A 72,089-nucleotide genomic window follows, 5' to 3' on the forward strand; every position below is an offset into this window, starting at 1 on the left:
GGCCCTTCAAGGAAGAAACATGAGAGCTTTATAATTCTCTTACGTTGGCTATGCAGACGGCTAGGGGCACATGACTACATCCATGCATATAGCCATGGGCATAACCACATGCATAGTCATGTTCATAACTGTGCTACAGTCTATGTAAAAAAAGGGGAGAGAAAGAGAGAGAGAGAGAGAGAGAGAGAGATTAGATCTACTTCTCTCTCTTTCATTCTGTCCCCCCACCATTAAAAAAAATAAAACATGAAAAATACACGCTTACATTTAAAAAAATACACATTTATAACATATTATAAAAATCTTTTCATTTAAAAATACAAACATATATTGGGAGTGGTCGACACATCAAATTAAACAAGATGTTATATTATATTACGAATAAAAATGTCCAAGGTCAAAATATTGTATCAAAGTAAATATGCAAACTAAGATAATCTTTGTAAGATTATGAAGATTATCCTCAAATTTGATCCTCCTCCTCCTTATTGTCATCTATATCCTCAAATTTGATCCTCCTCCTCCTTATTGTCATCTATATCCTCAAATGGGCCCCACCCCACCACCACCACCACCACCTTCACCTTCATCCTAACCACTTTCATTCTCCTCCTACATTACATAATGAAAAAGCATACATATTTAGTTCTAAAACATGCTCATATAAATCTTCAGAGAAATTAAGTATATGAAAGATCAATTACTTACCACATAATTATGTTGGGCTCTCTAGATGTCGCTCTATGGATGTCATTGTCAGTCCACTCTCTCTTTTCTAGGCCATTCCCAAGTTTTGGCTTCAGTGTGATGTCTATGATAACTGGTCTCCTATTCTCTTGGGGTGCGAACATGGGGTGCGAACATGTAGCAACATACAAAATTAAATACATGAAAAACAGGACATATATAAGCAACATATAAGAAACCATATGTATAATAACGTGGTGATCTATATATGTTGTTAAATATGGCCATACCCAAGGACGATCCCAAACTCAATCAAGTATATAGATCTACACATAAGACTTGGTATCATAAATATGTATTAGTCTCTTTTCGTTAATCTTAAGGTGTAAGTATGTTAACTTTGTGTAGAGATGGCCATCTTATGGAGGGTCATTCATCTCTAGTACACAAACTCTACTAGTATAAGTATAGTTTGTAAGTATGTTAACTTTGTGTAGAGATGGCCATCTTATGGAGGGTCATTCATCTCTAGAACACAAACTATACTAGAGGATGATTAGACTTACAAAGTTTCTATGTGGCACAAGATGCTTACAACCAATTGAGCCAATAGTACGGAGCAAAGTACTAGCACGATTCTAGCTTATCTTTGTCTTTTATGCCATCCTATGTGCCAGACACTTATTCACTTCCATCTCTCTCTTAGCCTTCATCCCACCGCTCTCCAAACCCCTATCACATCCACTATGTCGACTTCTCTTCCCTCCCCGCTCCTCCAATAGCTTGACACACCACTGTCCCCTCTGATTCTCCCACTACCTACCATTAGACCCTGCTCACATTGTCACAACCGTCTCTTGCATGTGGCTCTGCCTCTTGTTCACCACTCACGTAATGGTGGTGGCAATGCAAGTGGTTTATAAAGCAGGTAGCATTTTAGTGCAGGTGGTGGTGGTGGGGAATGCTTTGGTTACTTAGACGTGATGACACAAGGATCTTGGGGATGGTACTATTTATTATCCCTTGGGTAATGATGGTGGAACTTTTATGGATAATATGGGAAAGAGATTTTAGTATAGATTTTGTCAAGTGGTGAATCAAACATACAAGAACGCCTTTAAGCCATTGGGGGGGGGGGGAACATAGAGAGCAGTTTTCTAAGCTGGCCGATTGGCTGCATGCTGCTGGCCGATTGCATATGTAGTCGTGGAGCCTTTTTGTCACGTAGGCTGTAATGCCGGTGACCGACGGCAGACCGGATGGCCATATCCGGGGTTCAGTGGGAGAGGACGCCCATGCGGAGTCATGGGCGGCCAGGCTAGTGTGGACGGCAGGCCACACACTATATAGCCTGGGGGATGAGGGGCAATCCTCATTCTTCCTCTATGGCTGGGTGGTGAGCCAGAGGCCGTCCCCTCTCGTGGTAACGCCCGTATAGCGGCGTTACGGTTATCTAACACTGGTATCAGAGCATGGTTCGAAGGGATCGTGAGAGTCCGCGCGCGAACGGGGGACCGGAGCCCACTCGGTGGTTTTCATCCACAATCTCCTCACCCTTATCTCCACAAGGGAATGTGTGGAGGAAGAAGGGCCAAGACTTTTGAAGGGAAGAACTCTTTCTCTCTCTCTCTCATTCTCTCTCCCCGTCACACACAGCATCGAGGTAAGCAAAATGTGTTTGTTTTCATTTTTTTTTCTGCGTTGAATTGCTTTGAAAAACTGTGCGTTGAAGGTTTTCAAAAAAAAAAAAACGCCTGTGTGTTGAGGTGGGGGGGCCGCAGACCAACCCCACGAAACCTGTGTGTGTGGGGGGTGGGGTGGCGAAAATTAGCCAGGCCAGCCCACTTATACGTTAATGTGGCGGGGTGGGGATAACACCCATCAGATCGCCCAGCAGCCTTCACCACCGGCGGAATGAGCACGGCGGGACGGTCATCAAGGCGCAGGGCGGAGGGCGGGGACACGCAGCAGCCCTGGCAAGTTATTCACGCTCTGGCGGCTGAGCCTCCTTTCGTCGTCCGAGCTGTGCGACTTGTCAGAGCACGAATGCTCAGGCAAGATGTACGACCGAACATTCACAGAGCTTCAGTAGCCTCCAAACTATTTGGCAGCGTCGCCTTCTGGTCTAACACGACCAAGCCAGCCAGCGGAGCGGCGGCCAGCCAGCCCTGGGCGGCCAGCAGGCGACGGCGCCAGCCAACCATGGGCGGCGGCGGCCAGCCAGCCGGGCCAGCCATGGGCGGGCCAACGGCGGCGGCGGCCAGAGCCACAACACCCAGCACACGCCAGACGCCCACCAGCGGCCAAAACAACCAAAAAAAAAGGAAAAGAAAAAAAAAAGAAAAAAAACCATTTCTTATATATATATATATTTTTTTTCATTATTCAATTTGAAAAAAAATGAAAATCAGAAAATTCAAAGACCCTTTCTCTCTCGGGCTGGGAAGGAGAATCATTCCCGCAAGAAATAATCCCGACAAGGGATAAGTGTTTCCGGAGTTAATTTTTGTTATGAGTTGCAGGCATATTTTCTCGTGGATCGGAGCATCCCAGAAGCGTCCTTGTAGAGGCTCGCAACACAACAATTCGACAGGCGACCGTAAAGGGGGGTGACTATTATTCTCTCTCCACCATTGCTCATTTTTATTAGCGTCTTTTTTTTAGTAATTTCCGAGTTCTCGCATTATTTTTTGCAAGAATTAAAAATGTCTGCTAGGCGTAGTGTGTCTCCACCGCCTTCTACTTCTCTAGGTTTTTCCAGTCTCTTGTCCTCGGTCGCGGGTTTGACCCCGACCGAGGACAGGCGTAGTGTGTCTCCACCGCCTTCTACTTCTCTAGGTTTTTCCAGTCTCTTGTCCTCGGTCGCGGGTTTGACCCCGACCGAATTGTCAGGCCGTACACGCCCGACCGTTGTTCGGTCCGGAGCGCGCTTATCGATCACTCGTGATCCGCCAGCGCCCTCCTCGTCTATTGACCCCGTCTTCGGCCGCATTGGCTGATGACCCCTTTCTGGCCGATGAGCCAGAGGACATGAACACTGACGTCGCCGAGGGGACCGAGGAGGACCTCTTGGATTATGACGACGAGGACTATGACCTACTGGACCCTGCTGATGTCTTGACAGAGACGGAGCTCTCTAGTGGACTGTTTAAATATCTTAATGCCAAATTGAATAATATGGGTAAAGTCTAGGCTGATTTAGTCACGATGCTACAGAGCATCTCCACACGGTTAGATGCACTGACAGCCGCCTCGGCTAATACTCCGACTCCTTGTGGTAGCCGAGCTCCTGCGGCAAGGGTGAGCGTAGCCTCGCCAGTGGTTGTAGGAGTACAGGCCGATGCGCCTGCGGGGCCGTCCGTAGCGACACCTTCGTCGTTGTTAAAAGACTTAAAGCCGCCTAGTTTTGGTGGCGAGGAAAAGGAGAGAAACAACGACTCAGCCAATATGTTTCTAGCGAAGTGGTCAGATTTGCATGCGCTGACAGCAGCCTAGCCGTATACAGCCCGTAGAGGCTAGCCTCTCTTTAACCGGCAAAGCGTACAAGTGGTGGATGAGTCTGACAACTCGCCCTGCCACTTGGACGGAATTTGAAACAATGTTTCGAAAAGAATTTTTGCCTGTTAATGAGGCAGAGAGAAGCTGGGAGTTATGGGACAAGTGCTCGATGGAGAACAAATCCCTAACTCAGTACATCTCGAACTACAGGGAGATAGTACTCAAGTTAAAAGGAATCGATGCATTCCAGACATTGCGAGGCTTTAAGAGAGGCCTCAAAGATGATTACCTTGAGTACGTAGAACCCCTACAGCCTAAAGACTTAGCAGAGGCAATTCAATATGCACAGATATTCGATGACATCAAGCGCCGTAGTGTGCGTGGTGGTTCTAGCAGGGCCGAGGGTAGTGAAAAGAGGAGGTCAGGCCTCAAAAGAAAAGGGTTCCGCAGTGAGAAACAAGGGGATAGGACGACGGACCAGGAAGGACAGGGTGGTCATTGGTCTAAAAAACCGCGACCATCCAGAAAAAAAAGAGACACCGAAAACCAAAAGAAAGAGCAATATATTAAAGCGCGAAAGGAAAATCGCTGCTTTAATTGCAATGAAGTAGGACACACGAAGGCTGAGTGTCCAAAGCCTAAAGCCAGCACGAGTGGCAACGAGCCCAAAAAAGATGGTAAATCTTCTAGGCAGTTGCATACAGTGCAGAGACTCCCTCTCAGTTCCACAGAGTTCAGAGAGGTGACAGTGTGTCATTGTGATGAGCATCACGCTTCTTCAGTGACACCAGCGATGTGACAGCCTACTGTAGGTCCGCATGACATGGTGCGCATGTATGGCACCATAGGTGGCCGTAGAGACAGTTTTTATTGATGATGGAGCTAGTCACAACTTCTTGAACTACTCGTTAGTCAAGAAGTTGGGATTGACTGAGACCCAGAGTGATCATGAGTATACTGTTGGCCTAGCCAACGGATATGACAAAACGGTATGGAATACCGTAGTATTGGGGGTCCCATTATCTATGCAGGACTACAAGGCTCCGCTTGACTTTCAGGTCATGCACTTAGCCAGAGCAGACGTATATCTAGGCAGGGAGTGGCTGTATGGCTTGGGCCCTAGTCTAGCTCGGAATTACTTACATAACACGCTATGTTTTGAGCATGGAGGTAGAGTCATCACCCTGCAGGGCGACCGTACTGTCCCTGCCACACCACTTATTTCCTCCATAAAGTTGTGTACAGCGGTCCTCAGAGACTAGATAGCAGAGGTATATGCTTGTTACCCTCTTTTGAATTCTGTTTTCGTAGATGAAACGATAAATGATGTTTGCGTAGACAAACAAGGAAAACAAAATAACCTTGGACAAGACCCACTGTTTGAAAACCCTGTTTGGCATGCATGTGATTCAAACAAGAAAAAATCCAAGGTGAATGAGACATTAAAGAAAAAGTACGTAGATACTTTAACAAATTTATTAGAGGAATTTCAGGATGTTTTTCCTGATAATTTACCAGATGGTTTACCACCATCTAGGGAAGTAGACCATGGCATCGAAGTTATGCCAGGATCAAAACCTATAAGCAAACCTGCTTATAGATTAAGCCACTCGGAGGCACAGGAGGTGGAAAAACAATTAACGGAATATTTGAACAAAGGCTTTATTCGGCCTAGTTCAAGTCCGTGGGCATCGCCTATTCTTCTGGTAAAGAAGAAAGACGGATCTATGCGGATGTGCATAGACTATAGGGCTCTTAATCAGATAATGATTAAGAACAAGTATCCGATGCCACGCATGGATGAGTTGTTTGATCAACTCTATGGATCGAGATACTTCACAAAAATAGACCTGAGATCTGGGTATCATCAGGTTAGAATTAAACAAGAAGATGTTGCGAAGACAGCATTTAGGACCTGTTTCGGGCATTTTGAGTTTTTGGTTATGCCATTTGGGCTAACCAATGCTCCAGCGACGTTTATGACGCTGATGGACAGTATTTTACGTCCATATCTGGGAAAATTCGTAGTAGTTTTCCTAGATGATATTCTTGTGTACAGTAAGACACAGAAAGAACACATCGAGCATTTGCGTCTAGTGTTCAAGTTGTTGCGAGAGCACAAATTATTTGCAAAGAAAAGCAAATGTGAATTTTTTGAAACAGAAATTCACTATCTTGGCCATATTATATCCGCCGATAGTACGCGGATGGAGCCAGAAAAAGTAGAGGCTATTCTTAAATGGCCAGCGCCGAAGAATCTCGAGGAACTGCAGATTTTTCTTGGCATGTCGGGGTTCTACCGACAGTATGTGAAGGACTACGCGAAGATCGCAGTCCCGTTTGATGAACCAGTTACGGTCAAAAACAAAGAACATTAGTTGGGGGGGACGCCTAACAGAAAAGCTTTGATAAGCTCAAGGTGACCGTAGCAGCTGCACCTGTTTTGACAATTGTCGATCCAAATGAGCCGTTTGTTTTGGAAACAGACGCTAGTAATGAGGCCATTGGGGCCGTACTAATGCAAAGGGGACGCCCAATTGCATTTGAAAGTAAAAAGTTAGATCGTGCGCAACGTAACTACTCGGCTTACGAGCGAGAGTTACTAGCGATAGTTCATGCACTCAAAAAGTGGAGACACTATTTATATGGTGCCACTTTTGAGGTCCGGACGGACCATGAAAGTCTGAAATGGCTTTCAAGTCAAAATGAACTGAAGGGTAGAAAATCTCGGTGGGCGGAGATTCTACAAGAGTTTGACCTTCAGATACGTTACCAGAAAGGTAAGTATAACGTGGTGGCAGATGCACTTAGTCGCATGCCACAGATTAATGAACTTAGTTTCACAGTCTTCAAGAATGATTTCTTGGAGTCCCTACGTGGTTTATGTGAGCACGATCCATCTTTTACAGAGGTCTGGCGTGCTGTACGCGTACGCACTTCTTCACAGACGCGACCACCTCTCTCGTTGGCACGTATTGCTAGTCCGGAGAGACTGGCCGAAGGTGCAACGGGAAGGGAAGTGAGAGTTAGTCCGGAGAGACTAGCCGTGTCTTCTGGGTATAGTTTGGAACCAGAGAGTTCTGACGTAGGCCCTTCATCACCTTTGACTGCCACGGCTTCAAAGGGGAGTGATAAACTTCGTCGGGGGGAGAAATATGCTAATTACTCCATTGACGACGGGTACTTACTCTACAAGGGTAGAATATGTGTACCAACTATTGGTGACTTTCGGGCCCAAATTCTTAAAGAAAGTCATGATAGTCCAAGTGCGGGTCATCCCGGGATTCAGAAGACCTATGCACTAGTAAAAAGACAGTTTTATTGGCCTAGTTTGTTTAAGGACGTCTAGACTTATGTGCTGAAATGCAGTAAGTGCCAGGTCAATAAACATGAACGTCTTAAGGTTGGAGGACTACTCCATCCACTGGAGATTCCTCAAGGGAAATGGGAAAGCATTTCCATGGATTTCATTACCGGTTTACCCAAGACGAGTCGAGGGAATGACTCGGTGTGGGTGGTAGTGGACAGGTTAACTAAAATGGCAAAGTTTATTGCCACGAAGAAAACGTTAAAACGCCAGAGTTGGCAAAACTCTTTATTGAACATCTCTACAAGCTATATGGCCTGCCCGCAGATATAGTGTCGGATAGAGATAGAAAGTTCAACAGTCATTTTTGCAGGGAAGTCTTCAAAAAGCTGGATACTACTCTGAGTATGAGTACGGCAGATCATCCGGAGTCTGATGGTCAAATTGAAAGAGTTAACCAAATTCTAGAGGATATGTTGCGTTCTTATGTTAGTAAGAAGCAATCTAATTGGGAAGAGTACTTAACCTTACTGGAGTTTGCCTATAGCAGCTCCAAACACTCAGCAATTGGATTTACACCATTCATGTTAATGTATGGATTCCAGCCGAGATCTCCAATGGCTGTAGGCCTAGAAAAGGAGAAGATTCAATCTGTCAAGGATTTCCTTGAAGATATGAATGATATGCTCAGAGCCGCACGTGAGAGCATTCGTAGCGCTCAGGATCGCGCTAAAACTTATGCGGATAAAGGACGAAGAAAGGTGACCTTTACAGAAGGTGACTTTGTATTCCTCAAGGTTCCTGCGCAGTCAAAAACCATGAAAACGGGAAAGTGTGATAAACTTTCTCCGAGATATTGTGGTCCTTTTAAAATCCTTAAGAAGATTGGGGACGTAGCATATAAACTTGAGTTACCGGAGAGTTCTCAAGTCCATCGTGTCTTCCATGTCAGTAAACTGAAGAAATCAGTTCACGGGTTAGAGAACACAGTTTCTCCAGAGATTTTGGTGGACTTGATAGAGCCACCAAAGATACTACATGAACCTGAAAAGATTCTACAGTATCGTGATAGACAGACCCGACATAAAGTGTACCAGGAGGTACTTGTTAAATGGACAGATAGGGATGAGGAGGTAGCTACCTGGGAACGCCGTAGTGCAATTTCCAAAAGGTTTCCCCAGTTTGTTTTCGAGGACGAAAACTCTTCTTAAGGGGGGGGTAATGTCACGTAGGCTGTAATGCCTGTGTGACCGACGGCAGACCGGATGGCCATATCTGGGGTTCAGTGGGAGAGGATGCCCATGCGGAGTCATGGGCGGCCAGGCGAGTGTGGACGGCAGGCCACACACTATATAGCCTGGGGGATGAGGGGCAATCCTCATTCTTCCTCTATGGCTGGGTGGTGAGCCAGAGGCCGTCCCCTCTCGTGGTAACGCCCGTAGCGGCGTTACGGTTATCTAACACTTTTTCAGCAGGCCGACTGCTGTGCAGGCATAAGGCATCAATGTACAGTGCCGTACACACCTCAGCAAAATGGTGTGACTGAGAGGAAGAACAAGTCTCTCATGGAGATGGCAGAATGTATGGTGAAAGTCCAAGATTTATCTCATGGTTTTTGGTTAAAGGCAACTATGTGCGCAGACTATGTGTTGAACAAATGCCCTACCAAGGCCTTGCAGTCTAAAATTCCTTATAAGGCTTGGCATGGTAGGAAGCCTTCTATGGCTCATTTGTATGTTTTTGGTTGTCTTTCTTATGCTCTTGTGCCTTAGCAACAACATACCCATGCTTTCATGCAAAAAATAGCAGAATGTATTCTCATAGGACATGTTTGATTCACTTCTACCTTTATTTAATGGAGGGCAGCCATATGTAGAGCAATTGAATGCTTAACCTACTACTGAAATTTAGCCTTTGCAGGTGCAAAATCAGCCTACAAATCAGCCTTTTGATGAGGCAATTATTGAGGATGTAGTGGATGAGGAGAGAGCAGCCATAGAAAAATCTAGGTATATGCCAAAATGGCTTATGCAAACATTGAGGGATAGCAAGTTGGCAGCTCCTTTACCTGGCAGAACTCATGTAAGTTCTCATCATGCAGATTATTCTCATGTGGATCATGTTCTCATTTCTACTTTATATAATGAGGAGGAACCTATTTTCTTTGAGGAAGCATAGGATGATCATGGATGCATGCTATGCAGGATGAGTATAACTCTATACTCAACAATGACACCTAGTATTTGACAGATCTACCTCATGGTAAGAAGTCCATTGGTACTAAGTGGGTTTACAAGTTAAAACTTAAAGCATATGGTAGTAGTGATTGCTACAAGGCCATACTTGTTGCAAAGGGTAATGCCTAGCAAAAGGGCATTGATTATGATGAGACCTTTGCACCCACATCTCGTATGACTACCATTAGGTGTCTCATTGCTTTGGTAGCACACATCATGGTGGAATGTACATCAGTTGGACATTAAGACTACATTCTTGAATGGTGATTTACATGAGAAGGTGTATGTCTCGCAGCCTCATGGTTTTGTTGTGAAAGGAGAAGAGTCTAAAGTATGCAAGTTGTCCAATAGAGAGTACCCTCTATGTGAAGAGGAGTAAGGACACATTTTTGGTCATCGTTCTATATGTTGATGACATGTTGCTCATCATGGGACTGATATAGATCAAATTTCAACCTTTAAGCCTGATTTGCAGTCATCATTTGAGATGTTAGATTTGGGGCCCTTGCATTACTATTTGGGGATTCAATTTATGTAACATAATGATGGCATTTTTATGTTGCAGTCTAAATATATACAGAAGCTATTGAAGAGGTTTAATCTTAAAGACTGTAAACCTGTGGGGCTACACCTATGGAGACAGGTACTCGACTTAGTCTTCAAGATGCAAGAGACTCTTTTGATGCTTGTTTGTATAGCAGGTTGTTGGATCCCTTCTTTATGTGTGCAACACAAGGCCAAATATACAATATGCGATCTCACACAATTGAGCAGATTTATGCATAGCCTAGGTACGAAGCATTTGCAGGCTATTAAGCAAGTTTTTGCTATTTACAGGGCACTCAGTATTTTGGATTATTTTATCCAAAAGGGGGTGAGTCACAGTTGCATGCTTTCAGTGGTTCAGATTGGGCTGGATGTTATGACACATAAGTGTCCACTAGTGGGTGTTGCTTTCGCCTTGGTGATTCATGCATATCATGGCTCAGCAAGAAGCAACCTATCGTGGCCACTTCCAACTGTGAAGCTGAATACAAGGCAGCTTTTACAGCTATAGTTGAGTGTGTGTGGCTCAAACGTCTTATGGCTGATTTGGGTGTTGGACAGTCATCTAGCACTACGATTTTCACTGACAGCCAGAGCGCATTAGCAGTTGTGAGGAACCCGTGTTTCATGCTCGCACTAAGCACATTGATGTGCATTACCACTATGTCAAGGAAAGACTCTCTATAGCAGAGATCAGTTTGGTCTATGTGCCTACACATGACAACATGGCAGATTTATCTCACGATGGCTCTTCCTCGTGAAAAGTTTGAAGCTTTTGTAAAGCTTTAGACTTACTGCCTTTACAGGATTGATCAGCCATACCCTGTACATGTTCACATCATTTCCAGGGGGGATTTATAGCATTATATGGTAGTGCTGTGTGTGAACACACTTAGGACCGCCGGGGCACTTTTCCCTCACTAGGTTTTTTCCCCCGTGAGTATGTACACCCTCTTATCTACTCATTTTGGGGTGTGTACTTATCTTTTGTATCTGGCACACATTTTTTTATTCTAATCTAGTGAGTTTGTGTGCTCTCAAGCTTCTCTATCTTGTGTGTGTGCATTGTTGCAACCCTAACCCTAATTCCAACAGAAAGTGACCCCTTTTTTATGAGGAAAGTATAACAAGGCTTTGATAGCTTATGTGGGATAACTTTGACTAGGTGACTTGGTCAACTTTGGGTTTATTCTACTTTTTTTTCCTTAAATCTTTTATTTTCTCCTTGTAGGTTAATTCTTTTTGTGCTTTTCTTAGATAGAGCATATTAGCCTTCTCTCCTAGTAGAATAGGTTTAGATTTATTTAATTTTTATGTTTGTTTAGGATAGTTTAATATTCTTATTTATGTTATTAATCTAGGTTTTAAATTTTTATTTGTTTAGGATAATTATAGCTTAATATTCTTATTTATGTTATTAATCTAAATTATATTTTTATTTTATTTGATAATAATAGCTAATTAGGTTGATTTCTAACTTAATTAGGTTAATTTTAGCTTAATTTAGGACTAGGATTTTCATCCTTTCAAATGAGCTTAAAATCTAGCCCAAAACCACCTTAAATTGCTCTTTAATTTGGATGATTAACCAAGATTATAAAAGTGGGTTAGCAAGGCTAGTGGACCTTAATACAAACATAATTGCATTATATAATTAGGCCTTAACCAAATCTAATGATATCAAGGAAGATGATACAAGGCTAGTGGACCTTAATACAAACATAATCTTATATAATTGCATTATATAATTAGGCCTTAACCAAATCTAATGATATCAAGGAAGATGATGGTGATAATAAGGAGGATGATGTGGTCTACAAACAAGTGATTATCTAATCACTTGTAGAAGAATAGAACCAAGAGGATGAAGAAGAAGAGAAAATCGAATCCATTGATATCAAGGAAGATGATGTGAGGAGGAGGATAAAGATTTTGAAAGTTATTTTTACTTATAATTTATGTGGTCTACAAGTGGTTATCCAATCACAAGACAAGGTTGTTCATAAGAACTTTAAACTCTCACATAAAAAATAAGTTAAAGGGGATAAGTTTAGAAGCTACAAATGGATTATAGCAAACAAACTATATGGGATAATTGGTAAGAGAACCATGTATACACTTTTATAAATATTGAGTCATAAACAAGTTTGTTCTTCCTTTAAATAAAAGTAAATACTCTAATACCTCTATTATAAGAACATAGCCCCTCTCCATAAAAGGGTTTAAATCATGTAAGGGGATACAATGTGTGGTGTGCAGCTAGGTGTATACACCAACACTCATAAGAAATAGGATCTTCCACATCAAAAAGTTTAACCTCATACTACATTTAATAACAAAGGTATAGAACACTACTATATTAGTAATGTGATATAATAGATAGAAAAGTAACACACTCATGTTCTCTTATTTGTAGAGATGTCAAGCTCAACACGAGTTGACACTTATGTTCTCTTATTTGTAGAGATGTCAAGCTCAACACAAGTTGACACTCATGATGCACCTAGGTGATCGTTCTACATTTACACCGCGGTAGCTAACATGATGGATCTTCGCCACCACCAGTGATTCTTTAGCTGGACTACACCTACCTAGTCCAACCCAGTTATGGCATACTTATCTTGCCAACTCACCTAATTAGGGTGTTCACATTATGGACCACTTGTACATAGTACTCTAGTACTTATGTTGGACTTTCACTTATCTTTTGTAGCCTTCTTTTGAGAGAGTAAGAATAAGAAGAAGATTTCAACGTTCCATCTTTGTATGTGTGTTATCTATTATTTTTGTGAGAGCGTGTGTGTGCTTGTTGCAAGAGCTCAAGATCTCTCTCCTCCCCTAATCTTTCCATGATATTGAATCCTGGTTCAAGCAAAGGAAGCTCGAAGGCAAAGGAAGCAGTACACAAGTAAGAGCATCGTCATCTCTTTCCCTTCTTGTTTAGGTATAATACCCCTTGGGTAGCTCTGGGAGCTATACATCTCCGCTCTTGAGAAGCTTTCTTTGTAGGCATGGAGGTGCCTGTGTGGTGCGAAGTACTTTGTACTCCAGTTTTGTGGCCAAATTCATGTTTCAGGCTTGCTTCAGCCTCTGTTCAGCTCTGCAAGGTTTTTTGGACACTTCTGGGAAGTTCCAATTTAGAACTGTTTCTGTTTGAACTCTGGTATTACATTACAACATTACATTTTGGGTGTCCAGACAGAGATTGCTCATGTATTGTTGATTGTGGGTCTATGTACATGTACTCTGATCAAGTACCACTATGACATATAGGTTGTGCAGAAGTACCATTACAAGAGCTATTAACAAATATTACTATGTTGTAGGCTGCATACATAAATTGTATGTTTATAGATTTCTGGTTGTTGTAAAGCAAAGATGTCTAACAACATTAACCAGATTGTCAATCAAAGCTTGACAAGAACAACTTCATGTGTGGAATTTTAGAATGACCAATTTCCTGATGGGAAAAAGGTTTTGGAACTATATATAGGTGCAGATTAGGCTGGTAGTGTCTCGGATAGGAGATCTACTAGCAGCCTTATGTTTTCTTTTGGAAATGATGTTGTTGGTTAGAGCAACAATAATTTCTTTGTCGATTACAAAGGCTGAGTATAGGGGTTAAGTACAAGGACATTGCATGTGAGGTAGATCTTTGTTACAAAAGTTGAGTATAGGGACTGAGTACATGGGCAATGCATGTGAGGTAGAGCTTTGTTATAGAAGCTACTTGTATATATGGGTGAGTTCATAGATATGGTTGTTCTCATTTATTGTGACGAGATGAGAAATATACAATTGCCCACTATAACATGCAGGTGTATTATCACTTTATGAGGGAGAAGGTTCTAAACAAGTGATGTGGATTTGGTATATGTTAGCACAGAGGATCAGGCACACAAAGGTATTTGACATCTTTACAAAGGCATTTGATACAGAGAAGCTCTACCCACAGGTTCAGAAACTTACTTGGAGTGTAGGGTATAGAGTTGAGCTCGAGAGGGAAGTGTTGAGATATCGAGCTCAACTAGTGTAGAATAGATGTGACACCCTAGAATGACACCTCTGCACTTATGCTAAAATGATAGCTCCATACAAAGGACCATAGATGTGACACCCTAGAATAGATGTGACACCCTAGAATGACACCTCCGCACTTATGCTAAAATGATAGCTCCATACAAAGGATCATGCACCTAACATCTTTACAAAGGCATTTGATACAGAGAAGATTTTCTCACCACCACAGGTTTAGAAGCTTACTTGGAGTGTAGGGTATAAAGTTGAGCTCTAGAGGGGGAGTGTTGAGATATCAAGCTCAGCTAGTGTGGTTATAGGTGTGACACGCCAGAATGACAGCTCTGCACTTATGCCAGCGGTAGGGTTAGTGAGATTATGGGTGATATACTGACAGTGGTTTTTACACTTTATGTCACAGGCACTTTAGTTCACCAAATTTATAGCATCGGTATAGCGCCAACTTATGTAGTCAAATTCACATTATGGACCGACTTTTATATGTCTTATAGGAGAGTACTTTCTCATATAGTATGTATTCTTATGTTTATGTTATGGTGTAGAGAAGAGAAGAGAATAAAAGAAAATTCAGCTATCCATATCTCTTAGCTTGTCTACTTTTGTGTGTGTTGTGTATTTTCTTGCGAGGAGCTCAAGCTCAACACCCCCCCCACACACATTCTTCACAAAATTAGGCCTATTTCTTTGATGTGGAACTCTGCAAAGCCATTCTAGAAAAACTCCATGAGGCATCACAACAAGGTGGGTAGTTGAAGTTTACAAGTGTCATGCTAGCAAGATTTAACATGCTCACTAAGATCTTATGCCATGCCATCGATACAGAATTGCCACCACATGGGTACCCCAACTTGACATAATCAACCATGACAAGCTCTATCAAAACACGACTTGAACCTCCCTCCAAAGGAGAAAAAGCTTGAGATATATTGTAACCCTTCAAGAACCTTGCCCAAGGCTGCTCTTGGGGAGCCCCACTCCACCCCAACCCCATTACTCATAGTCACCTTTGCCTCCTAAAGTGAACATGTGCCCCTTTAGCCCCAGAACAAAATGATCATGCAGAACTAGCTCTATCTCCCCATCCACTTTAAGCAAAAAAAAACCTTTTTGGCTCCAAAGGGGATGTCTTTGAGCCACATCATTTCTTCACACAAGATGTCCCCCGAAGACGTGCATAATACCAGTACCAAAATTGTAAGCTACCTTACCAAGTACCTTACCAAAATTGTAAGCTACCTTACCAAGTACTTAAACAACCAACACACGGGTTGACTTCACTCTGCTTCTAAAATCATAACCATAGGGTTATGGACTCTACATGGAAAAATCTCCTTACCTATTTTCCATCACAAGACCACCATTGACAAACCCTCAATGCCATTGGTCCCTCTCTGAGAAACTCTTCCTACAAGGAGCTAACACTATTGACCCCATCAAGTCCCCAATCACCATCTTCCAAGATGACACTCATTGGCCATGTCATTAAATTGCTAAAAGACACGTGCTCCATCAACAAGAGAAACTTCAGTGCTCTGACAAGCTCATCCAAACGAAAGATCACCAAGCATAAACTCTGCCACTCACAACTTCATGAAGCTCAAGAGAAAGTGTTTATTTTAGAAGCCAAGCTCAAAAAATCCAAAGAAGAAATCTGTAAGCTTGAGCATGATCTCACTCTGGCGGCAGACTCTACACAAGAAGAACTCACCAACACTCATTAGCTGCCATGGAGGTCCTCTAACTTTAGAATACTAAATTAAATGAGGATCATGTCAAACAAAGCCCATGTAACTAAATTGGAAAGCCTCAAAGCTAGCTCACAATGGCCAATGATGGGAGATCAAGAGAAATAGAGGCTGCAAATAAATTTACCAAAAGGACATCGACACTATTATGGTAGCAGCCAACCATGCCCTCAAAGCCCATCAAAACTGCCAAGTGGAAAAACGAGCAATAGGCTTTTCAAGAGATCTCTTGGAACAAAAAGACTACACCATTTCAAAGGCACACAATCAAATCCAAAGGCTGGAAGTGGCAACTTTAGAAGATTCCCCACTTGACCAACCATGACCAAAAGATGCTCAAACTCATCCTCTCATGGGCCTCTTGCTTGCCTTAAGACTTTACTCACCCATCGATGTGTCGACCCCCCCAGTGGACACACTCACCCTCATTCATCCCACCCTTTCCCTCTAACCTACTGCAATTCAATATCTTCCTATGTGACCCAATATCTCCACCCCCGCCTTCTCGACCATCCCTGCATGTATCAAACCTTGTTGTGCCCAAAGCCTACCCTAGCTACCCTCTTCTTTTTTTATGAATCAATCAGAATAAATGTCAAAGAAATCAATAAAGAGAGTCAAAGAGAGTAGTTGAATCTTCAAGATTGGAGGGGTACACACCCGGGCACACCTTCCACACCCATTTCCCATACATGTCATCTGCATGGCCAAGTACTTCTATGGCTCACAAGGTGGTCACCTTTGAAGACATGCCAGATACTAGGTTTTGGAAACCCTTGTGGTGGTAGTCCACAGCCATTGGCTTTCCCACATGCCCTTCAGCATGTCCTTCTATGACAATGGCAATATCTTCTATGAGAATGGTAGTATCATTGGCATTAATGTGTTTTCAAGTCTCAACCCCATGCAATGCTCCATCTACTACCTTCCAAACGTTTATGGGCCCGAATTCAATATAAAACCCTCGTCCACTCAAAGAGGGGTAACACCAAAGCTTCATAACCTTGATTTCCCAAAAATAGGATCAAAGGTAAATGTGAAAGAAAGCAATAAAGAGATTTGAAGAAAGAAATTAAGTTGGACAAATCTTCCAGATCGGAGGGATACACACCGGGGCACACCTTCTGCCCATTATCCATGCACGTCAACTGCATATTTGACTAAGGACCTCACATGTATAATAATGATAACATGTTTGTAAATATGATTTTATAATATAATGATGATATGATGATGGTAATACCTTTGGAAAACTTAAGATATTATGATGGTGATACCTTTTGGAAAAATTAAGATAGATAGCGTGAATATTTGCTTGTTGCCAATTGTGTAGATTTGAGATATTGTAGTTTCCTCATGACACAAGCTTGATTTTCAAGTGATATAAACATTTTTTAGATGCCTATAACATGGTAAAGATGATTTTATAACATAATGATGATGTGATAAACACAACTTTATAAAAATTACGTAGGATATTGTGAATATACACTCGGAAATTATAGAGTTGAGTCTATGGACCATTCCATCTAACAAAAGTGTTTCACACACCCCCTTCTTATTATTGATCACACATGCTTGAGATTGGATGCAAGTCTTGATCATCCATGGGAAATCGGTGAAAATGTTACAATAGTAGAATTGGAAGACTACACGAGGATAAGGTCCAGCAAAGTTGAGCTATATCCCTCTTTGAAAGAGGCAGGGTAGGCATAACACTATTGCGGATTAAATGGGTAATATTTCATGTTAAGGAGAAACATTGGGAAAATGTCAAAAACTCATTGCTCATGAGTTAAGAATTTCCCAAAATGTCTCAAAACTATAACTTTTTAAATTAAAAACATCAAAAACATAAAAAGAGGCCAAACTTTTTGAATTCAAACACTCAAACAAAATACATACCTTCATAAATTCAATAATATTTAGTGATTCGAATTGTCAATTGACCATGTTAGTTTCTACAGAGTTCTACACAAGAGAAAAGAGATTAAAATACAAACTATGGACAACAATTTCAATGTCATCATTGAGTTCAGCTACTCTTCTTCACTTTTGACACATGGCTACTATGTATTTCATCAGCACTTTCTTCACTTTTAACACCACTATTATGTATAGCATCATCACTTTCTTACTTAGATAAAGCATGCATCTTTTAACTATCTACAAAATTATTTTTAACTATGCATATCATTCATCACTTTCTTTCTTAGACAAAAGCATGCACCTTTCAACAATCTACCACATAGTTATTTTCATCTAAGAATATATCTAAATTAATAAGCTTTGATTCTACAACCTTTTGAAAGATTTCTATGATGATGATGTAAGTTAGGCTTAAATTTTCCAAGCTTTGAGTTTAAATTTATGTTCACTAATAAAAGCTTAGATGAAACACATACATTCATTCTTTATAAAAATCATTTTGTTTACTAATTAGCCTTATATGGCCCACCCTTTAATATACTTTTTCTGAGAGAGTTCAACCTACTCCTTATGGCTTCAAATACCTTGGTAAAGAAAAGAAATAGTATTTACATTCTATGTACACGTGCCTTTTGAAATATTGCCTTATTGCTACGAGATTATTGGTATTAAGAATTTGTTTCAATTTTGTATCCACATTTCATGGTTTATGAGCACACTTTCATTTGAGAATGGGCATAGGTAGCATTCACATAAGTGGAAAGGTTATACTATATAGCATGGATCCATGAAATTTAATGATCAATAGCATGAGTTCTTGTGTCTGATGTGTAAGATTAGCCATGATAAGGTGTTGATTAATGAGCCTATGGATAGGATTTAGGGATGTCATTTTAGTTTATAAGATGGATTCACACTCTTAAAGCTTGGCCTTGGCATCCCCACTACCAACTAGGGCAAAAAAATTTGCAAGGAAAAAGAACATCGTCATATAATTCCACACACCCACCCTAGAGAAATCCCATGAATTAGCAAGACACCATGGAAATAGATTGACCAGAATATCTTCTTGATTATTCTTATTAGGACTTTGTCTAACAATTTTATATTTTCAACTCTACACACTCTAGTTTGAAAAACTTATTGTATTTATAATCCTAAATTTATCTCATATCTTGATTAGATTTTAGACAAAGCATTTAACTTGCTATATAGTATATTATAATAACATTTATGGTTGTGTTTGTATATATACAAAGAACATAATAATATACAAGGTTATTTTTATTCCAAAGTATTAGTTTGTGAGAAATTTATATTAAAAAGTGCTTCTAAATATCAATTTTAAAAGTTTAACTTGAAACATTGTGTATATTAATGGTAAAATGTTATTTCTTTTGTTCACATGATTTTTAATCTAGATTATGCATATTTTATTTTTGAGTCTTCATTCTTATAGTCTTGGCTTAGTCCTCATGCTCTTACATTATGGGTCATTCATGCTTGCCCTCCAAGACATTGTTATTGAATCAATGAAACTATAATAACTCTTCAAGTCTTTTCTTTAGATGATAGAAACCCTTAGATTTTTTGTTTGAAAATAGATTAAATGGTGGGAAAAAGGGCATGAGAGAGACACCACACATTTGGATCTTCTTATGCCACATCTTGATAATTCTTAAGATCCACCAATGAGGTTTGTAAGTATTTAACTTATTAGGAAGATTCCTATGTGGTTTGTTTTAGGGTCTTTAACTGGTCCAATACTTTACAAACTTTTCTGTAAAGTTTCATGGTTGATCAAATCTCCTTGACTTTTGCGTAAAGATGCACGGTTGATCAATCTCCTTTATTGCTAAGATAGGAGATAAATTCTTATTAGGTGTCATAACCTTCCTAAACAAGCTTTAAGGGCATTTTCCCTCTGATATATCTAGCCCACTCCTAAAAGAACATCTTAGTCTATGGCCATTTGCGATCTCCCTAAATACGTCACATGTTTCCCCTATTTGTTCTTGAGGGATTTTCACCTTTAGTCGTAATATATTTTTTCTAATTAAATAATTACTCTTGGCTAGGTCATTATACAATCTCTCATGCATTTAAAAAACTTTCTTCTAATATTAAATACCATTTCTTCCCATCAAGTCAATACAGTGGTCTTTCACTCATGATTAGATGGCTTCACCTTTGTAGTTAGATTCTTGTCCAATTAATTGTGCACCTTGCTTATTTCATCACCTATCCTAGCCTACAAACCAAAAAATGGTAAGCATGAACATGCCAGCATGAATGCACCTTTCTTATTTCATCACCTATCCTAGCCTACAAACCCAAAAATGGTAAGCACAAACATGTAAGCGTGAATGCATATGCATAGGCATATGCACTTGCCTTGGTGCATGCATGCACACATACTCCCTTACAAACAAGTTTAATGGAATTTGACTTTCACATGTACTTAACTAGATGTGCTTATTCATCAATGTATATAGGCGTGAATGCATATGCATAGGCATATGCACTTGCCTTGGTGCATGCATGCACACATACTCCCTTACAAACAAGTTTAATGGAATTTGACTTTCACATGTACTTAACTAGATGTGCTTATTAAATTTACTTGAGATATTAAATTTATCATATAGCAGAAGTAGTGTTTTTAAGGCTTTGTTAAAGGTAGGGAGCCGTGTCAATACTAAGCATAGCCCTCTATTCTTACAACTCATTTCTTGTGATATTTTAATCTTTAGATACAATATCGAGTCTCATTTTTGTGTTACATAAGAAGGAAAAAATTTTGACAGCATAAGATGAATATTTTGCTTTATTTATGTTTTATAGACTTATTTCTTTACATAGGTCCTTTGTTATGCATAGGTGTAAGGAATGAGTTGCACTTCTTACTAACATCATTACCAAGTATAAGATAGTTTTATAGGATGATTCTTAGTCACCTTCTCATTGTTCTGATTTGAGTGTGATTACCATTTTTGTAAAAATGTTGAATGTGCCCAGTCTACTTATAAAGATCACTATTCTAGAATGATTTTCCTGGTAGGACAAGATCTATGTAATAAGCAACTTCACATTAGCAAGCAGGACTTTTGACTTACATATTAATTTATAAATATACATCATGTTTATGTTTGGGTAAATATATAGGGTTTACCAACTCTAGAAGCATTAGTAGGTTTTCAAGTCTAAGCATGTAGAAGTGATTAGATCCTAAAGAGTGAATTATTACAAAGCAACCTTAAATAGTGATGATGAAGACGTGACCAATTTTGAAAGTGGGGTGTGAAAATGATTTTTTTAATAGAGACTTGTTACTCTGTGTTTTTTAAGACTATAAAGTGCTTTCATAATCCATAAAGATATATTCATGGAGCCTGGCTAATAATTGTGTGTTTTCAATTAATGGAGTTGGGAAAATGGTGTTTCTTCTGAGACTCTATGTGTTTTTTAGACTTTTAATGGACATGTGTCATGATTCATGGAGACTCTATGTGTTTTTTAGACTTTTAATGGACATGTGTCATGATTCATGGAGACTCTATGTGTTTTTTAGACTTTTAATGGACATGAACTACAAAAACATAATCATATGTCCTTTCCTCTCCTATGGGCCGCCTCACTTTTAAGAAAATCCCCAAGTCATCTTCGTGTGTAGAGATAATAGAAAATAGGTAAGTATACATGGCTTTTGTGAAGATAAATATCATTTCCCCTATGTATTTTTAGATAAATATTTACCACCCCTATTATAATGCTCCTATTGTAAATCAAACACATTGGTGATGACTAATAAATGAGATACCTCGTGTAAAGCAAAATTTCATAAGAAGACCTACTTTAAGAAATGGTCTCTTGTACATGGAGGTGAGATCGATTTTTTTTAAAGAAAGGGGTGTCCCAAGGTGCCATATGAGGTAAAAGGGTAGTGACATTCATGAGCCCTTTTCCATGGGAAAGAGGGATAGTCAACCTTTTACTCTTACATGGTGTTGCAAATTTTACATGCCATCGAATATGAAAAGCACGAAGTTGATATTGACTTGTGACGTGTTGGTAAGTCAGCAACATTAGAGTGTGTTCCAAGGTGATTGTGTGAGATTAAGAAACCAAGCATTACCAATTTAATGTCAACTAAGATTGTAAACCTTTAAACTCATGATCATAAGATGAAGGTAGAAAAAGGGTATTTCTCATGAGCCATGGTTCACAAATATGCTTCTTTTTATTCCCTTACGACGTGTTATAAAGATGTTATGGTGGTAATAATTAAAATTTGCTAATAGACTATAAAGGCCTTTACTTGGCACTTTATAGCTCATGAACTTGTCCTTCCAAGCTCCATACCTTCACACATTATGGTGCTAATAGTGGGTAATATTCAAAGTGCTCTTGGTGATATGCTATACAAGTTATTGTTGATTCAATAGAATTGGAGCTTAGAAATTTGAAGTTGAACTAATTCTAAGTTCGATAGAAGTTGAACTAATTCTAAGTTCCATGCATCCTTAGTCCTTGTTGGTGGATTCTAGGAGAATTGAAAAAAGTATGTGTAAAATGCTAGGTTGGAGGCACATTCCCTCTTAAATCAATAGAAAATGGGAGGGCCAAAAAAGGATGCCAGGGCAAGCCCATTTTGTTAACATTGGAAAATGTAAGGGAACCAGAGGGTCGATGGGGGTTGGGTTTGCCGGGGAGGAGGAGGGGGAGGGGGGGTAATGTGCTCTATAAGTTATTATATTTTTATGTTCAAATATGTGATTCAATTAAGCCCACTAAGTCTTGGGGATGGGACTACTCAAATGTCATGATTGGCCAAGTGGTAATGTGAGGTTGGCTTCAAAGATGCCAAGCAGTATGCAAGGGAGTGGATGGCAACACAAAACACAAATAAGAAATAAAAGGTGCCGGTTGATGGTGTGCAAGAGAATAAAAATGAAGCAATGGAGCAATGGTGCATGTTTGCCCTCTTTGTGCTCCATTACTGCATTTTTAAATATATGGCATCATCCACATGAACAAGAGACCATGTCTAGTAGATATCGAATCTATCTTTACAGAAGGTATCTCATTTCTTAGCTATTAACTTGTAGTGAGGGTTTTATATATTCACTTTAAAAGAATGCACATATTCTAAATTTACGAAAATCCTATATGTATACCTATTTTTAATTATCCTCTAGATAGGGAAAGACCTCATGAGGGTGTGAGGCCCCTCGAATAGGGAAAGGCCGCATGAGCATGTTTTTCAAATCTATGAAGAGTCTTTTAAACAAGAAGAGAATCCATCGGTGCAAAAAATGACATTTGGTGTATTTTGCACCGATTGAAACTATATAAAAAAAAGCGAGCTAGCATTTGACCTTATCATAAGAAAAACCATGAAATAATGTGCCCTATAAGTTATTATATTTTTATGTACACATATGTGATTCAATTATGCCCATTAACTCCCAATAGTCTCGGGGATGGAACTACTCACATGTCATGATTGGCCAAGTGATGAGGTGAGGTTGGCTTCAAAGATGCCAAGTAGGATGCAAGGGAGTGGGTGGCAACACGAAACACACATAAGAAACAAAACATGGAGGTTGACGTTGTGCAAGACGATAAAAATGAAACAATGGAGCATCGATGCACGCTTCTTCTCTTAATGCTCCATTACTCCATTTTAAATGTATGGTATCATCCGCATCATGAACAAAACACCATGTCTAGATACCGAATCTATCTTTAAAGAAGGTATCTCATTTCTTAGCTATTAATAGACTTGTAGTAAGGGTTTTATATATTCATTTTAAAAGAATGCACATATTCTAAATTCACAAAAATCCTATATACATACCTATTTTTAATTCTCCTCTAGATAGGGAAAGACCTTATGAGGGTGTGAGGCCCCTCAAACAAGGAAAGGCCTTATGAGGGTGTGAGGCCCCTCAAACAAGGAAAGGCCTCATGAGGACGTTTTCCAAATTCAGAATCCAAATTCAGAAAGAGTCTTTTAAACACAAAGAGAATCCATCGGGGCAAAGAAAAACGCCATTTAGTGTATTTTGCACTGATTGAAACTCAAAAAAGTGACCGACATTCGACAATGTCATGAGAATAACCATGAAATTTTGCATATAAACCCGTCAAATCATAAGAATTTGATGGTCACACTCAACCATATGTCCATTTTCTCATTGGCTAGGAAAAACAAATTTTTTTGTAACTTGTGGAATAGGGCTTGAAGTATGTTAAATGAGGGATAACAGCCTTTTGGTATATAAATATATTTCGATTGGTGAAAAAAAAAAAGAAGTGGTCTCCATAGGTTCATGAGGTACACACCATAATATATTACGTTAACGACTCTCCATGGATTTTCTAAAGGATGATGAGTGATAAAAAAACCCAAAGTAACAAAGTGGAGGGGGCCTTGGCCCTTGGGCCTGCGGGGGAGGCCAGGATCCCGTTGGGATTCTATGCACTTGCCGCCTTCCCAGCGGGGCAAAGGGCCGGGGACGTCTTTGTGTAGGTCTTGTTGTTTCGTCGCTTCGCCTTTAATCTTTTTTTCTGCGCGAGTGCCCCTTTCCTTCCCATCCCCACCCCTCCTCTCCCTCGCCCCCCTCTCTCTCTTTTTCAACCCTTCCGTCCCCAAGCTTCTCCCCGCAGTCCAGTGCCAGCTTCAATCATCGAAGTCTTCCCTTAGCCAAGGTCTTAGGAGCTCTAATTAAGGTCTCATTATAATTGTCTTCTGTGTTTATTCATGCTTGAGAGAGAGAAGCTAAGAGGAGCTTTGATACCACGCTGACTGCCCATCAGAGCGCTAAAAGCACTTTTATTGTTGTTAATTAAGGTTGTAAGAGTGGTCTTCCTCTGTGTTAATTTCTTCGTGTGTGTGTGTGTGTGAGAGAGAGAGAGAGAGAGAGAGAGAGAGAGAGAGAGAGAAGCTAAGAGGAGCTTTGATTCCACACTGATTGCCCATCAGAGCGCTTTGATGGAGTCCGATAAAAGCGAGGAGGAGCTAGAGGGGGAAGAATTGAGTGTAAGCTTTGGGTATCAGTTCAGGATGTGCTCCGATGGTGAGCTCAACTCGCAGCCGCAAAGCACAGAGGAGTCGGTGAGCTACAGGTTGCAGACAGCAGCGACGCTAAGGGCGAGGAGAGGGACGTCCTTCTCTTGTTTGTCCGGAGCTGCACTGGGTGCCAATGCGACTCTTGCTAACACAGGGCTGGGGAAAGGCTTGATTGGGCAAGAGATACTGCCAGGCCTTGATTCGCCAAAATCCTTCAGGCCGCTTAATAAGTCCCCTTCCTTCTCCAAAATCGAGTCCTTGATGTCTTCCACCATGTCTGCCAGCAGCTTGCCAGAGGGCACTAATGCTTCCAGAAGCGCCCCGCAGATAATGGAGTCTCGAAGCTTCCTCGGTGCTGCAGATGCTCAGACCGCAGGAGGTGCTGCTGGAGAGGATCGCGTGCAGGCAGTCTGCTCTGAGGAAGACGGCTGGCTCTTCTGTGCAATTTACGATGGGTTCAATGGGCGGGATGCAGCTGACTTTCTGGCGGGCACCTTGTATGAGAACATTTCGTTCAATCTGATGCAGTTGGAGTGGCAAACGCAGCAGCAGCAACAGAGAAGCCATAGCCAGGAGATGGAAGTGGAGAGCTGCAGAGAAGAGGCCAGCCAGCAACAAGGCAGCAGCAGAGAAAGGCAGCAGCAAGCTGATGAGCCCAGTTTTCAAGAGGGAGTGCTGAAAGCTCTGAGGAAAGCGCTGATGGAGGCAGAGGCAGGGTTTATGGAGATGGTGAGGCAAGAGATGGATGAACGGCCTGATCTGGTGATGGTGGGGTCGTGTGTGTTGGTGGTTCTACTCCATGGCCAGTACCTGTATACACTGAGCTTGGGGGACAGCAGGGCTGTGCTGGCGACCACACAGCAAGCACTAGACGAAGTCGAAGAGCAGCAGCAGCAGCAGGGAAGCAAAGCGCTGCATTGGGTTCAGCTAACGGAGGACCATGTGGTGGCCGAGCGTGCAGAGAGGGACAGGGTGATCGCAGAGCACCCCGATGATCCCTCCACCATTGTCTCCTCCAGAGTGAAGGGCAAAATCAAGCTCACCCGAGCCTTCGGAGCAGGTTACCTGAAGAAGGTATGTCGTCCTTCTCATTAACATTCGGTTTCACACTAGCAGTACACAACATGGCAGACAAACTGTAGGTCCGAAGTGTGTAAACGCAAGAGAACCAGACGCTGTGTTTTTTGTGAATTTAGGCCCACAAGTTATAATTTTGTGTTTTTTGTGAATTTAGGCCCACAAGTTATAATTTTGTGTTTTTTGTGAATTTAGGCCCACAAGTTATAATTAGTATTATTTTTTCTACTTGTACCCATAAATTCTATTATGTTATATTTTCCTCCACCTTTTTTGGCCTCCCCAGAAAAGGAAAAATACTTGTGATTAAATAATTTAAAACTTTCTGAAATCCAACGGTATGAATGCAGTCCCAAGGAGTTCGTACCTATTCCCAAAATATATACCTACATATCACATGAACAATAGCATTAAATCATTAAATAAGGGTTAAAAAACCTTCAATCGATTTTTCTTAATTCTAAAGGGTTAAGTAATACGAATCTTTCAATCGATTTTTCTTAATTCCAAGCCGTAATGCCGTTTTTTTGCTAGGAGTTATTGGATGCATATAGTAGAGCGTTATTTTTTTTTTATAGAAATAGCACATCCACTTGCCTCTTTTGTAAATACCAAATAGTAAAAAAATGAAAATCTTTTTGTATCCTAAGCTCTATTCTATGGGTTTTCGTATTCGTGTAGGTTCCTAAGCTCTATTCTATGGGTTTTTAAGTCTCATTGAGCTTAAAACCCATTTTAACCTTTTAACGAAAAAGAAACCAACCTTTTCTCTTTTTTTAACCAATATATATATATGTATCAATCAAAAAGCATTACATCTTATCAACATTACAACAACTAATTTATCATGCAGATGAGATCCCATCTTTCATCCTTTTAGATATTGGATTTCAAAAGGTTTTAACCTTTTGAAAAGAAACCAGCCTTTTAACCTTTTAAAAAAAAGAAACCAAGCTTTTGAATATTGGGTGTATGTTGAGTAATGAGTTCTACTTGGAGTACGTTGAGTAATGGGTTCTACTTGAAGGCCAAGGGGTATACCGTTACTTGTAGGTTTGCCTTTCCTTTCTCTCTTCTTTTTATTCTTTGTAGCATCTAGAGCCTATTCTCCATCACTCTCTCTCTCTCACACATATCCAAACTCCCTCCCATGTGGCACCCTCTTTTTCACTCTCATCCACACATCGTGTGTCTTTTTTTGTGCCTCTCTCTCTCTCTCTCTCTCTCTTAGGCCACGAAGTCTACATCCCTGCTTCCCCATGTGGCATGCCCCCCTCTTTTTTTGCTTTTTTTTTTGCCCCTCTCTCTCTCTCTCTCTCTCTCTCTCTCTCTCTCTCTCAAACTTCTGAGTGCCCACAAGGGGTTACCATTTTTCTAGATATTTACAAGTCCAAGCACATTCACATACTCACACGCTATCAAGTATCACATAATTGTCAATCAAGGGCGACAAGTGACGAGATGCGCCCCTTGTGAGCCGCTCAACCAAACAGAGGGAACACCATGGCAGCGCACCAGAGACAAAAAAATCTTTGATGCGGAGGATGGCATGCAAGAACACCATGTGTGATGCGTGAGATATTGTAGATGATGGAGGAGAGCTCCCAAGCATCTATCCCCTTTCTTTGATACGAGTAAAACCTCACCCATCTTCCCTCGAACCTCAAAAATTGTGCTCCCAATTCTTACTATGCTGCCATGTAGCAGCCTCGCAACTTATCCAGTTTCACCCTTTATATAATATAGAGATATCTAGATGCACTCATATCATTCAAGATTCCATTTATTCACAACAATATCCCCGATTCGAGTCACACACAATCACCACCACCCCACCCCCCACACACACCCGCCCTTCTCTCTCTCTCTCTCTCTCTCTCTCTCTCTCTAAACTTTGTATATTCCTTAGTATTAGAATTTCCTTTGCTAAGGGAGTGTGAACGCTTGCAAAACAAAAAATAAGAATCTTTTAGCCACTACTCATGATGGCTTGATAGTTTTTTTTCTTTTCTTTTCCCAGGTGAAGGTCCCACCTATCCTTCTTTTGGTTTTACAAGACTATTATATTGTAATCTCGAATAAAAAGATGCTGTGTTACTATTTTGCGCTCTTTTTATAAGAATGAAAGCTTTATATTATATAAACAAGATTTACAAATTTGAAAGTACTTTCTTAACTCTTAATGCAGAGAGTTCTAAGATGGGATGACTTAAATATTCTCTTCTTTAAATAAAATCTTGTTTCCTTTATGTTTTGTAATCCACATAAAAAAGAAGGCAATGATGTGCTTGCTGGCTACAGGCCAATCTAAATGACAAATTGATGGGACTCCTCCGTGTGAACAACTTAAGCAGCCCTCCTTACATAAGCGCCAAGCCGCACCTGAATGCCCACAGGGTCTGCGAAGGGGACGAGTTTGTGGTGATGGGGAGTGATGGGCTCTTTGATTTCTTCAAGAACGAGGAGGTGGTGGAGCTGGTACACCGCTTCATCTTAGGCAACCCTAACTCGGATCCGGCCAAATACATGCTGGACCAGCTGCTCATCCGAGCTGCCGACAATGCAGGTTTGTTGGAGCCTCTCTTTTTTGCAGCATCATTGTCCAAGTTTTGCATCAGTTTCGTGAATTACTTAGTGTTCATCACTAAAGAAAAAAAAGGGCCCAAAATAAAAATAAAAAAATCTCTAACTATTTATTTGGGTTTTTTCTAGGATTTTTTTTAATTTGCCAATTAATTTAAATTACGCCACATCTATTACATATTAACCATGGACAACCAAGGCATAACGAGAGGAGAGAAAAGAGAAATCCCGGATTTTCAAAAAATAGGAGAAAACAATCCCTTCATGTTATTATCTATCAGCATGTGCCATTGCCGTTTTTGACCCTTTGTATTCCGGCTTCCATTCCTACGTTTTGCTTCTTAATGTCTTTTACATGCTACAACAACGCACAAGTTAAGTATTTTCAAAATTAAGAGAACAAGAAAAATGTAACAACTTTTCTAGTGTATATTTTTTGGGGTTCTTTTTTTCTAAAATCCAAAAATTAGGAGCCACATTCTGGCTAAAAGTTGTCCCCTAGAATTTGTAAAATTTGTACCACTCTCTCGCTAAAAAAAAGCTAGGTTCTATTTATAGATTTTTTGGGCCTGTTTTCTTGGAATGTGCAATTTTTTTGAGATGCTAAGGACCTTAAAATCTACAGATTTTTCCAAATTGAGAAATGCAGTTACCAAAAGTGGAAAGGTCGGTTCTAACTTCTAACACTTGCTCCCTTTTCACTTCTAGGAATGACCTTGGAACGTCTCAAGAACATACAAATTGGAAGAAGACGAGCATACCATGATGATGTGACCATCATGGTGGTCACTCTAGGAGCCGAGCAGCGCACATGCTCAGCCTCCACAATCTCATGACAGTTGCCTCCATTCATTTAAGGTTCCATGTTGTACCCCTATATATATAGATAGATAGATAGATAGATAGATATATGACGCCCACATATCGTGGACCAAAAATCAAAATTTTGTACTAGGTTTTTCCTGTCTCACCAAAAGTATGCCGTTATTATTTATAAAGCCAGCAACCGAGAATCAAAGGCAACAAAACTCCACACTACATTGTTGTATAATTACATCATTTGTTGAGACATTTTAAGAGAATCAAGTAGTTTTGATTCCAATAAAGCTTTTTTTTATATCTACTCCATCTTTGATATTGCATTCGAAGAATGCAAGCGCTTGGATTGTCTCGTGTGTGTGGATTGACTAGTGTGTGTGTGTGTGCGCGCGCGCGCGCGCGCTCACAGCAATTAATACACATTTACCTCTGCCACAACACATTTGGCTCTCATATAGCCTGACACTTAAGGATATATTTTGAGAGACTTTTTGGTTATGCAAATGAAAATTTTCTATGTATTACATATTAACCATGGCACAAGGAGAGGAGTGAAAAAAGAAGTCTTGGATTTCTAAAAAATAAGAGGAAAAAATCCCTTCCATTGACCCTTTGTATTCCGATTGACTCTTTGTATTCCGATTGCCCTTTGTATTACAGCTTCCATTCTTGCGTTTTGCTTCTTAATGTCTTTTATATACCGCAGCAACACGCGAGTTGATACAAGTATACTCAATCCTTCATATTTAAGGAAATATGGGTTATTATCTAAACAATTCAATTTCCTATAAAGAGAATGGACTGCCTATGTGGAGAATTGCCACAAATGATTAAGTAGTCATTATAAAAAATCCATTAAAACTTTTATACCAATAATGATGCGTCAATATTATTATAAACTGAAATACTTGAATTCACTCTCTCTCTCTCTCTCTCTCTCTCTCTCTCTCTCACACACACACACACACACACACACACACACACACACACACACACACACATACAACTCAATGTAACATATGTTAAAATTAGGGGGTTGTTGCATGTTAAGGTGGAACACTTTTGGGTTTCGAGACACGTGTAGTTAATAACAATACTAGTGTCTTCATTTGAAGAGAGAATAAAAAAGTGAAATATAACATTAAAGGAGTAATTGTTTCTTCACGTCTTGAATCAATAAATGCAAAGTTGTTTCTTTCTCTACAATCAGTAAATGAAAAGTTGTTTCTCTCTTACTGTCGTCCTCTCTCTACCACTTCTTGAATTGATAACGAAAAGTGGTCTCTCTCTCTCTCTCTCTCACTCTCTCTCTCTCTCTCTCTCTCTCTCTCTGTGTTTATGTTGAGCAAAGAAGTTGCAAAGTAAAAATCATTACATTTAGCTCCAATCTATATAATTTTTGGTTCATAGAAGTAGTGCTCAATCCAAACATGGTTCAAATTACTAAAATTGATGGTGTTTTACCAGGTGAAAAACAAAGTAATGCGTCCACTACAACAATGTACAAGTGAATGGTTCAAGACCTAACAACTAGTGCAGATGTTCTCTTACTGGTTGTGTCATGTGTGCTAGGTATATTTCCAATGTAATAAGGGTTTATGAAGCTGATAGGAAAAGAGATCAGCATAGAAAAACCAAGCTCAAAAAATAAAAAATTAAATAGGAAAATAGTGATGTTGATGATTGCAAGCTTTAAAGAATCAGTAATTCTATTGTGAAGCACTTTAACCAACGCACAATTAGTATGAATTTAACAACAAGAAAGGATATATTAAACTAGGTTCTTAGTCATCCATCTTTCAAGGACTTGCAAGATCCTAAGAAGGATGAGTCAGCTAATGTAGAGACTGCAGATGGGCATCACTTGATTTCTGCATCTATTTGGGGGAGCTTTTAAGCATACTAGGGAAACCTAACATGTGATCCATATGATGCAGGTCAGCATTAGTGTGGATTTGAAGCCTAAACAGGTTAACTTTAGGCCTAAAACCAAAAGATGGTATCTTAAGGAGAAGCAAGTGGATCATACATTTGTGGCATTCATAGAGAATCCTGTGGGGGCCATGCCTGCAGTGGAAATTTGGTCAAAAAGGGGGGGATATATTTTAGAAGAAAACTCCTAGAGGATGTACTACTGAGGCTATGATGGAAGCTTGCATTTAGTTGGGGTATCAAATTTCTTGGGAACAATCTAGCTTTGTTTTGGAGGATGATAGATGGATTCTATTGTGTAAACTTCTAAATGAAGTGAAGTGTTGTATTTGGGGGTGTGTTCTCAGTTAGTGGATTTGGTTGGTTTAAGAGTTCTAGATGTAAAATCGAATCTAAAGTAATATACATACTTATTATTGGTCCCAAAAAAAAGTCCAAAGTGTACTTCTATGTAACATGTGCGATTCACTAAACATGGTGAAGCAACTAAAGTCAAAAGAGAAGTTATTTTTTAAAAGATCTAGCTTGATGATGGTGTTGAATACAACATTAGATGCTGGAGACCTAAACATGATAGCTACATCAAAAGCATAAATATTCATCGAAGGAATGTGTATGCTACAAAACATCCATTGATTAATGACAACCCTAGAATGTTGTCATTGAGCACATGTGCAATTCATTGAACATGGTGAAGCAACAAAAGTTAAAGAAGAGTTGTTTTTTAAAAGATCTAGCTTGATGATGGTGATGAATATGACATTATATGCTGGAGACCTAAACATGACAACATCAAAAACATTGAATATTCATCAAAGAAATTTATATGTTGGTAAAACAATCGTTGATAAATGACAGTCCTGGAATGTTGTCATTGAGCACATGCCAGCAACGACATGCTCGCTCAAGTACCATAAGCATAGAAGTGAAAGACATTGAATGTGCAATTTTTTACAAAATTAACAACTAACACCAGAACATGATTAGGAAATGATAACAAAGACTTTTCTTTTATTTTTTAAAGTGTAACTTTTATCATTATTGATTTTTATGCATAAAAGGATGCATAAAAGAAAATTTTTTATTATAAGGCTACAAATATACATTGCCGCTATGGAACGCAATAGACCTTGACACCAATCTCAAATCTAAGCAACCGCCCAACCACCATCGAAGATATTACTATATCTTCCTTTGGCCAAAGCGCCACAAGGACCCAAGAGCAAAGAAGCCAGTGTGCCCGATAGTAGAGGCCAAAATCCTATCCCACAATGAAACTCTAAGAACCAGTAGCCTCATGTTCATCACTGTTGGGTTCCCAAATGACTGTTAAAAACATAGGGATACTATGAAGGGAATAGAAAGGTGTGGGTACCCAAGCCACAAAATTCTGACGCAAAGCCATTTGTGCAAAAACCTTGTCCACAACCACCAATCAGCCAAACTACCACAACCAAACCGGCTCACAAAAGTTGGAAAAAGGCACGAGAAGCAGGAATGTGTCCCAACCAAGCACACCACCCTTCCAAGTTAGGTAACAAAGCAGGTATGGGTGCCCAAAAGAAAACCAAGATAAATACCTAAGCTCACTATGTCAAACTGTAAGATCACTAGGTGGGAATGGCAATGGAAATTAGTACCCATGGAAATGTGACTAGGAAGCCACAAGAACCTAAATAAGAGCCATAAGAACCAACTCGACATCACTAAGGATGCCAAGCAAAATGGGGTAAAGAGGTGAATTACCCAATTCCCTGTCCCAAGGGCAAAGCGATTATAGTAGCCCCACCACAAGACCACATGTTCAATCATGACATGTTCAGACAACTGATTCTATGGACTAGCTAATTCAATGGATGGAACAACTTCCACAGATTAATTGCAGTTGTTACACTGACACACCCCTTCTACATCAAGAGCTTAATCTAGATATGCTTAGGCCTATCCCACGGAGCATCAGGGTAGCAAATCACAATGATCATGCACAATAGGCCCCGTAGGACAAACTAACTAATAGTTTAACAGTACTAACATCACTTAGAAAACCTCAGACTCTCCACTGTGATTCTACAAAATCACTGCCCATAATCATCCTAGAAGTCTAGAATCACTCTTAAATTGCATCATGATCTAGTCTAGACTCTATCATGGCCATACCCTTACTATCATGTCACCATGATTCTGGGATTCTAGTTGAATCACGATCATGATTCTCCCACTTGCAAAATCATGCCATAAAAACTGGGCTCAACCTAATCTTTTCTCATTCCTAGGCATGTCATATGTTGAGATATCGAGCTCATCTAGTGAGGCGGTGGACACTGATGACCCGCCTGGGGGATAGGCCCCAGACTTACACCACTGGCATGGTTGGTGAGATCATGGGTGATATGCGGCCAGTGGGATGACTAGCTGTGTGAAAGCCTCTCTAGAGAGACTAGCATAGTTATAGCGCCACCAGCTCATTTAGTTAGGTTCACACTATAGAGAACCCTAGTATGTATTTGGTTGAGTACCTTTTCATATGTGTGTACTCTTATCTTTGTATATGGTGTGTTTTTTGTGTTGGGTGAAGAAGAAGAAGATTTTTAGCCTCTCACCTTGCGTGTTCTCTTTTAGGGTTTTGTGAGTGTGTGTGTTCTCTTTTAGGGTTTTGTGAGTGTGTGTGTTCTCTTTGAGGGTTTTGTGAGTGTGTGTGTGTGTGCTTGCAAGAGCTCAAGCTCTCTTCTTCCTTGCATCTTTTCAGGGTATCAGAGCCTGGTTCATGTTAAGGGCTGAGCTGCAAGCAAGAGAAGCACAGGAAGCAATATAAGGGTAAGAGCTTCAACTACTCTTCCCTATTTGTGTTGGTGACACCCTTGTCGTCGGGAGCTCTACGAGAGGCACCGGCAAATGATCTCTGATTGAGGAGCTTTCTTTGTGAGTAAAGCTATAGGGCAACTATAGGGTCCTATCGAACAAATTTTTTCGGACCGAAAACGCGTTTCAGGAGCGTTATGACCTCCGTTTTTCAAAAAGCAGGCGATTTCGAGCACTACAAAGGTAAGTCATCGATTCTCTGCAGAACTCTATTTTAAGAACTGCAGGAAGACAAATTGGCTATGCAGACACTGTGTGTGCCTGTAAGGAGGTTAATAGTTGCCATTGGGTGTATGTATGCACATTGAGGTCACTGTGTTGTGACACTTGAGTGTACTACAATACTGCTACAGAAAATACATCAGTTTGTGCAGGACAAACCAGAGTACTATTTCTGGTAAATTTGTGTGTCTGGCAAGATGTCAAATGATGGCATAAACCAGATTGTTGCTCAGAAGCTTGATAAGAACAACTTCCATGCTTGGAGGTTCAGGTTGACAAATTTCCTTATGGAAAAGGGTCACTTGGACTACATAGAAGGCATGAAGAGGCACCGGAGATACCGGAGATCAATCCGACTGCTGTAGATGTGAAAGAGTTCAAGGATTAGAACCAAGGAGCCAGAAAAGTTATGTATTGGCTCTCTATCAGTATACAGGACACCATGACTGGGCACATACAAGATGCCAAGTCCCCCAAGGAGGCGTGAGACACCTTGGTAAAACTCTATGAAACGAATACCAAGGCACGAAAGATATAGTTGAAGAATGAACTTCATACTGTGGAGAAAAAGAGTATGTCTGTGAATGATTATGCATTGAAGATAAAGGGTATTGTGGAATCCCTTGCATCTATTGGTGTTTCAGTAGATGATGATGATAAGGTGGAAGTTTGTCTACGTGGTCTTGGGCCACAATACAAGGCGTTCAAGACGTCTATTCAGACTCGGAAAAACATTCCCAATTTCATAGATTTGGTGTCTATGTTGATTATAGAAGAGAAGAGCTTGGGTGAAGACCAGCAGTCTTCACAAAACAAAAACAGTTCAGAGCAACAGGCCTTCTACACAAGTTCAAGAAGAGGACGAGGTAGAGGAGGCCGTAGACGTGGCCAAGGAGGTGGCAAAACAGGTTATCAGAATTATGGCCAACAGCATCAGCAACAACAATAGTCCGAGAATTCACAACAACAACAACACGCAAGTGCAAGAGGCCAATTCAGAGACAGGGGAGTCAAAGAGGTCATGGAAATTGGCAAAGGCAGCATAATGATACACGTGGATGCTTTTATTGTGGTAAGCCTGGACACGTGCAAGCAGATTGTTATAAGAACCAAGCTGACATGCAAAATGGGAAATTGCAGTAAAACAACTATGCATCCTCGAGCAGTAGAACAACTATGCATCCTCGAGCAGCAAAACCAATGAGGATAATGAAAGGTTGTTTGTTATGCAGCATGTCATTAATGCCATGTCTGAAAATGTTGAAGCAGCAGCACATTAAGACAATGTATGGTACGTTGATTCAGGTGCTTCGAACCACATGACAAGTCATGGGGAGTGGTTCAAGGAGATGAAAAACCTTGAAAGATTAGGTTTTGTGGAAACAGGGGATGACACTGCTCATCCAATTGCCCATGTTGGAATGTGCCATTGTCTATGCAGCAGGATGGCAAAGTGAAGTACCTTGCAGATGTACTTCATGTTCCGAAAATAACAAAGAATCTGGTTTCAGTTGGCCAGATGATTGAGCAGGGTTTGCAGGTTCGGTTTAACCCTGATGGGCTGTTATGTTGAAGACTTTAAAGACAAGTGCAAGTTCGGTTTAATCCTGATGGGCTGTTATGTTGAAGACTTTAAAGATAAGTGCAGGTTGGTTGCAAAAGGCAACAGAGTGGGCAGAATGTTTACATTTTGAATGCAAACATGCGTGAAGTGAGTGCTGTGATGTTTGCAAATGGTTCAGGAATGGTTGTAGACACAGAAATTTGGCATAAAAGAATTGGACATGTGAATGTGCAGAGAATGAAGTCTATGTAGAAGGAATTGTGACAGGACTGCCAAAGTTTAAAGTTGAAGGTATGCAGAAAATATGTAAAGCATGCCAATTTGGAAAAAGCAAACAGCAGAAATGCACTAGATGTGTTTGGGGTCCTACGAAGACCATGTCTATGGGAGGCTGTAGGTATTATGTGACATTTGACCACACAAGGAAAGTGTGGGTATACTTCATGAAGGAGAAGGGTGAGGTGTTCACTTATTTTCAGAATTTCAGAGTTATGGTTGAAAAGCAAACAGGAAATATGTAAAGTGCCTAAGGTCAAATGGAGGGGGAGAGTACTTCTCCAATGAGTTCTCTGAATTTTTGAGGAAGAATGGTATTCGGAGACAGTTTACATGCAGATACACTCCGCAGCAAAATGGAGTCGCTGAGCGAAAAAACATGCACATTGCTGAGATTGCACGAGCATTGATGGAAGAGAAGAATATGCCACATAGCTATTGGGCTGAGGCTGTTTCTACAGTAGTTTACATCATGAAACAGAACTCTTACTGCAGCCATACATGATGTAACTCCAGAGGAGAGGTTTACTATGGCAAAAAACCTGATTTGTCTCATCTGAAAGTCTTTGGATACATTGCATATGTGCATGTGCCTGATGAGCTAGGAACTAAGCTGGATCCAAAAGCTAAAAATTATGTGTTTATTGGGTATTCCCTTGAGCAAAAGGGATACACGTGTTATAACCCTGCTACACGTGAGTTGAGGGTAAGCAGGGATGTTGTTTTTTATGAGATGAGTAGCTGGTATGCTGCTGAAAAAGAAGCTATTGGGGCTGATGTGAGTGGAAGTGTGAGGGTAAGCAGGAATGTTGTTTTTTATGAGATGAGCAGCTGTTATGCTGCTGAAAAAGAAGCTATTGGGGCTGATGTGAGTGGAAGTGTGGTTGCACAGAATGCAAGTCAGCAATCACAGTCTTTGAGTGGACCAGGACAATTCTCATCTAGTGGTTCAGTTGATATTTAGTACATCACATAAAGGCAAAGAGAAAATGGTTGAGCCCCTTAGTATGCCTGACATTTCTGTAGGGCATTCTCATGTTGATGGAGAGTCTAGTGGCTCAGAGATAAGCCTTGATGAGGAACTTGGGATACCAGCTATGAAAACACCTGGTGTAAGGAAGGCTATTGAAGCCATGAATGCAAAGCTACGAAGATCTGGGAGAGTGAAGAATCCTATGCAGAGGTTTACCTATGATGGTTATGTGGCAAATCACTATGCATACATGGCAAAAGTTGTGCAGGTTGTAGAGCCCACATGCATTGATGAGGCTCTTGAAAATGTGTGTTGGGAGAAAGCTATGGATGAGGAGATGGATGCACTATATGGAAATGAGACTTGGGATTTAGTGCAATTGCCTAAAGGCAAGAAAGCCATTGGATGCAAGTGGGTGTACAAAGTAAAACATAACAGTGATGGAAGCATAAGCAGGTACAAGGCTAGATTGGTAGCCAAAGGATATGCGCAGACATATGGCATTAATTATGAGGAAACTTTCAGCCCAGTTGCCAAGATGGCAAAGTGAGAGTTGTGATAGCAGTGGGTGGCTGCGTCAAAGCAATGATCTTTACATCAGATGGATGTAAAGAATACATTCTTGCATGGGGATTTGCAGGAAGAGGTGTATATGTTACAACCACCTCATTATGAGGATTTGAGTCACCCTGAGCATGTTTACAGGTTAAAGAAAGCCTTGTATGGCTTAAAACAAGCACCAAGAGCATGGTCTAACAAGATTTTTGAATATCTTATCACTATTGGCTTTCATGTAGCCAATGCAGATTTCTTGCTGTATGTGAGACACGGTGATAGAGGGGTTGTGCTTGTTGTCATCTACGTAGATGACTTGATCATTATGAGGGACCATGATGCAGAGATCTTTGATGTAAAGATCTTGCTTAGACAGAAGTTTGAGATGAAGGATCTGGGGGAGCTCACATATTTCTTGGGCATTGAGTTGATTAGGTCACCACATGGTATTGGATTAATGCAGAGACAGTATGGCTTGGACATGATGTCCAAGTATGGTATGATGGGCTGTAAGCCTATTTCAGTGCCATTGGATCAAAATGGCAAGTTGAGTGCAGATTCAGGAGAGATCTTGGAGGATCCTACTATGTATAGGCACATAGTAGTAAGCTTGATCTACATGACGATCACCAGGCTAGATTTGAGCTATGCTGTTGGGTTGGTGAGTCAGTTTATGCAGGTTCCTTGGAAGTCGCATTGGGATGCATTGAGACGCATACTGAGGTATGTGAAGTCTACTTTGCATTGTGGATTATTTTATGAAACTGGGACAGAGATATGTGTACATGGGTACACAGATGCTGATTAGGCTAGTAGTATCTCAGATAGAAGATCTACTAGTGGCTTCATGTTTTCTTTAGGGAGTGCTGCTGTGACTTTGAGCAGCAAGAAGTAGCCTACGGTTGCTTTTTCTATCTAGTATAGAGGCCGAGTACAAGGGTGCTACTATGGCAGCACGTGGGGTAGCTTGGTTGAGAAAGCTACTTGCAGATTTGGGTCTATCAGTGGATAGATAAGTTGTCATTTTCTGTGACAACATTAGCAGTAGGAACCCAAATTTTCATACACGCACGAAGCATATAGAGGTCCACTACCATTTTGTCAGAGAGAACATCTTGGCGCACAGGAGATGTTGACCTTGTCTATGTCAGCACACAGGATCAGGTAGCTGACATCTTCACCAAAGCATTGGGTACAGAGAAGCTCCGTAGATTCAGGGCTTCGCTTGGTGTGCATGAGATGGAGTTGAGCTCGAGGGGGAGTGTTGAGATATCGAGCTCATCTAGTGAGGCGGTGGACACTGACCCGCCTGGGGGATAGGCCCCACACTTACACCACTGGTATGGTTGGTGAGATCATGGGTGATATGCGGCCAGTGGGATGACAGGCTGTGTGACAGCCATTCTAGAGACTGGCATAGTTATAGCGCCAGCTCATTTAGTTGGGTGTTCACACTATAGAGAGCCCTTGTATGTATTTGGTTGAGTATCTTTTCATATGTGTGTACTCTTATCTTTGTATATAGTGTGTTGAGTGTTGGGTGAAGAAGAAGAAGATTTTCAGCCTCTCACCTTGTGTGTTCTCTTTTAGGGTTTTGTGAGTGTGTGTGCTTGCAAGAGCTTAAGCTCTCTTCTCCCCTGCATCTTTTTCATCATATACCTGGCAAGGATGGAATCACATAATTTTTAGTACTTTCACCCAATGTGACTACAGAGTAATCATGGAAATTGATGACGTAATCATGCCTTTCATTGCCATGATCATAGTGTGCATTTATCCTCCATCTGTGATCCCCCTGGCCATAAATAGATGATTGCTTCTATTATTTGCATTGTTTTCCATCATTTTTTAATTTATCATCATCTTATTTGACTGATTGAGCTTGTGCCTACATCTGCTGTTGTTTCTATACATGTCTCATATGTCGGCACAACTCTCAGGTAGGACTCATGTACCCGGTCTTTGTCTCTTTTTATTTCACTTGTTTTGTATCTATCAAAGAAAATAAGCACACACCATTAGGGGGCATTTGAGCATAAAAAGGGCCCTGTAATCCCTAATTTTAAGGAACGAAGACTAAATTTTTAAGGTTTAAGGAGACAAAGTTATAATGAAGCCTACTTTTGGCCCTAAAAGTAGGGGATCTCTCTAGTTTTCCCTCTAGGATTTTCACTCTAGGATTCTCTTTCTAGCCACTAAAACTCTTGAAACATCATCAATCTTGTCCATATAGGGGCCTCAAAAATATTTTTTCTTACAATTCAAAATAATTGTCTCAAAATAACTTTCGATCACATTTAATGCACTTTCATTGCATTTTTGAAGTTCCCTCTAAATTCCATATCAACAGTCATTAAAAGACAATCTCGTTTAATACACTTTCATTGCATTTTTTAAGTTTCCATAAATTCTAAATCAACAATCATTAAAAGACAAGGAAAACTTATGTTTTTTTATTTTTTCACTTTTAAATGCATAAAACATAAAAAGTTTATTTTAAATTTAAATTTTTGGATAGGCTAGCAATTTAAAATTTATATTTTATAGCGAACCCACCTAAAAACCGTTTTCTTCATTGATTACTATCACATCTCCTCTCTGTCCGACTCAACAACTAAAAGATTCTCTCTCTCTCTCTCTCTCTCTCTCTCTCTCTCTCTCCAAGCCCTTCTCTCATTGTAGTAGGTCTCTCTTTCAAGCTTCTCTTTGGGATCCAAGCTACCTACCATCTTCCATTGTGTCTACTATGGCACTCACAGAAATAACAAACACCTCAAATTCATCACAAGTGAGGAAGGTAGACTTGCATATTCGCATCTTGAATGAATATGCACCTATCAGAAAAGAACATCTAAACGTACAGGAAAAGCAAGAAAGAAGATAGCAGGGTCATTGTAATGTGGATCTTTGGGTTGATGGGTATTTATATCCTAATGATCCTTCTTCAAATTTCTCTCCACCTTTCACAGACCTACCCTCATTCATTCATTTTGTTGGAGAGGGCAAGAATGGACTCCTTGGGTATTGCAAATGCTTAAGTGTATGTGATGCATGGAAGGTTCAATTTATAAACTCACAAATTCATAGTTTGCAAGTCACTTTGGGTAGTGTGCAACAAGCTCTCGAAATTACACAGAATAATATTTTACAGCAGAGAGAGAGGGCAAAGAGAAAGAGGACCACATCCTAAAGGTACAAGATACAATTTCACGTATGAAGAGCACACCCATGGGATCTAGAGAGAGAAAGAGGACAATGAACAACATTCAGACACTTGCAATTGGTGGTGGTGCTCTCAAAGCAAAGAATTCATGCAGGAAGGTTTGTTTTCTATTCATCTTTTTGGTTATAAGTTATTCTTATTAGAGTGTATCTATTGTTTGATTTTTTTCATTAACTATTAATTCATTATATAATATGGCTGCTATGAGTAATCTTTGTTAGTTCATTACAGGACCTTTCTTAAAGATGCATGTGGTGATAATGGAAAGCACGGGCGATTCCTCCAGGATAACTTTTCTCTAACATAGTCAAAAGCCTGAACTAACTGAACTGATCTGACCGAACCCGTAAGTCCCATAATTAGATCAGGGAAAAGATTGTACTTGGATCATAGAGACCAAAACTTTTTTCCTCATTGAGAGGCACATCCGTTGATTCTTTTCCCATAGAACAATTTTTATCTAGGATTTACCTCATCTATCCTCAAGATATTGGACATATTTAACCGTCTGCTATTATAGCAAGACAGTAATTCTCCCTAAAATTGTAGAGTTTTTGAATGTGGGAGACGAGGAGGTAATACTTCCCATTAATTATGGACGATAGCCCAGGGATGACAAACTTTTGGACGTCAATCGCTCCCCATGGACGGATGACCTTCCTTCATCAATGACAGTGGAGGCCTTAAACTCTGCCACATCAAAATTTGTGCTAAGGGGTTCCTCCTCCTTCTCAGGCACAAGGTCCAAGACCTCTTTTTCTGTAGACTGAGCACTTGAGATAAAGGACTGTTTTGATTTATCAGTCCTTCCTTTGAGCTCCTCCTTTGTGTAATCCTCCTTATCAACATGAAGAAAGAGGTAGGCAACAAACCCAAAATAATATTCTAGCAACCTGCATTTCCTGTCATGCATTGGGCACATGTCAACACAAAGCTTGATACGTTGATCATCTGAGTAAGTGTCCCACCTCTTTGACATACTTGCATTTTGAGACGAGGTGACTGTTGCAAATCTTCACATGTGGACATACGTAATTGACCCTTCCGAGACAGTTCCTCCACTGACCAACCTACAATTCTTTGTCCACTCTCCCTCTAGCAATGTCCTTGCCATGTCCTTGATAATATCCTCCAAATTGAAAGGAATGTTGAACATAGGCTCTACATGGGAAAGGAATTTCTCCTACCCCCAACCCTCCTCAGCAGATCAAAGAGATGCTCTGTAGCACTGGGCTCGTCCTCCTTAACCTCCTCTTGCAATAAATCATCCATGTCATCTGCATTATTGTACAAGTGAGAACTCTTAACCTCCATCGTTGCTGTGATCTGGCTCGAAACCGTTCACCATGCGATAAGGGGAAAGTAAAGGAGGGAGGATGCAGCTATTGCATCGTGGATGGTATGGGTCATGGACGGTATGGAAAGCAAGAAATTTTTGAGCACAGAGAAAAGCAATTTTTTTAGCACAGAGAAAAAAAAAAGACTCACACCGTGGCTGTGTGGACGGTATGGAAATTATCAAAAGACATCTTTACATAGGTCAAATAATAGAGCTAACATCACATGATTTAGGATCAAAGGTCACGTGTGGTAGGGCTTACATCATCGAATGCCACGTGTGGTAGGGCTTACGTTATCGTCGTCCATTCGTGAATTGCCATGTGTAGGGCTGATGCTATCGACATCATGATTGCGTTTTGCTCTATAAAAAGGAGGAATATTTTTTTCCCATGCTTTTTTTCCATTGTGTTTCTCCACACTTTGCTTGTGTAGCTTGTCAGACAGCTCAATCGTGCAACTCTCTATGCTTTGCTCGACTGACAGCTCGACATACATGGAAAATCGCCTTCTATCCTAGCCCTTGTAGGTTTTTTGCTCTCTTCCCCTTGTCTTTTGCTCTCTTCGTTCACGGCACAATATGGCCATTCTCCAACTTTTGGAATCATCATATCGCTCTGTGGATGGTTGGGTTAATTTCATTGCCACATTGTTTTTTCATTCACCACGCGATATTTATATTGGTCCACATTTGGATTCACCATATCGTGCGAGTGATTTTTGGCTACTAATTCTACCTTCTCTTTTGCAGTACTGCCATGGCCCACATGAAAGAGACTATCATGAGAGTTTTAGTGCCAGCACTAGATCCAACACTATATTTATATTGGTCCACATTTGGATTCACCATATCGTGCCATATCGTGCGGTGGATGGTTGTCGAGTGATTTTTGGCTACTAATTCTACCTTCTCTTTTGCAGTACTGCCATGGCCTGCATGAAACAGACTGTCAGGAGAGTTTGCAGTGCCAGCACTAGATCCAACACTAAATCCAACACCGGTTCCAGATCTTCCAGAAGATGTTCCAAAGGACCTCGCAAGTGAACCTGTGCTTCCTGAGGTCAAACCCAATACCAGCAGGAATATTTCAAAGGCTTGAGTCTCTTGCAGAGGCAAAGGAAAGTGTTTGTGAGGAGATAAGGAAGGTGCAGGTGGCTATGAATCTCCTCATCCCCAAAGCTCCTTTCTTGAGGATTGTCAGATCCATTAGCGATAGAATAAAGGCAAAAGGTTACTTTAAATGGCAGAGTAGTGCCATTACATGTCTTCAAGAGTCATGCAAGGAATTCCTTATAGACTTATTGAATGATAGTAACATTTGTGATGCCCATGCCAGGAGGGTCACACTAATGGACAAGGACAAGATAGTAGTAAGCAGAGTTAGGTATATGTATGATAAGTTCATGAAACCTCTGCCATCATTCAGGGATAGGAAGGCAGCAGAAATCCTCTCCATTCCTCCTGTTTTGAAGAGGAAGAGGGCTGCTAACAAGGTGGTTATTGAAGAGGTGAAAACACTAGGTCCACAAAGTTGGAAGAGGCTAGTAAAGGGGGCAGATTTGAAGGAAAAGGTGACAGTTTTAGAAGAGGATGTGATTAGGGATGAATTAGCAGAAAACCTTCTGAAGTTGGAGAGAGAGAATACTGACAGTCTTAAGGCGATGCTTGGTCAGATCATATGTAATGTCTCGTACACCGCCGAGCAGGTTGAGTACCTCCATATCGGTCCAACGGATGTTTATATGCTCGTTGAAAAGAATAGAGAGATCAATGATAGTATTGTGCTTACTTGTTTAAGGTGTGTACTCTTCACCTTTTTTTTGAATGCTTCCTTATTTTAAATTTTTTTGAATGCTTCCTTATTTTAAATTTTTTTCCCTTTCCTAATGTTTTTAATTCAATCTGTAGGGCACTGTTTTGAAAGAGCTTTTGCCAGACCAAGCAAAGTAAGTATATATTTGTGATCCTTTGGTGTATCAACTATCCTAATTGACCCGTCGAGGTCTGAAGGGGATCTTGCCCCTTATTTCCAGGGAGTTAGTTCGGGTACCTGCTTTGTTGTGCTGTCATATGTAGAGAAGTATGTATTTTCTTTGGATTTCAAGCTGTTGATGGAATTTAAATTATTAGTTGCATGTATTAGGTTTCTTATATTTTTTGTTTACTTTCTCAATTTCAGAGAGCACTGGTGTGCTTGTTTAATTAATGTGGTGAAATGCCAGATAATTTTTATGAATAGCCTTCTCGGAATGCATGGACAGTCTAAATTGTAAGTCATTATACTTTATATCGTTTCCTTCTTGCTTCCTAATTATTGATTGTAAGTCATTCTTTCTTTATATCATTGACTGTAAGGCATGAGAGGGCGGTTGCATTCATTGAAACTCTATGTCCTGAATTTAAAAAGGATATAGAGTGGAAATTTCTCAACCAACCTATTCCTATGCAAAAGGATTCGCACTCTTGTGGCTAGCACGTAGTCGCAAATGTCTGAAAGTTCCTCCTTTTCAATTACACTAATTTTGACAGCCGTGTAAGTTTCTTGTGTCATTGTAATATAATTTCTCAATGTTCATTTCATGAGATCCCGCATTATTCTAATTGACTTTTATGTTGTTTTGCAGTCTGTTCACTCAGACGAGTTCTGGCTGTGGAGTGTGCGGGAAAAAGCAATAAGAATTATCCTCAACAATGCAATTACGCCCGATGACCGTGACTCGCCACTTTCACCAGTTTTGCTGGCACTAGTGCATCAAAGAAGAGAAAAAAGATGTCGTTTCGTTTTCCTATTAAGCAATTTAGCTTTAAACAAGGAGTCCCTGAGAAGGAAAGCAAGGGCAAGGCAAAGAGGAAGATTCCATTTGCAGGCAAGGGCAAGGCAAAGAGGAAGATTCCATTTGCAGGCAAGGGCATAGTGCCAACAACAAAGGAGACAAAGCCAAAGGCTGAGTCAAAGGAGGAGGTCAAGCCTGAGGCTACAAAGCCCGAAACTGCTTAGAGACATTTTGTATATGTCTAGAGCCAAAAATATTCTGTATTTTTATTGAGCTCAGCTCATTTTTGTATATACATTTTGTATTTTTATTGAGCCCTACTCGTTTTTGTATTTTATGAGTACTGTGCTTTGCCATAATAAAATAGATTGTTGAGAATTTTTATTCTTATAACTTATCTTTGGTTAAAACTGAATTTTAAAGACGTTTGCGTCAAAATCGTTATGAGTACTTTCATTGGGCAACTGAACGCATATGTCAAGAGGCAAAACAACTTGTTCATTTGCCTCCTGTATTGGGGTCCAACAACTATTCTTTTTCATCCACCGCTCGTAATAGAAGCGTATGTGTAGTGTGGCATGAGCTTTCAGATACCGAAATGAGACACTAGATTCTACTATATTTCACTTGAATGTGTCATCCTTATATATCCCTTCTACATTCCTCCAGTGGTCTCCAAGCAAGGCTACCATGTCATCACCTAATACCTTCTTACACACAAACATGGTAGGTGTTTCTGAGAAATAAAATTGATTGAACATCTTGGCAAAAAGATGTATTGAGCATACCCAACTAAGACCCACAGATCAAGAGGGCTTTTCAAACTTTAATGACCCTTGTATATCACAAAGCATCTTTGATTTCATGACCATTACAGTCCAAGCAACTGAAATTGGCCATTCTATAGAAGATAGGGGTGGAGATGTGATTATCTATAGCTTACCAAACCCACCATCTTGCTTTGGCACTAGATAAGAGTGCTGGTAAAAGAAGACCTTTTCTTTAAGAAGTTCTGCACTTGTTTTACAAGAAAACATTGCCTCACCAATGTCTGTATGCAATGCTTGAAATGTTCCAGTAAGGCTTTCCAATGGCTACTATACCATGTTTGAAGGAAAAGTATCTGCAAACAAAAAATAAGTTCACTTAGATTGAAACATCTCTGTCATAAAATCTCACATGCCCCTTTCTACCCGCGATACTTACAATTGCATGAAAATTGAGTTTGTTTGGTGAAGATGGATATCTCGTGCGGTGTAAACATGTTGCACCATGACCACTAGTTTTCCATTGCTTGCCTTCTTGAAGCCTAGAAAATGACCTTTTCAATAGTGTTCTAGTACATTTCGCTGTCGAGCTCGGTGAGGCCCGATTTGTAGCAGGCTGTAGATAAACCCAAGCGCTCTTACGAAATGCCTCTCCCACCCAAGCACCATCATCGTCCTTCTTGTTGTGCATGGATATCTCCTCAATCTCGTCTTTTGGTCTTCTTGGTGCGGCCATATCTTCTTGGAAGCTAGAGTAGATAGGTTAGGGTTAGAGTAAAAAGGAAAGAGATCAAAGATGATGTGCAGACTAGGGTTTTAGGAGCCTTGAAGATGAAAGAGATGGAGCTCGGAGAAGGGAGGGAGATTAAGATGGAGGAGAAAGTTTAGGGTTTCGGGCTTTGATGGTTTCATTAGGGTTGGGCAAATGAGATAGAGATGGAAGAGGAAGGGAGGAAGAGTAATTTGGACGTTCAAGAGGGAAAGCGGACTTGAAAATGAAATTTGAGATGGGTTTTTGGGGGGGGGGGAAGTGAGTTTTGGGGGGATCTCAAAAATTTCAAAATTTTAAGGATTTTTTGAGCCACGAAAATGGTGGGACCATACCTACCCTAAACCCCCTACTTTTTTAAAGGCATAAGTGTAATTATTAGTACTGAAAGCCTAGTCCCCCTCCCTATAGCTAGTCTCCCTCCCTATATTCAAAGGAGACCAAATGTATACAATTCTCTATTCCTGTTAGTCTGTTGCTAATTACTTTCATTAGTAAAAGGCCCAAAATATGTTCAAATTTCCCCTGATGCACACGCATCAAATGGGTAGGTTTATCCCATGGAAATTTATGTTATCTTCACCTTCACCTTCACTTTATTTCCTTCTTTGAAAGCATTCCACCCATTAACACCTCTCTTACAGCTCTTCACTTCCCTCACAACCTCATAAAACATAGGTTAATCCCATTGTGATTATGTAGTCTGTACAATCACAGTCCCACCATCGTTACCGCATAATCACATCATCTCAAGCCTAACACATCCCAAAATTAACCCGTCCACAAAGATATCCGAGTTGCCAATGACATTAATGCCTCATCAAGAACATCCAAGGGTAGCCGTAATTCTGCAGTCTGCGAAATCACGATGCATGATTCCTATGTCATAAATTATAGTGCCACATCACCAATCACATCACCAAATATCAAGATGCATGATTGCTTATGTCATAAATCACGATGCCACATCATCAATAACGCCTCTGATTCCCATGTCACAAATCACGATGCCACATCACCAATTATGTCGCCAACAATCACATCAATCACGTCACAAATCATGGTGTTACATCACCAATCACTCAACCCAATCACAATGTGATTGCCATGTCATCTTTGCACAATCATATCACCACCATGACTGCCCAATCAGAAATTTAATTTTTTATGCACACACCCTAACCTTCACCATATCGAGCCATCTCCCATGTGATGCTGCTCTAAATGATTAAGAATATAGAAGTTGTCATGCCATGATTATGCAGTCTGCTAAATCAAGGCTTGTGACTGTTGATGAAAATAGAGAGCTGCATTTCATTCCAAACCCCTCACACAATTCTGTGCTAACCCATGATTCTAACATTCAATCTCAAACAACTAACCATAATGCTCATATCACTCAATTCATTGAAAACATTTTCTCTATTTTGGCATGCAAGGATACCAACCTAGATCCACTGTATAGGAACTAGGGTCACCCATTTCCTTGGGTGGTGATGACAAAACCCCTAAGAAGCAGTCCAACAAAAAGGTCAAGCAATTGGACATAAAAACGCAAGCTATCTCAGATCACTTATGGACCAGTGCCAAGGCACAATCCTCGACTACACAGAGACAGTAGACAATAAAAAAGTGTACTTCTAGTAATTCACCCAGCTACATGTAGTTGGTAAACGATACTGAGGTTTAGGAGAAGCTGGAGCAAACAGGACTTGGGAACCTGGTCGTGGGTGGCTATGCAATGCAGAGTCAACACCAGACTATGTGCTGCCGAGTTTCTTGCCTCCTCCTAAGAGGGCTTGGGAACCTAGATGCAGTCATGCAATGAACGGTCAACACCAAACTATGTGTCAATTTTCTCACCTCCTACCAACAAGGCACTGAAAGAGGCATGGTTATAGGTGTGGATGGATCTAAGAAACCTGTTTTGATAACGAAAAAGCTTATTTGAGATGCCCTCCACCTGGCCGTCGACCCACCCCCTTTTCAAAGAAGTTGGATTTTTCAAACATCTACCCACCCACTAAATTCAACAACAATTGAGCTGAGTTCGTTGCCCTAAAAGATCCCAAGATGGAGGCTTGCAGCGTTGCCTCCATGATAATGCAAGTGAAGCCCACATACCGTTTTATAACAAAATGGATATGCACAAGGTTTATCGCTTGCACAAGGGAGAGCAAGATGATAGGGGCGAGCATGCTCCATAGAGATGTCACACACTACCTCACAAAGCATAGCAATATGGTAGTGATCTCGTACCTCTTGACACGACCGGAAGGTCGACCTCAGAACCTGACGTAGCCACCCTAGAATAGGAGGTAATATAAAGAGAGCTCACGCGGAGGGATCATCAGTCATCATAATAGATGCAAAGAAATTGGTGGCAAATTTTGGTTTAAGCTCTCAAAAGAAAGCAAAGAAAAGAATAAAGAAAACTCCTTGGTGGCCCCTTTCTGCTTCATTGACCACTTCAACTCATGCTAAAGGTCATGAGATCACTACAAAAGAAGCCCCAAGCTCTCCATCACCATCTTCTCCAATCCCACAAGAACCTGCTATTCTGGACGAAGAAGCCACTAGGCCCAGCATACCACTACAGGAACCTAGAGTAATGACCACGTAGGTCTTTACCACACCAGCAAATCCCCTTTGTCCCTAGTCCTTGAGATTTGGTGGACCCATTTGAACTAGGAGATTTGATCGTAGAACCAAACCCTCAACTTCCAAGAAGCATGCAGGAGAGAGCATTCTAGTCAATTTATGGGAAGAGGTGGATAGTGTAGCCAAGCACCAAAAGCAGGAAGCATCATAAAGTGAAGACGAACCCTTTAAGCCCCTCTGTATACAATTTCAAGACATGGATGCCACAGCCAGGGGTGGCATGAGCACTCAGTCAAGTCACGGGGCAGTTATGAAGAGGTACAAAAAGAGGTTGATGGCCAAGTTGCACAATTACTAACTTCGGTATCGAGTTGGCCTAGAGATTTGCCTTCCTCACCATCAAAGAATATGCAGATACATACAGGGCTTATCCAAGGAAGCTTCATGTTGACCCATTGTTCATGCCAATCAAACAAAGATTCACTGCCCGAAACACTACAAGAGAAGGCATCATTTTTAGTGGTACTTATTTGTGGTGTTTTAGTAGAGTTTTACGTTACAATGTTATAAGCACTAGAGATAAAATGCTACTATTAGCACCAATATAAATGCTACTCACAACAACGTTGGAAAAAAACATAGAATGTTGAAATGGAGTGGAAATAAAAATTTAAAATAAATTCAAATCCAAAAATCTTGACAAACATCCAAATATTTTTGAAATAAAACAACAAAATCACCAAATCGTTATACAAACTAATCAATTTGTACATATATTATGATGATATATATTTAAAATGCTGGAGGGAGCATTTGGTATGTGTTTTTCTAAGGGAAGTTTGGTTGTATCAGCTGGTGGGGAGTGTTCAAATAATCCATGCATGCCAATTAGTCTATCTCTAAATCTATCATATTAATGGCTCCTATATCAATACAAAGTCCTATTCCACTACTTGAAGAAGATGAAGAGGTATTATCATCGTGTTCCTCATGGTCGTCATATTGATTGTTAGTTGCATCCTCCATTTCTTGTCCAACATACATTTCTTCTTCAACATCTTGACCTTGAAATATATGTTTAGATCGAGGAGCGACTTGTATTACATACCACTAGTTAGGATCTCATTGCTTGTCCAACATACATTTCTTCTTCAACATCTTGACCTTGAAATATATGTTTAGATTCGAGGAGCGACTTGTATTACATGCCACTAGTTAGGATCTCTTTCTTCTGGATGAAACACAACCTAAAAATAAGAACCATAAAATATTTATAAGAAAATATATACAATGCCTTCCTTTTATCTATAGATTCATCAAAATTGAAAATCAAGTGTAAACCTATTCATAATGTTGTGGTAGAACATATGTGTCTCTTGAATCTTGCCATAATTTAGTTGAGTCAATTGTAAAAAATCTGCTTGGATGCTTCTTGACGATTGCATGAGTACCTCTATATACCACTTTTAACCACTTAACATCAAGATGAACACTTTGAAAGCTCTAAATCCACCAATCTCCAAGATGTCGACACAATATTCAAGTTTCTCCACTATAATATTATTATCTTTTCTACTAGCTCGACTTTCTTGGTCAAAACTTGGCATTACACCACAATCATATGTGATTCTCTTGGATTCCACACGTTGAGTGTGAAAATGTCGACCTTTTGACCACATTATATTATGCACTTTATACTATAACCCAATAAACAATCTTTAATATAGCTTATATGTAACAATTTAGTATTAACATTATATATCATAGCAAAATACAATATATGTTAGTTAAATATTAAAACATCTTTACTTACATTGTAGTCGCATCCCCTTGCATACTCCCATTCTTCTCTTGTAATCTCCTCTCCCATCCTTTCAGCTTGCTCTATGGCATCTCTAAGCCATTTAATATTGCAATCCTTTGGAAGAGCCTTTAGGTTAGTGGGTATGCCATGTGCCTTTGTGTTGATCTCTTAAATATGCTCTTCTCTTCTCTGTCCTTATCTTTCTTGCATCTTCATATTTCTTAAATATGCTCTTCTCTTCTCTGTCCTTATCTTTCTTGCATCTTCATATTTCTCAATCCACTTTTCCATCAGAGAAGTGTTAAGAAGACAAATGTAATGACCTTTTTGCGCTTGGACTCATCCATGTTTCGAGTGCATCCTTTTCCATGTGGCACATGTGACACCATTCATTCATCCTCATCGTTATTGCATGAATCTAGGCATAGATGGATCAATTTATTTCAAATATTTAGAGATGTATACAAGGTTCTTGCACCAACCATCCCTCTGCCATGCTTCCTTCTGGCCTTTCCCTTTACCCCATAAATCCCTTCAAGGTTTTCATGAAGCGTTCAAGAAAGAACATCCACCAAGTATGAACAACGCTACATATAGCCACCTCATTAACCAAATGTACTAGAAGATGCAATTGAGTTGTGATTATGCTTCTTGGAAAGCTTTCTTCGATCATACACACCGCCTCAATCGACTCAATCGACTCAACTCAAGCCTTCTCAATGGAATTTGGATGAATCTCTTTTGACACTATCCACATATTCAACAAAGGAAGAAATGATAAATTGAAGAAGAATAGATAATTTCAAAGCTACATGTTATACCAAAAGCACAAATCTATAGTTTTGATTAGAACTTATCTTACCAATCCACCTAATTTATAGATGGCATTTTGAGCTTTCTCTTCTCCACACACCCACCAACTGATATTGCAATTATGAACTAGTGAAATCAATTTTTGAAAACAATAAAAGATCAATGTAGAGTCCACAAAACATAAATCAAGGAGTGCCCAAAAATAGATATAGTTATGTATGTACATGTGTCATCTTGTGCCAATCATGTGATTTGAGACCATACAATTGATGCTCACCCTTCTTTTTTGACACCATACAATTGATGCTCACCCTTCTTTTTTGTTATTGTAAATGCACCATTTAATGAGTGCATTACACTGGTTGGTGTACGAAAAGATGAAATTTGAGTCTTGACATTCTTTTCCTCTTACCTTGTCAACCTCCATGGCGCCTTTGGTAAAACCACCTTGTCATTGACTACCCTTGGCCATGCATTTTCCATGCATCCAATATCCTTTAGGTTATCCCTTATTGGGTGTCTTTTTTACCAATTAGATAGTCCCAAATCATTGATGCCACATTCTTAAAAATGTGCATTAGATCCAAAAGATAATTTATTCTTAACTTTGTCCAATATGGTATATGATAGAAGATTGAGTACCTTTTCATGCTCGTGGTGGGTACTGTAATGGGAGAGTAGCCCTCCATCTCTCCTCCCACTCTCCATCTCTCCACCTTCTCTCCAATGGCATTGTAGGAGGCAAATGCCACATGGCTTCCCACTATGCACCTCTCATCACAATCAGAGAAACCTTTGATGGAGCATAATTAGGGTGGTTTGGAGGAAGAAATCTATGATGTTCATCATACACCACTTTCTTTAGTGCATGTTCTTGTTTGGATACAAGTGATGGACTACAAATATTGGACATGCATTATATTCTGTGAGACCTATGAAAATGGCATGTAAGAATTGAAAGTTAATAAACTGTTATGGCTCACCCAAATCCCCCTTGGAACACATCCAAAAAGAAGATTACCAAGTGAACCACAACTGTCATAAGGATCTTTCCAATGGTGGAGCTCATAACTTTTGAGGTCTCCAAGCTCTACAACCCCTTGAGAAGCAATTCCACCACGTCTCTCGCAAGCATTGTCACACTATCGCATTGCACTATGTGTACTCGTCCCTCCCTTCCCCTCACCTCACTTCACTCATACACACTCACTAGCATGGGTTAGAGAGAGATTAGCAAGAGGATTACCAAGAGCAAGACTCTATTACACAGTGGGAGAGTCCTCTTTATTATGAGAGATATTCACTTATATACATGGCCATAAGTGTTCACACTCAGTTAATGGATGGGCACTTAAGCTCATAAGAGACTTAATGCTATTACAATGACTACTCTCATAATATATCCATGAAGTATCTTACTTGGGACTTCATCCTAACTTACTACCACACGCTCTTGAAGCGAAAATCACCATAAGTATTCTATCAGACCATTACAGGCGCCCGTCCAAGTTGTAGAATTGGACACCATTGCTTCATATATCTTGATAACATAGACATTACAATACATTAGAGTTATAAATGAATCATTTGCATATGCTTAGGTTATAAGAATCAATTTATGAGTACAACGTACCTGAGCACTCCATATAACCCAAAAATTTATGCATAATCCACATCAAGATACCCTTGACCATTGTATTGTGCCATGAAATTGGATGTGAGAAACATCATGCACCCTTATGCCTCTCCATAATTGCTCAATCTCATCAATCAAGGACTCAAGATATACATCCATATACTTTACCTTGTGCTTCTCGGGCACAAGAAGCGCAAGCATCACATGGCCCTTCTTGATGGAAATCAATGGAGGAATATTGTAATTCACAACAACAATGGGCCATATAGACCATGATGTAGACCTCAATCCAAATGGGTTCATCCTATCCATAATCCAAGCCGTAAATTACGGGACTCATCTTTGAAATTTGGCCATCCATCCTCAATGTGAGACCAATCCAGTGAGTCGGCGGGAATCCTCATCATGCCAAGTTGAACGATGGTTCACATTCCATGTCATTAACTCAGCTGGATTTGACACCGAAACATATGTTGAATGTGAGGTATAATAGGAGAGTACCTCAATACCTTTTGCAAAATTTTTGCACCCTATAAATTCTTCCTCTAATGATCCTCTCCACAAATTGGACATTTTATGATATTGGCAAAGGCACCACCCCTGAATAGTACATAATCATTATGACATGCATGAATTCAAGTGTAATCCCACAAAGTTGAGTACTTTAATGGTGTGTTAGCCTCCTTGTGTAACACATTTTCTCTTTCATGTGTTTCAAAGTTAGGTGTCTCTTCCTCACCCTCGCTTAAAAAAAAGTGAGTAATCATCTCCTCCATGACATCCTCTTCCTCTATCGCATGTGGAGGAAACCCAGAGTCTTCCAAATGTACTGAACATACTCCACTTTTTAAGTGCTTCTTACGATGCTTGAACTCCTTCCTCAAGTTTCCCCCAATGACAGAATAATGAGGTATATTGTCCAGTAATTATCTCGTATTTGTGTACAAATGTCCATGCCCTCCTCATCCTAATGAACCATATTTAAAAATGAAACTCAACATTACATATGGCAAACCATGAGTTTACATATCATTTCATAAGTTTAAATACTAACCAAAGTATTTGCTTGTATCATCAAGTTGGTTGGCATTGGTTCAAACAATCCCCATTTTCTAATATGCTCCAATGTCACTCGACATTCATGTACACAAAAATTCTTGCATCTTGCACATGAACAAGGGATTCTTCTTCACCAACCACTCTGGACCTCCAATTAATGGTGACCCATCACTATCCGAACTAGTAGAAGACATAAGTACTGGTGGGCACAAAAAGTGTGCAGCAATTAAAAAACTGAATATGAATATATGCACTAAATCTAGTAGTGTTAATGGTATATGCATAAGTGTTAATCCCATTTTGGATTAACAAATATGCTCCTCCATTTGAGAATATTTATAAGTATCATGCAAAGGCACTATAAAAGTCATACATTATGAGATATTGGCCACCCAAGTCCTTAGTGAAGTAAGTTTTTGGGCGCCCAAGTGTGAATAAGAGCCAATGGTATATAAGGCATTTTCTCATAATGAATGGACACAATCTCCCTTTGTGCTATGAGAATATTTATAAGTATCATGCAAAGGCACTATAAAAGTCATACATTATGAGATATTGGCCACCCAAGTCCTTAGTGAAGTAAGTTTTTGGGCGCCCAAGTGTGAATAAGAGCCAATGGTATATAAGGCATTTTCTCATAATGAATGGACACAATCTCCCTTTGTGCTATGAGAGCTCTTACTTTTGTCTTGAGAGAGAGCATTCTAGCACTTGTGCCTTCTCTATACTTGTATGTTGCATGCTTGTATTGATAAGTGAGAGAGAGTCATTGCCTTGTGTGTGGTGGTGTGAGTAACTCTACGGTGACATCATGGAGGTGGAGCTTCTCAAGCGAGCTTGGAGACCTCAAGGGACATAAGTTCGAAGCATTGGTAAGTGCTCTACACGACAGTTGTGTTCTATTTCTCTTCCCAAAGGTGAATGCATTAAGTTCCCTCTTTTTTGGAGGTGTGGTAGTCCATAACACTTTTGGCACCGCTGCCGAGGAAACATCTTTGTTTCTTCCATCCTCTTTGAGTTTCAGCTCCCATTACATAAGATTCATCATTGCCTTTGCATTCTGGTAGTGCATTGTGTATGGAATGAATGGATAAGATTTGAGTGAAAGTGAAAAATTGTGAGAAATTGGTTGTTTTTGTTGTACAGTTATGTGGTGGAGTGGCCTTGGAAGAAGCCTCCACTATTTTTTCTAGTTAATTTTGATGTTTGTATCACCAGAATCGTTAGCGTGAATGAGTAGCGTAATGTTTTGTTTTTCTTTCCTTTCAAAAATTTACAAAATCACAAAAATAAGGAGCCATTGATTGTGTCTTGAACTCATATTACATTCCTTATGCATGGCACAATCATTCTAGAAGCATCTGGATAAGGATTTTGCACCCAAACTCATCTCAGTCGTGACGAGGGAATTTTCCATGTGAAACTGTAGGAGACCATTTCATGACATGAAACATTTTCTGTAACTTCACAGCGTGAAACACTCCTGGCATCATCGCCATGATTAGTGCCGCAATTCACAGGATTACCTTGTTAAAAATAGGTAGCCTTATCTTGACACCTCTAACACCACGGGTCTGACAAAATTTAGAACTGTGAATTAGCAAAAAACATTCATGACGTGAACTAATTCAGTGCATTTCACAACATGGACCGATTGCTTTTCATGGCGTGAACCATTTTCATTTCATGAGTGAACTATTTTAGAGCCTTTCATGGTGTGAAGCATTTTCATTTCACAACGTGAACTATTTGCATTTTACAACGTGAAATATTTTTCCTTCACACAGAGCGTGAACTATTTCTGCAATTTCACGCCTTAATCAAATCTAACTCACGAACCTGGTATTGTCAGATTAAGGTTAAGGAAGTTCTTGAGACCAGTAAAAATTATAACAAGGTAACGTGGATTTCTAAGTCCAAAACAAAAAAATTGAACACATGAAAGTGCAGAAAATCATTCACGACGTGAATAGTTTTCTGACATTTTACGTCGTGAACTATTCTCTGCAATCTCATGGCCTCTAAAGACAAGTCAACAATATCTTACCGGAGTTTGATTGGGGCAGCACAATAGCTTATCAAATCATAATCACATGCTCTTGAGATCTAGAAAGCTCATCGGAGATGACCTTACTCCTCCTGCCGATAGTGCATCAAATCACCCAAGATCTTCCTATGAAAAGAGTGGGGGTTCAGGCCACTCAATAAGCACTCAATTGAGTGTCTTAAGTAATCTAACCACCATCAAAACTAGTAGTGAAGAATCCATGGAAGAAGGGATGCAATACTCTCTGTTTGGTGAAGAGGAGAAACCACCCTCCCCTACCAGATCCAACGGTATCATTAATATAGTCCATGTATTTTTTGGTCTCCAAACTAGCAACAATGAAGAGGTGCAATTTGTGGGCACGGGTCCGTCAACCAATGCTAGACTTGGTCCATGGAAAGAAGTTCCTGTCCAACTTTCAAATTCAAGGTTTTCAAACACTGGCACCCCCCCTCGAATGAGAAGAGACATGGAAAGTGCAACCAGGATAGGTCAAGTATTCTTCCTAACCTCATAGGAAGTAGAATTAGATCTAAAAAGGATTGAAGTAGAACGGCAGTTAGTTGAGCTTAAGGAAACAAGAGCTTGATACTCAAAGGGCTAAAGTCGAACAAAAGGAGATGGGAAGTGTAAACCCATTAATGAAGAGCCAAGAGCAGAGGAAGGGCATGTAACCCTAGATGAAGGGGATAATCTACGAAGAGAAGCAGGTGAAGTGGAAGACCGCCTGTACACCAAGAAGTGGAAGACCGCCTGTACACCAAGAAAGACATCGAGGAGATGATCAATCATCCCACGTTCTTACAAGACATGGAGCTCTTAATTCTACAAAGGCAGACATAGGCAACTAATGATGAGCCATTCTAGAATGAAGTGGCCGAACCGTCCTATAGACTAGAAATGCCTAGAAGAGCCAACGTAGGAAGAGGACGAGATCTAGGTAGGGGGGAGTAGATCCTCAAAGACCAAGGCCGGATCCAACCATAGATCTTAATGCAGCAACGAGGACGGATTTGTTGAATATGGCTGTGGAAATGGGCCAAGAAATGGTGAACTAGACCCTACTCTAGGATCCTGACCCTCCCAAATGAAGCCACACATCATTTCAAATCTCATTCAAACATTCTCTCGGGATGGGGATCCAATTCAACATGTAGAGATCTTTGAGTCCACATGCAAAACCTGCGGGGGCCAGTAAGTGATGTAACAATGATTCATGCTTTCTTACTGACCCTATAAGGAAAAGTGCATCAATGGTTCTGAACCCTTAAACTCAAAGATAAGGTTAATTTCACATGGCTTAAGAATGTGTTTGTGCCAAGATTTTCTAGAAGTGACGATAGATGGAGTCATGTGGCACAACTGCATAACATCAAACAAAAAGAAATGGAGTCGATGATGCGAGGCTATGTGTCTCAGTTAAAGCACTTGAATTCAAGGTGCAAACCACAGGAGAGGCTAACTAATGATCAGTTATTTCCTTACTTCCGGAGAGGAGTTCAAGACCACAAGATGCATGATTATCTGATATTAGCCCAATCGGCTACTCTGGATGCATGTTGTAAACTGGCAATTGAATATGAAGACAATATGCTAGAATTGCCACAACTAGAAGATGTCACAATATCTTCAGTAGCAATGACTTCGTGGGCTTTTGAGTCACCAAGAGATTGGAACTCAGAGCAATCGTCGACGAACATGACTGTGGATGAACTCAATAATGCAATATTGGAAAAATTGAAGGTAAAGGATGGCAGAGAAACATCTAGACATGGACATACCCATCTTTACCCTCATAGAGAATTGGTGTGGTGCTCTATGTGCATATTGAATCACGCTACCACCGAATGCCCACAGTTAAGAGAAAGGCCATTAGTCTATTGTGCACACTGTGTAAAATTAGGGAATCATGACACCTCCATGTGCAAATATCCAAGGCTCCAAATAGTAGCAGAGTTGCCTGCACAACCTAGAGCTCCATTGGCATTACTAGCACCACTTGTGCAAATTACTACAACTGCAGGATAGCCCAACTCTTCCTATTTACTTAGGGGGATGTTTCAGGTACATGAAACATCTACTTGCCACCTGTTCTACCACCACAACCACCACAGGCTAAAATCAACCAAGTATTGATTGAAGAGCCATCAAAAGATATGGTACGGTGCGTGAAGTAGAAATCAGTTGGTGAGCATTATGAGGAAGCTGCGGAGATTGCACCAGAATTCTATGTCTTACAAAATAACACGCAAGTATCTGTGTTTCAAACCACGGTACAGTGGAAGGGTAATGACATAAACTCAAACATGAGTAGAGGACCGCTATAACGTTTTGGTTGCTGTGGACTTCATCAAATCGCTAAATGTCCAAACAAGAATGTGGTTCATACACACCAACCTCAACAATTGACTACACCCCCAATGACATGCCAGTACTTATACTAAATGTGGGATTGATCATTTGATCAAAGATTGTCCATACCATGCAAGTGGTTCGACTTCCACTTCTAAACCAAGCCACTGTCCGGACCATTAGTGTGCAACCTGGAAACATCACGCCACTCAATGTCCTGAACACGAGCCCACCCAATTGGGGGACAAAGGGAAGAACCCCGCAAATGCAACCACGTCCAGAACTGGCATGAGAAGGACTGTAAAAAAAGTGGGTAAGGGTGACACCAGGGTCACAATTCAAGATGGATCTGAAGAAGATACGATTGACACTAGGTCCACTCAATCAAGAGAAGAGAGGAATCAAGCTATCAAACCAAATGAGTCTGACGAGGGAAAGACCATCAACCCCTAAAGCAGTTGGTGAGTACCGAAATGCTAAAGAGGATATAATCAAGCTCGAAGAAGCCAGGGCCCTAGTCGAAGAGTGTCAATGACTTCACGAAGCCAAGTTAAGGGCTAACCGGGTCAAGGATACAATGTATCCAAGAAACAAACCAACAAGGGAAAGGGAATTGGACATACCTACTCCAACTCCAGAAGAGACGGAAGAGGGATCTCAAGGAAACGCGATGTCAAGAATGTTGAGGAAGATGCACAGGATAAGTCCATCCATTCATTCCTCCCTAGGAATGGATACGAGATGCACACCTAGAAGGAACTCGCAATTGCCAGAGAACTGAGACATAGGCAGTCTGGTGGTTGTATTGTCTACTTCTATGCAAATGCCATAAGGACGCAGTTCACCAACATTATGGGTAAACATAAAGGAATGGGTAAAGGGCGGATTAAGACCAGTCGACACTATAGAGGATGTTCTGTCACCTCTGGCAAAAAGAACCTTAAAACACACAAGGGAAAAAACAACCAGAGTCGTCAAGATACTGGTTAATCAATTGGGGCATTATTACAAAAAGCGACAACACTAATGCTACAATCCCAATTCATCATAACGTATAACAGGCATTGGTTATCGTGGATGGTGGGGTGGAGGTTAGCATCATCACAAAATGATGTTGGGAAAACTCAAGAAAACTTGATCTGAAAAGAGAAGATCTTATTGTTAAAATGGCAGACGGAACATCTTCAAAGGCCCATTGGGCTTTTGGAGAATGTGAGACTCAAACTCTTTACGTTTCGCTACCATTGTACATTTGTAGTAATGGGTTTTCTGTGCCAACCAAACTCATATGACATCATATTGGGGAGACCCTTCATGAGGGAATCCAAATTGGTGCATGATTGGGCATTAGATCATGTGTATGTTCTCACAGGGATTCACAAATTTTAAAGATAGATCTGAGAACATGGAGAGCACACCCCATGGAAGGGCAACTGTTCGATAATGATTCGTCACAACCGAGCGGACCACATCCGTACAAATATGCCAGCCCATGGTGGAAATTTCCAAAGTGGAAGAGGAAACAAAAATTTATGCATCACTTCCTCCTCTGGATTTCAATGAAAATTGGATGCATGTGCTAGCTACCATAGATGTGATGTAACCCCGAGGAACCCAATATGTGGAATCTGCAACTGTTCTCACTACCATCTGTAGTATGGTCAATTGGCAAACCATTGATGAGGAATCAGAAGAGGAGGTATCTAGCATAGAAGGGACCGGATCACAAGGCCGTACCAGCACCCAATGCCTTAGAAGATGGCAAAAGCAGAAAAGATATATCGCTCGACGAAATGCCCCACTAACGAAGAAAACCCAAGGATTCCCAGTGGCTGAGATACCTCAAGGCTACTAAGGTACACGATGAGTTTTCTAAGGATTGGGGTGAGGAATTGAGTAAAATATCTCTTGAAGGGAAATATAGGAGGAAGTCATCCTTCGAGAACCAGAAACGCCTAAGTTCACGAAGGCTAGGCACTGAAAACGAAACAAAGCTTTGAGAGACGCTGAGCAAGAGGCCAAGAAAGAAACGAAACAAAGCTTTGAGAGACGCTGAGCAAGAGGCCAAGAAAGTTATGGCTAAAACAAAAAGTGAGAATGAGGATAAACCAAACCTGCTACCTACACGATTGACGAACGAAAGGTGGTTCAACTGATGGCAAAAAGAGTTAAGGAAGATGGGTTATCCACATCATACAATGGCCTAGCTGAAGTCAACAAAGTTGATATTGCAAAACTAGGGGAGGAAACCAAACCTATTTATATTGCTAAGGACTTGACTCCAGTTGAAGAAAATGAACTTGTTGCTCTCCTTAAAGAGTTTAAGGATTGCCTCGCTTCAAACTACAAAGAGATGAAGGGTGTACCACCTGAGGTGGTGCAACATAAAATCCCAATCATGGATGGATCAAGACCAACCATGCAAAAACCATACCAAATGAATCCTAAATATGCGGCAATTGTAAAGAAGGAAATAGATAAACTCATTTGCTATGGATTTCATCTATGAGATAAAACATACGGATTGGTTGTTACTAATCATAATAGTGCCAAAGAAGAATGGGAAACTTAGGGTATGTGTCGATCTTAAAAAGGTCAATGCAGCTACTAGGAAGGACCATTATCCATTGCCCTATATGGAACACGTTTTGGAGAGAGTAGCTAGTGAAGAAGCTTACAGCTTCTTGGATGGATTTTTAGGTTACAATCAAGTGTCTATAGCACTCGAAGACCAACATAAGATAGCCTTCAATACAATGTGGAGACGTTTGCTTACAAAGTCATGCCTTTTGGTCTCCTAGTAACATTCCAATGATTAATGTGCACAGTATTCAAAGACTACTTGCAAAAGTGGTTGGAGGTATTCACTGATGATCTACGTGCACACTCTCAATGGACAAACCATCTGGCTTGCATAAGGAAGGTGTTTGAGCGATGTCGATTGTATCATATATCCTTAAATCCTTTAAAGGACCAATTTTGGGTCAAACACGATGTGATATTAGGACACATTGTCTCTAAGAATGGTATATCCATAGATGACTTGCAAGGTTTGGTTGATTTTGGAACTGCCACCACACCCACTAATTACAAAGGTGTGCAAAGATTTATGGACCACGTTGGGTATTACCCCGCTGCTTCATAATCTTCTATGGTGAAATTGCCAAGCCATTATATAAGCTACTCATTGTCTTTGAATGGACTGAAGAATGCCAGGAAGCATATGATAGATTGAAGCAAGTGCTGGCTAGCATGTCAATTCTAAGACCACCTAATTGGGACCTTATATTTCATGTGTATATCAATGCATCAAACTTTGCTATTGGATGCGTGTTGGCACAGCCTAGTGAGTTCAAATTGGACTACCTAGTTTGCTTCTCTAGTCACCAACAATTGAATGATGTAGAAGTGAATTATACTACCATAGAGTGAGAAGGGTTGGCCATGGTTTATGTAGTAAAGAAGTATCAATGTTACCTATTGGCCAACAAATTTGTTTTCTTTGTGGACTATTAGGCCTCATTATACTTTCATGGGATTCTCTTATATAGCCTAAACACCTGTACTTTTATGGTGCTTACCACCTCATAGGATTTGACCCATGTTGTGTCATAGCACTTGTACCCTCTTAATTTCTCACACCACTAACACACTTCCCATCAAAATTAACTGTGACACTTCCCAAAACAAAACAAAACAAAACAACAAGGCATGACACATGCCCTCACTAGTCTATGGACTGACCTTCTTCTCAATGTACAGATGTCAACCTTAGCAACATCTGACTCAGAAGCCTCGGAGACCCCGACGATGACACAAGTTAGTGCAACAAGTTCCCCAGTGAGCAGAAAGAGAAGACCCACATGGGACCCGAAGCTAAGCTACCTGGGTCAATATGCCCAGGCATTCCATGGCGCGATCATCAGCAGAGGGAACTCCACACTATGCATGGAAATGTAGCTCTACAGTACCACAGTCCTGAGTGCCTGCAAATTTTGGAAGATGTCAAAGTCAAAGAAAAGCTAGAGAAGGTGGGCCTAGGGTGGCGGATGGCACAGACTCTCCCTCGAAACATTGATACTACAGAACTATGTGTGGAATACATCAAGACATACGACAAGGCCACTAAGAGGGGGATAGTAACTAAAGCAGATGGCACCATAGAGCAAGTTTTGGTCCACGGAGGAATTGATACGTGAAGCTCTACAGCTGCCACCACCAATGAAAATACACACACATAATTATGAAAAGATGCCCCTAGATCCAATGCTGAAGAAAAGTTCGTACAACTCTAATGGAGCAAAATATGACAATATCAGGGATGAAGTAAAAGAAAAGGCATGCAGGGCAATGTCACTAATTATGCAAGTGAAACCAGTGGATAGGTATAATAGGGTGCCACTAAATAGGATAGCCAAGGTACATGAGGAAAAGGAGGACGACTAGGCCTACTACATGCACAGAGAGATGGAAAATTATCTAAAGGCCCATCAGTCAAAGATCTACAACCTGTACCTAATGACACACAGGTACTGCATCACGTGGCTTAGAGGCCTCTTCTAGAGGCCTCTTCTAGATCCGAAACCAAATGAAAGGATGCAATTGGTGCTACTGAAGAAACAACCACCACTTACTATTGAAGAAATGCAAGAAGGACAAGCCGTGCGAATGGAGACTAAAGAGATCATGAAGGAGATCAAGAGAGGGAGAAAGAAGAAGACTAAGAAAAAGATGAGGGGCATTATACCGGATGTCATTGAAGAGACACAAAAGATTGAGGCGGAGCTAGCTCAAGAATTAAAGTCAAACCAAGAAGTACTGGGGCAGTAGGAAGAAAGTATCAGCTTGGCAACACCTCAAGAGAGGATGGAAGTACAGCATCTAACTCCTCAAAGTCTGGCACAATTAATATTCATGAATCTTTCTCCCCCCTAAAGAATTCCACAATGTTAGACACACCTGTTGGGTTGTAGAAAGAGTCTGAACCAGAAGCATTGCTAGAAGCAGAGCCCCAAGGACACGAAGAAGCTACATCACTCCCAGTATAGCTCACAGAAGAGCCACTCAATACAGGAAAACAACCACGGGCTGAAGATACACCAAGTCCCAGTAAAAGGTGACATGTGGAGGAATAGGAGGTGATACCAGAAACATCCTTCCTCCATAATTTGGATTATGAAATATTCTTTCAAGAGACTATGGTGGAGGGACTAGACAAACTCTTAAACTTGCCACACACTAGACTAGAAGGGGCCGTAGTAGCAAAACAAGTGCTTGGGAGCAAGAGCAATGTGTATGGTGGTGCCATCTCCTCACAACCCACATGCGTCATGACCGCATTGTAACATTATGGAAGCAGGTTCAAGAGACTACCAACCAAGTACAGACATTGCAAGAGCACGTCATAGCAGCAGAAGCGACCCATAAGGAATGTGGTCGAGGAGTAGAAAGCCAGATACCAAGCACTAGAAAATAACAATATGGTTTTGAGCCAAACTATTGTGTAAAAGATCAAAGAGAATGCAGATTTGAAAGCGCAGCTAGAGCAAGCCAAAGAGCAACTTCAAAAGGAAGTCACACATAACCAGGAGCAAGCGACTATCCATGCTTAACAGCTACAAGAGCTAAAGCAATCCTCCCTATCCAAGGAAGAAGAGCTACAAGGACAACTCCATACACTATCCTTAACCCTAAGGGAAGCAGAACAAAGAGTGCTCCAACTACAACAAGAAAGAGAACAGAACAACAAAACAAATGCTGAGAAGATTAGAGCACTCATCAATGAGACCATCAGCACCGCACAACCAATAAGTCCAAAATGCAAATAATGATGGTTACACACAAAGATTCTATGGTGCAAGTCACACAATAGCTCCAAGAAAGTAAAATTTAGTTGTAGAATGACTTCAAAGGATTGCAAAGGCTCGGGGAAGGGAGTCACACAATAGCTCCAAGAAAGTAAAATTTAGTTGTAGAATGACTTCAAAGGATTGCAAAGGCTCAGGGAAGGGAGGCTACCACCAGACAAGCACAAGAAGAAACAACAAGGCGTTTTGAAGAGAGAGCTATTTCAAACCTTCTCACCACCACAAGGACTCGTGCATCCAATAGTTGGAGCACCAACTGGCCATCCAAGAATGCAGCCAATGACAAGAACCCATAGACAAGATGCGACTACTCCTTAAGCGAGCCTCAAAGATAGGTCAGTTGCTAGTAACTCCTTGGAGCACCAACTGGCCATCCAAGAATGCAGCCAATGACAAGAACCCACAGACAAGAATGCAGCCAATGACAAGAATGCAGCCAATGACAAGAACCCATAGACAAGATGCGACTACTCCTTAAGCGAGCCTCAAAGATAGGTCAGTTGCTAGTAACTCCTTGGGTCCCTCCTCAAACTCTGACTCTCTTTTTGTCTACACTAACCCTCTCTTTACTTCAATATGATATCAACCTGTCTGATGACGTAAGCCTAGGAGAACTAACACTTATTAAACAAAACACAGAACGTGATGCTGATCCTACCATCATCATGGAATTTTTCAGGGGGACTTAGTATTAATTGATCCTAAAGATATTTACTTTTATCCCTTGCACCCCATTGTGCTCAACCTTCATAGTTGGTGTCGGGTGCTACAAAACTCTGAAATCCTAGACAACATCATCGATAAATTAGACCTGTTTGTTCCAGATGATATTCCTGACACACCAGCCAACTATGAGGTTGTAGCCCAAAGTTATCAATCGATCATCAGCCATGGGTGGTTAGAGGTATATAATACTCAACAACATTTAAATCTATGTAAGTCCTCATTATATCATCCTTTTGGCACAGGTGAAGAATGCTAAGCCAGTTTCTATAGCCAAAGTAGTGCGGATGGCGAAGGATTTTGCCAAGGCCTTTGTTGTCAAGGTCTTGCCTGTTTGAAATATACAAGTGAATAGGGTGTGTGTGCGGAAACAAGCCCTTGGCTAGAGGCTATAAAAGAGAATTTGTAAATGTGAGAGAACCTGTGAAAAGGTGAGAAGAATCTACTGGGAGAGAATAAAGGGTAGCATGAGGAGATTTAGGAGGTGTGCAGATATTCTGGGAGAGGTGGAGAGAATCAAGCAAAGAGGTGGAGTGAATCAAGGAGAAATCAGTGGGATTAGATGCTTGGATGTAAACTCTATAAATTGAGGCATTGGCCTAATGAGAACTTGCTAGTTTTTGATTATCCATGCCTACATTAAGCTATTAGTTAATTACTCACTAATCACGTCTTAATTATCATCTAATCTCTTTGTTAATGATGTTAATTCTAGCATTTGATCCACCATAGCTCATCACATTGCTGTAATTTCAACATGGTATCAGAGCCTAGCCTAGAATCCATCAATTTGTGAGCCCATTATCTTGTTAATCACCAAACTAATTAGAATTAGTAGATAATTAATATTTTTTCCTCTTTTTCAACTAACCCTCTGTACCCCCAACTGGTGGAGGAGCTCTATCTCCTTACATACATCAAATTAGCCCAAAGCCTTCTAGCCCAACATAGCTACTTCATTGGTGCTCCAGCCCATCGAATCAATGCAGCAAACCGCCAACGCAATCAGGAGAAATCACGTTTTTTCCAGCGCTTATTTTTCTAAAGAAAATAAAGATCTTGGCTGCTCCAGATCAAATGGGTCTAATTCCTCTTAGCCCCAGGGGTTTTCAAGCATGTTCTACAAGCTGGTGAAGTCAAAATTTGTTTTGATCAAGTCTACCATGAGATCCAAGCTCTTCATCAAATCTGCAAGTGACTTTGGTAAAATAGAGATTAAGCATTCAATGTTTAGTCAAATCTTGTGTTTCTTGGTTTAATCCTCTACTAGAATAATTTCTATTTATGGCCTTGAAAGCATTTGAGCTCATTTGAACTCTAAGGCCTCAGATCTGGGCTCCCCGCATACTCTATTTTTTGCACACAAAACAGAGGATTAATTTGGTAATCAGTGATTAATCAATGCTAATTACTATATTTTGGTGTGATTGAGGGTTCAAATTAACGATTAGGTATCTGATACAGATCCCTATAACTTCATATTGCAGTTCCGAGATGGTTTGATACTCCAACCATTCTGTACACATTGGTTACCCTTGATTTAATGTAATTTTTGGTAAAATTATGCTGATAAATTTGTGGTAATCATCATTTTACATCTAACCCTTGGTTAATGCCTGCAAATCACACTCAAATTCAAGATTATTTATAGCCAGAGTTGCATTTGGGAATGTGTATAAGAATGAATGCTATATGCATTATGTATTGGACACATTACATCAGTGTAAAAATGGGATCAGACACTGCCCTTGTGTCCAAAAAAATAAGGCAAGAGGTAAGACCTCCTGCATAGATTTGGGTTTGCATTGCATAATGACACAAGATAAACATCAAAAGCCCAAAAGAACTGTCGGAGCAAGAAGAACTGACTGACAAGCTCATGGCCCTAGCCATGAAAGACGAAGAACATCTCTTTCCAAGAGGAAGATCCACACCAAGAAGACTAAAAGAAGAGGAAGACATGGACGCGTGAAGAGAAGCTACCATGACAAGAAGACTGAAGACAAGAGAAGAACATCTCTTTCCAAGAGGAAGATCCACACCAAGATCCACAACCAAGATCCACACCAAGAAGAAGAGATAGAGGAAGCATTGAAGGAAGACATGGACACGAGAAGAGAAGCTGCCACAACAAGAAGACTGAAAGAAGAGGAAGACATGGACATGTGAAGAGAAGCTGCCATGATAAGAAGACTGAAGACAAGAGACGATGTGAGGCTCCAAGAAGTGAGGAGCCATGTGAAAATCTCAGAGAGAGAGAGAGAAACCCCACAACCCAATGTAACCTTCCCCAATAGAGTAAAACCACCTCTGAGACATCGATGATGTAGGCCATGTGGTAGATGTATGTGTGAGCACTTTAGTCAAGGTCACGGGCACTTATAGTAGCCTTGGACACATAGAGAGAGAGAGAGAGAGAGTGTTAAGGACTATGAGTTTAGGGACTTGAGGCACTGGTCTCACGGACTATCAAGTAAGAGGGAAACTTGGTATAGGGTCCAGGTGTGCTAGGATTGTTCACTTGAGGGGAGGTGTGCTAGGTGATGGTCGCGGACTATCAAGTAAGAGGGAAACTAGTATAGGGTCCACGTGTGCTAGGAGTATTCACACTTGAGGAGAGGTGTTGAAATATACAAGTGAATAGGGTGTGTGTGCAGGAACAAGCCCTTGGCTAGAGGCTGTAAAAGAGAATCTGTAAATGTGAGAGAACCTGTGAAAAGGTGAGAAGAATCTACTGGGAGAGAATAAAGGGTAGCATGAGGAGACTTAGGAGGTGTGCAGATATTCTGGGAGACTTAGGAGGTGTGTAGATATTCTGGGAGAGGTGGAGAGAATCAAGCAAAAGAGGTGGAGTGAATCAAGGAGAAATCAGTGGGATTAGATGCTTGGATGTAAACTCTATAAATTGAGGCATTGGCCTAATGAGAACTTGCTAGTTTTTGATTATCCATGCCTACATTAAGCTATTAGTTAATTACTCACTAATCACGTCTTAATTATCATCTAATCTGTTTGTTAATGATTTTGATTCTAGCATTTGATCCACCATAGCTCATCACATTGCTGTAATTTTAACACCACTGAAGCCAGCACCCTCGTCCTTCAAAAGGTTCCAAACCCCATGAAATACTTCCAACTTTCTGCTTCCTCCTAAGAGACAGCAAGGTCCTAATCAAAACCAGGATACAGGAAGTTTTAGAATGAAAGGAAGGCCTTTTCCTCATATAGCACATTTTCTAGAACTCTGGCTCTTTTCAAGGGATGCAAAAGGAAGATCTTTGAAGTGAGAACAGATGTTTTGGTTGTCAAGGTTTTCGAGTGCTGAGACCAACCCCTTCGTATCAATCTAATCATATAGCACATTTTCTAGAACTCCGGCTCTTTTTAGGATGCAGAAGGAAGAGCTTTGAAGTGAGAACAGATGTTTTGGTTGTCAAGGTTTTCGGTGCACCAGCTCAAGGATTGCCCAACTCCTTCTATGTCAATGGACCAGGGAAGCCAAGGTCCTAGAGTGCCGAGACCAACCCCTTCGTATCAATCTAATCAAGGCCCCTCGCCAAAATCAGGGTAACCCTAGAAGAATGCTAGCTCAGCCTCTTGCAGCCTCAATGCAGAGTAGTCTCAGATCCCCCTCCCAGAATTGGGGAAGCCAGAGAGAGAGAGAGAGAGAGTTCCACCCCAGAGACAACAGCAGCTAGAGCCGCCACAATACCTGATGTAGTTAAGGAAGAAAGAGGATAGATTTATGCCATGAACATCAAGCGTAGAATTGTCAGTTCTCAGTCATTCACACTCTAGCAGAGCATAAGGGTAAGCACTTTAAGCTTTTGATTGATTCAGGCAGTACGCATTCTTTTATTTCCCCAGGATGTTTGCGTAAGTTAGTCTTAGATCAGAAAATAGGGAAACCTATGCAAGTAGAATTGGCCAGTGGGAAGATTCTTTTTTTCACACACCATGAGACAGATCGTATTTAGTTTAATCTAGATAGGAATGTAACAGACTTCCAGTTCAGAGTCTTACCTTTGGGAATCTATGAAGGAATCCTTGGAATAGATTGGCTCCATAAGAATCAGGCTTATATTCACTGTCATGATGGAACCATCTCTGATATATTCCCAAAAGAGCTGACTAAGATACCTCCGACACGTGAAGTAGATCATGAGATAGAGCTAACCCTCGGAGCTCAGCCCCAATAGTCCAGCGTGCATACAAGATGCCAGTCCTCCCAGAAGCCATAGAACTTAAGGAGTAGTTAAGACAACTGTTAGAGCAAGGATTCATAAGACCCAGTGTTTCACCTTAGGGTGCACCTGTTCTCTTTCAGAAAAAGAAAGATGGAACGTTAAGACTTTGTATTGAGTACAAAGGATTAAATCAATTGATGAACTTTTGGATTGATTAAGTGGAACCCTAATGTTCACAAAGATAGATCTCAAATCTAGATATTACCAGATCAGAATTAAGGATCAAGATATCCCCAAGACAGCCATCAATACTCGCTATGGGCATTATGAATTTATAGTCATGCTATTTGGATTAACAAATGCCCCAGCATGTTTAATCACCTCATGTACGACATTCTCAGAGAATACTTGGAAGAATTTGTTCTTGTCTTCTTCGATGACATCTTGGTATACTCTAAGAATACAGCAGATCATGAAGATCATGTGCGTAAAGTCCTAGAGGTCCTAAGGAAGCACCATCTCTTTTCAAAAAAGAGAAAGTGTACTTTCTTTGCTAACCATGTTGAATACTTGGGATTTACAATATCTAAGGATGGGATTTCTCCTGACTCCGCTCCAAGTAGTCGTAGATTGGCCAAAGCCCAAAATAGTGAAAGAAGTCACAAGATTCGTAGGATTAACTAGATGGTATCGAATCTTTATACCTAGGTATGCTCAGATAGCATCCCCCTTGACTAACCTTCTCAAGAAGAGTACCCTATTTCATTGAACCGCTATGTGTCAGAGTTTTGATAAGCTTAAGACAGCCTTAGTAACCAACCTTGTTCTTCAATTGCCAAATTTTTCCATATCCTTTGAAGTAGTAACAAATGCCAATGGTTTTGCCCTAGGAGGTGCACTTATGTAGGAAGGTCTTGCAGTAGCCTATGAATCCAAAAAACTCAAAACGCATGAGAGAAATTATGATATCCATGACTTAGAGTTACTCTCAATAGTTTATGCTCTAAAGCTGTGGAGACATTATCTCTTGGGATAGAGATTCACCTTGATGAGATAGATCATCAAAGTCTCAAGTGGATCTTCACCCAAAAGGATCTCAACATGCGTCAAAGAAGATGGATGCAGACCATGCAAAAATTTGATTTTAAGATTAAGTACCGGCCAGGGAAAGAAAATGTGGTAGCAGATGCGCTCACTAGGAAAGCCTCCTTGCTTGTTGCAAACAATAACATTGGTGTCAAATCCATTGATGAGTGAAGTAAGAGAGAAGATCATGTAGGACAAATTCTTTATCTCTATTGCTACCCTACTTATGCAAGAAAGTAGAGAGAAGTAAGAGAGAAGATCATGTAGGACAAATTCTTTGCCCCTACTTATACAAGAAAGCAAGACTCCTCAAGAAATGAGTCGAGTTCTTGGGCACAGATTGGACGAAGGATGCATGTATTACAATAATCGGCTATGCATTCCCAATGATAAGGGAATAAAGGGTAAAATTAATAAAGAAGCCCATGATAGCCCGATAGATGGACATCCAAGGTTCATAATAAAAACTTACCCAGGATAGACAAAAGCAGTATGCTGATAAAAAGAGAACGGAGAGAGTGTTTGAAGAATCAGATATGGTCGTCATTTGAGTACAACCCAAAACAAGTTCTTTATCTCTATAGGGAAGTACAAAAAGCTGTCTTGTAGATACTGTGGACCGTATGTCGTTATAAAGAAAGTAGGAGATCTAACCTATTAACTTCTTCTACCTCCCCATCTCAAGGTACATAATGTGTTCCATGTCAGTTTGCTTAAAAAGTATGTACCCAGCCTGAGTCATGTGCTAAGATGATGAGCAGTTGACTTCTTCGACTCAAGGTTAGATGGAACTCCAACTCGAAGAAATCCTAGATGTTCGAGAGAAGGCTCTCGAACAGAGTCCTAAGAGAATTTTTGGTCAAGTGGAAGTTCTACCCTTTAGAGGACGCCACTTCGGAAAAAGAAGATCAACTCTAGGAAAGGATTCCCACTTTGCGAGATGTCAGTCCCCTGTGATCATACCTTTTTTCAGAATACAAGAAAACATTGTTTTCCTTTGTTTTTGGCCTAGAGAGAGATAATACAGTTTTGAGATATTTTTGGATATAAAGTTATTCTTTAAATTTAAGGTAAATTCCCCTGAAACAGAAGTTTAAAAAGAGTTTTCTAATATGCATTA

General features: G+C 40.5%; 1 protein-coding gene and 1 non-coding gene across 3 annotated transcripts; one reads left to right on the top strand and one right to left on the bottom strand.

Annotated features, from left to right (window-relative positions):
- Positions 1-2,563: 2,563 nt before the first annotated feature.
- LOC147603968 (small nucleolar RNA U3) lies at positions 2,564-2,766 on the bottom strand. The gene has a single exon (XR_015265603.1). It is a non-coding gene; the product is annotated as a small nucleolar RNA U3 (small nucleolar RNA).
- Positions 2,767-24,413: 21,647 nt separating this feature from the next.
- Positions 24,414-29,845, top strand: LOC147603969 (Protein phosphatase 2C family protein). Of its 2 annotated transcripts, none has more exons than XM_086796103.1 (4): positions 24,414-24,722; positions 24,976-26,136; positions 28,441-28,705; positions 29,431-29,845. In XM_086796103.1, exons 2-4 carry the CDS (start codon positions 24,985-24,987, stop codon positions 29,556-29,558), a joined length of 1,545 nt encoding a protein of 514 aa, XP_086652229.1. In that variant the 5' UTR covers positions 24,414-24,722; positions 24,976-24,984; the 3' UTR covers positions 29,559-29,845. The 2 variants fall into 2 exon arrangements, with proteins under 2 accessions (XP_086652229.1, XP_086652228.1); XM_086796102.1 differs by lacking the exon at positions 24,414-24,722 and adding an exon at positions 24,724-24,843.
- Positions 29,846-72,089: the final 42,244 nt, after the last annotated feature.

This window comes from Cibotium barometz, chromosome 63 (assembly GCF_041138505.1).
Source record: "Cibotium barometz isolate CiBa-2024 chromosome 63, ASM4113850v1, whole genome shotgun sequence".
Lineage (NCBI taxonomy): Eukaryota > Viridiplantae > Streptophyta > Polypodiopsida > Cyatheales > Cibotiaceae > Cibotium > Cibotium barometz.

Excerpts from the sequence above, each read along its gene's own strand:
- LOC147603969 (XM_086796103.1), top strand. The coding sequence starts at position 24,985 with ATGGAGTCCGATAAAAGCGAGGAGGAGCTAGAGGGGGAAGAATTGAGT. Across the intron at positions 26,137-28,440 it reads GAGCAGGTTACCTGAAGAAG|GCCAATCTAAATGACAAATT; the intron begins GTATGTCGTCCT and ends TGCTGGCTACAG. Across the intron at positions 28,706-29,430 it reads CCGAGCTGCCGACAATGCAG|GAATGACCTTGGAACGTCTC; the intron begins GTTTGTTGGAGC and ends TTTCACTTCTAG.